Source organism: Gossypium hirsutum, chromosome A06, assembly GCF_007990345.1.
Source record: "Gossypium hirsutum isolate 1008001.06 chromosome A06, Gossypium_hirsutum_v2.1, whole genome shotgun sequence".
NCBI classification, from domain to species: Eukaryota; Viridiplantae; Streptophyta; class Magnoliopsida; order Malvales; family Malvaceae; genus Gossypium; species Gossypium hirsutum.
In genome coordinates this window covers 74998927-75071015 of record NC_053429.1, presented here as the reverse complement: position 1 = coordinate 75071015, position 72089 = coordinate 74998927, and the positions used below count along the sequence as shown (strand labels likewise).

Below are 72089 nucleotides of genomic sequence, written 5' to 3'. Positions count from 1 at the left end.
ACCATCTTTTTACTTTCATCTGATTTTCTCATACCTTCCGTACATACCTGTATCACTTATTCTGATCTTACTTAATTTATCATCTTAAATATACCTGTTGAATCATTCGAAATCATTACGGATACTCATTAAGCACATATAGCTCTTACAATGCCATATCCTAGATATGGTCTTACATATTCTCACATATCGAACCGATGCCATGTCCCAGACATGGTCTTACACACTATCTCAAATCAATGCCTTCGTCCCAGACGAGGTCTTACATGAATTCCACTTCACACACTTAGTGCCCACTGACCGATCTCGCACTCATAGTGCTCGGTTAAAGGAATTCGCACACACACAGTGCCTCTAATCATTCACACACATAGTGCTCTTATTCATTCGTTATTACACATTGAAATGACTTAACCAAGTCTATAAACATCATGTATGTACACTTGAAAACATATCATCTCATTTAAATTTGAATTCGTATAGTAATGAACACTTAAACTTTGCTCAAATTACCGGCACAAAGCCTACTAGGCACGAAGGCCCGAATACACGTCACCAGCATGATTGCTCTTCGGGACCTAGCCCGGATATAACACCAGCACGAATGCTCTTCGGAACTTAGCACGGATATATCACTAGCACGAATGTTCTTCGGAACTTAGTCCGGATATATCACTAGCACGAATGCTCTTCGGAACTTAGTCCGGATACATCACTAGCACGAATGCTCTTTGGGACTTAGCCCGGATACATCACTAGCACGAATGCTCTTCGGAACTTAGTCCGGATACATCACTAGCACGAATGCTCTTCGGAACTTAGTCCGGATATATCACTAGCATGAATGCTCTTCGGGACTTAGCCCGGATATATCACTTTCAATTCTCATGTACATATACACATATAGCAATACACATTAGCATATCATTTACATTACTTGAATACAAACACAACATGCTTATCGACCATTCAACTTCCAGTTCCATAGCCACATACAAAAATCACATTTATAGTCATAACACTCTTTCAAAATTGCAGCACTTATACCCTTATAATTCAATCCAAATCGAAATTCAAATACGAGTACATGATACGTACCTGATCAACTTAATAATTTAGGCATATCTAAGTGAAGTTATATCGCAAATTCTCATAGTCAGAAGCTTGCTACAGCTCGATCGGGATCAAGATTCATTACAATACAGCAAACACATTTTAATAGCCAAAAATCATCACACTATCATTTTATCACTTTATGGCATGTATAAATAGACTCACGCGTGCTACGTTAGTCCTAGAATCGACTAAACCGTAGCTCTGATAGCAATAAAATGTAACACCCCTATCCCGTGACCGTCGCCGGAATAGGTAAGGGGCATTACCGGGCTTGTAACTCATGTCAGAACCGTAAAATTTTGAACTTTTTCTTGAAATAAAGGTCATTCATTTAGATAAGTACCAAGCACAGCCAGGGATAAAATTTAAACTTCTCTAAGTAAACATTCAAAAGATGCCATTTTCGCATGGCTTATATACATTAACCAAAATATTCTTCCGCCACTAGTCTATTTTATACATGCCATAAGATAATCCAAAACATAGCAGTACCAAACAGTGGATAGTGATAGTGTGACTAGTTGCTGACGATCCCCGAGCCTGTAGCTTCGCAATGAGATCTATAAAATAGAGGAAACAGAGTAAACGGAGTAAGCATTACAATGCTTAGTAAGTTTTAAGCAGTGTCAACAGATAACAATCAAATTATAACATAGTTGTTCGTATTTTTATTTCACTCTTCCTTCGGGCATACCATCCCTTTACCGAATATGCACATCTCATCATATACAATAGGCAGATAAACTTTCACATAAAAGTGAGCTCATGTGACATAGATATATCGTATGATTTCACATAACCTCTCACACTGATCTGATGTCACATAATCATAGGAATAGTCTCAAAGATTGCTCCCGTATGCATCACATAACTACCTTATGATTTAGTGCAAATCAAGCTCACATATAAACTTGGAGTACATACCTGTTTAACCTTTCGCATTGAATATATTTATAAGCAATTCTTATTACGAAGTCTTACCCGGACATAATCTCCACACGAAGTTATCGGGTCTTACCCGGACAAAATCCCCACACGTAGTCATCGGGTCTTTAGAGCTCGGATATAGTACGAGCACGAAGCTTACGGACATTAATCAGTGATAATATTCTTGCATAAAGCCTGCGGGGTTTTAACCCGGATATAGTACTGACACAAATGCCCTTCGGGACTTATCACATTTATACACTTTCACATCCATCACGTTGGCCACTCGGCCCTATCACATATATACACTTTCACATTCATCACATCGGCCATTAGGCCTTATCACATATATACACTTTCACATTCATCACATCGGCCATTTGGCCTTATCACATATATACACTTTCACATTCATCACATCGGCCATTAGGCCTTATCACATATATACACTTTCACATTCATCACATCGGCCATTAGGCCTTATCACATATATACACTTTCGCATTCATCACATCGGCCATTAGGCCTTATTACATATATATACACTTTCACATTCATCATATCGGCCATTAGGCCTTATCACATATATATACACTTTCACATTCATCACATCGGCCATTAGGCCTTATCACATATATACACTTTCACATTCACCACATCGGCCATTTGGCCTTATCACATATATACACTTTCACATTCATCACATCGGCCATTAGGCCTTATTACATATATATACACTTTCACATTCATCATATCGGCCATTAGGCCTTATCACATATATATACACTTTCACATTCATCACATCGGCCATTAGGCCTTATCACATATATACACTTTCACATTCACCACATCGGCCATTAGGCCTTATCACATATATACACTTTCACATTCATCACATCGGCCATTAGGCCTTATCACATATATACACTTTCACATTCACCACATCGGCCATTAGGCCTTATCACATATATATACACTTTCACATTCATCACATCGGTCATTAGGCCTTATCACATATATATACACTTTCACATTCATCACATCGTCCATTAGGCCTTATCACATATATACACTTTCACATTCATCACATAGAATCCTAAATCAAAATATAGATTTTCATGTATTCACATCACAATTATCCAAATATACTTCACATACCACATATACTTTCACGTATACACACTGTCTTGGCTGAATCTACATCTATCATTTTCCAATATCACAATTTAGAATTCACGTATGGGTTTAATCAATAGCTTATGGGCAACTAAAACAAGTTTATCAAGGTTTACAACACAATCTCAAATTCAGCACAAGCTGTTTTTCCTGAGCAATAGTCACTAAATTATTTATAACTAGAGCTACAAAACTCCAAATCACTTTCCGTTAATTTTTCCTGAATATAGACTCGTATATCTTCCACCCATAAAATTTCCATAATTTTAGGTTTGGCCAATCAATACCATATTTTTCTTAAAGTTTCCCCTGTTTCACTGTTTGACTAATCTGACCACTCTTCACTACGAATCAAATTTCTCATTTTATAGAATTCAAAATGTGTTGTATTTGATTTCATTTGAAACTATACTCATTAAGGAGTCTAATCATATAAATTTTATCTTATAGCCATTTTTGTACAATTTATAATGATTTTCTAAAAACAGAACTGAGGATTACAGTGTCATTCTGCGCTGTCTCACACAACTTTAAGTATCTCATTATCAGAAATTCCTTTGCTTACACGGTTTCTTTTATAAGAAACTAGACTCATTAAGCTTTAATTTCGTGTCTCATTCAGCCTCTAATTCATATCCATAAATTTATGGTGATTTTCTAAAGTCACATTACTGCTGCTGTCCTAAGCAGACTATTTCAAATTACCCTTAAATTCCCAAGCTCAAACACTTAAGAACTTACCATTTGAGCTTAGAACATATCATGGCCACATCATATCTTATTAAATCAACTCATCATGTCCTATTATAATTGAATTTACTCAACGTTTAATCACTTAAAACTTACCTCGGATGTTGTTAAACGATTTCGGCGGCTATTCGATCACTTTTTCCTTTCCTTTATCCAACTTTGGTTCTCTAAGCTCTTGAGCTTATTCAAACAAATTTAACTTATTAAAGTCTCATTATGCTAGCTTATGGCCGAATATGACAATGAATTTGATAGGTCATATGGCCACCTTTAGCTCAAATACAAAATGGTCATACGCATTTTTAATCACATTAAGCAATTTAGTACAATTAATCAAACATTTCCTCATGTGCACCTTTAGGACCAAATACACACATCATTAACCTAATATCAATTAACTAAGCACTTAACAAATTCTCCTTGAGCCGATTGTCTAAGTCAAGATAGGATCATCATTATGCTTACCTATAGCCGAATGTACAACATCAATTTATGCATTCATTCGTGTGGCCGAACATGCATGTCTATGTTGAGGCCGATTGCATACTTAATACATTCTACAAGTATGGTCACTTGTATTGACCAAATACCATTTTGTTTCAAGTTAAAAACTTGGCTAATACACATATATGCACTATTAAAACATCCTCTCCATTCCATCAATTCAACACATGCATTACTCATTAATATACAAAATTATATTCGGCCTTAGCACACCTCTTGCTGGCCGAATTTTTTTCTCCATCTAGCAACATTTTATGTACTATGCCGAACCAAAAAGATCAAACACCTAGCTTAATCATTTCCAAAACACTTAACCGGCCTTTGACCAAGACTTTAAACAAAGTCTATGTTCGGCTATCACACATATGGGCAATCACATAATCAAACACTAAACCTTAACTTCCAAGCCAAAACAACTAGCAATTTCAACACATCCAACATAAATTTCCATGCTAATGACATCAAAACAACTACTAAGAATTTCAAGCTCCTTGGTCGAATTTCAATCTTCCAAAATAACAAAAATTTGAACCATGAAATATGTAGAATTCAAACTAACCGTTCAATTTATGCATGAATTTCCAAGAGTAGCATTGTACATACCTTAATCTAGCAATCTCCTTTCTTTCCTTTTGAATTTCGGTCTAAGATGGTCAAGGATGAACACACATTTTTTTTTCTTTGTTTTCTTTCTTCCATTCACGGCAAAAAGGGGGGCATGGATGAGACCATTTTTTTTTCATCACTCCTCCCTTTCATTATTTAATTACCATGCTCATTATTTTATTGTTTCCTCCCATGATGCACCAACACAACATGTCTATGACATGTTTTGCCCATCACCCTTTGTCCATCCTAATGTCATGGCCGGCCACTACTAGATGGGGGGAAAATTGACATGCAAGTCCCCCTTTTTCAACATGCACTAATAGGTCCTTATGTTTTGATCTATCACATTTCAAAAATGTCACACATAAGTCCTATTGACTAAATTCACATGCAACTTACTAAATAGAAGCTTAAGATTTTCACACATTTATTTTAGACAATAAATATCATATTCAAACAATTTGGTGACTCGGTTTAGCGGTCCCGAAACCGCTTTCCGACTAGGGTCACTTTAGGGGTGTCACAATTTATGCTAAAAGGGCTAGTTGAATCTTGGAAACTATGAAATTGGTAAAGTCTACCTTAAAGGCAGATGCTGACAGCAGCAGTGATGTAGATTTCGAAAATCACTAAAAATAGTAGGAATGGAATTAAATAGTGAATAAATTATGAAAACGAACCTTGATGAATATATTTTCATAGGAAAGTAACGAAACGTTCATATGAACAGTATATTATGAGATGCTAAAGTTTTCGTGAGACAGGGCGAGAACGGTTTCTAGATTCCCTGTTCCGACTTTGGAAATTCATTATAAATTAACCAGAGATAATTAGAAGTCATGCCATATATGAATAGATTCCTTTTTGAGTCTAGTTTCTATAGAAACAAACGGCATCAGTATTGAAGCCCTGTACAGGGAGATATCCAAGTTGTAATGCGCAAAGGTCAGTGTAGTCGATCCCTGTAACATGGGAGAATTTGACTAATAAACTGTACTAATTGGCCTGGCCAAAAATTCTAGAAAAAAATTTTTAGATGCATATATGAGTCTAGTTTCAGGGAAAAATCACGAAGATGATTTTCGAGTTGTGAAACTCAAGATATGATTTTTAAGGTGACAGTGACGCAGTTAGCCAGCTTGCCTGGAAAATTTAAAATGGATTGTGCAAAGAAGTGATTTAAGTCTGCAAACCCTCGTGTCCGACTCCGGCAACGGACTCGGGTACGGGGTGTTACAATTTTATTGGTATCAGAGCTATGGTTTAGTCGATTCTAGGACTACCGTAATACGTTTGGGTCTAGCTATACATGCCATTTTGTGATTATTTGATAGTGTGGTGATTTTTGACAATTGAAAATGTGTTTATTTATAGTAATGGATCCCGATCCCGACCGAGCGGTAGCTGATGATCTTGAGAGTGTGGCGCCTGCTCCCGCGCAAGGGACAGCGCCGGCGGACTCTCAACCTAATGCTAGTAACCCGAATGATGAAGCTAGACAAGCTTTCTATAGCGTAATGAATGATTGGTTCAACCAATACATTCGAACTAATACGGCTGTTCCACAACCTCCATTCCCGACTAATGCCACCCCCGCACCTACAATACCTCCGGTAACTGACCAAATAACGTCAAATAAGCCCCAGTTGATAGAATCCGAAAACATGGGGCTACTGAATTTAAAGCTACGGATAGCGACGATGCCGAGCAAGCTGAATTTTGGTTGGACAACACTATCCGGGTACTCGATGAGCTATCTTGTACACCCGATGAATGCCTAAAGTGTACTATCTCCTTGCTACGCGATTCTGCCTACTATTGGTGGAGTACTCTGACTTCTGTTGTGCCCCGAGAGCAAGTAACTTGGGAGTTTTTCTAAACTAAGTTTCGGAAAAAGTATATCGGTCAGAGATTTGTTGATCACAAATGGAAGGAATTTCTTGAGCTTAAGCAAGGTTCTATGTCAGTTACTGATTACGAGCGAAAATTTGTTAGACTTAGTAGATACGCTCGGGAATGTGTTTCGTTCGAGGCTATCATGTGTAAACGCTTCGAGGATGGGCTGAATGAAGATATAAAAATGTTCGTTGGCATTCTTGAAATACGAGAGTTCGTAGTACTTGTCGAGCGAGCTTGTAAAGCCGAAGAGCTTAGAAAAGAAAAACAAAAAGTTGATGTGGGAACTGGAGAGTTTCGTAAAAGATCCTCGGGAAAGTCTCTTCAACAGGCATCGAAGAAATTTCGAGATGATGTGGGCCGGTCTAGAGGCACTTCGGGCCTTTTTAGACGAGATCGTGATCGACCCCCTGTGGGTACACGAGGCACTTCGGTCGCCAGTGTTGGGAATAAACGTCGAGACAGAACGGAGTGTCAGCATTGTGGTAAATGGCATTCGGGGAGCTGTAGGTTCCATGTCCGCTCCTGCTATAAGTGTGGATCAGCTGACCACTTTATCAAGGATTGCCCGAGGTTGCCTGAACAAAATGTAAGTCAGAGTGGGAAACTAGGTGCTACTACTGCTCGAGGTAGACCATCTAGAAATACGGGCAATGCTAGTGGTGGTCAGAGAGGATCTAGAGATGCTACGACCAGATCCGAGGCTCGCGCTCCTGCTAGGGCTAATGCTATACGTGCACGCGAGGATGCTTCCTCGCCAGATGTTATTACCGGTACTTTTACTCTCTTTGATACTAATGTGATTGCTTTGATTGACCCTGGTTCTACTCATTCTTATATATGCGAAACCTTAGCATCCAGTAAGACTTTACCTATTGAGTCTACTGAGTTCGTAATTCGGGTGTCAAATCCCTTGGGTCGTTACGTGCTTGTCGACAAAGTGTGTAAGAAATGACCCCTAGTAATTCGAGATTCCTGTTTTCCGGCGGACTTGATGCTTTTGCCGTTTGATGAATTTGATGTTATTCTTGGTTTGGATTGGTTGACCGTGCATGATGCGGATGTGAATTGCAAAAGCAAGACTATTGATTTGAGGTGCGCAAATAACGAGATAATCCGAGTTGAGTTTACGGACTTAAGGGGGTTGCCAGCTGTAATATCAACAATGTTGGCCCAGAAATATGTAAGAAAAGGGTGCGAAGCATACCTTGCGTATGTACTTGATGACAAAGAATTAGAAAAGAAACCCGAATCTGTGCCGGTGGTTTGTGAATACTCGGATGTTTTTCCTGAAGAATTACCGGGTTTACCACCTGTTCGGGAGGTAGAGTTTAGTATTGAGCTTGTACCTGGAAGCCTCCAAGAAATATTACCGAATTTCGGAGCTTCCTGGGGCTTGCAGGTTATTACCGACGATTTGTAAAAGGTTTCTCGATGATAGCCACACCAATGACGAAGCTACTTCAAAAGGATGTTAAGTTCGAATGGACTGAAAAATGTCAGAAAAGTTTCGATCAACTGAAAACTTATTTGACTGAAGCTCCAATTTTAGTGCAACCCGAATCAGGCAAAGAGTTTATCATTTATAGTGACGCATCCCTACTTGGGTTGGGTTGCGTATTGATGCAAGAAGGTCGAGTTGTGGCCTATGCGTCGAGACAATTGAAGCCACACGAGAGAAATTATCCGACCCATGATCTCGAACTAGCTGTCATCGTATTTGCTTTGAAAATATGGCGACATTATTTGTTTGGTGAGAAGTGCCATGTACTTTCGGATCACAAAAGTCTCAAATATTTGATGACCCAGCGAGACTTGAATCTGCGACAAAGGCGTTGGCTTGAGTTATTGAAAGATTATGAGCTTGTCATTGATTACCACCCGGGAAAGGCTAATGTGGTTGCGGACGCCTTAAGCCGGAAATCACTGTTTGCTTTACGAGCGATGAATGTACACTTGTCTGTTCTACCCGACAATGTGTTAGTAGCTGAATTAAAAGCCAAACCATTATTGATTCATCAAATTCGTGAAGCTCAGAAAGTCGATGATGAATTGGTTGCAAAACGGGCTGAGTGTGTTCTGAACAAAGAATCGGAGTTTCCAATTGATGATGATGATTGTTTGAGGTTCAGAAGTCGTTTGTGTGTTCCAAGGAATTTGGAACTCATTTCGATGATTCTGAACGAAGCCCATTGTAGCCGAATGTCAATTCACCCGGGGAGTACGAAAATGTACAACGATTTGAAACGTCGGTTTTGGTGGCATGGTATAAAACGAGACATATCCGACTTTGTTTCGAGATGTTTAATATGTCAACAAGTGAAAGCAGAACATCAAGTGCCTTCAGGATTACTTCAGCCGATCATGGTACCTGAATGGAAATGGGATCGAGTCACGATGAATTTCGTATCTGGGTTGCCAGTATCGGCAAGTAAGAAAGATGTGATTTGTGTTGTTGTGGATAGACTGACTAAGTCGGCTCACTTTATCCCCGTACGTACGGATTTTTCATTGGATAAACTAGCTGAATTGTATGTTTCTCAGATTGTGAGATTACACGGGGTACTGATTTCTGTTGTGTCGGATAGAGATCCGAGATTCACCTCGCGATTTTGGAAGAAATTGCAAGAAGCTTTGGGTACCAAGCTGCACTTTAGCACCGCTTTTCACCCCCAAACCGATGGTCAATCCGAGCGGATAATTCAGATACTTGAGGATATGTTGAGATGCTGCATCCTCGAGTTCAGCGGTTCATGGGAACGGTATTTACCTTTGATTGAATTCGCTTACAACAACAGCTTTCAATCAAGTATTAAGATGGCACCTTACGAGGCTTTGTACGGTCGTAAATGCCGTACACCATTGTTTTGGACCGAGCTCGGTAAAAGTAAAATTTTCGGAGTTGATTTGATTAAGGATGCTGAACAGAAAGTAAAGGTAATCCGTGAAAGTCTGAAGGCAGCCACAGATCGTCAGAAATCATATGTGGATTTGAAACGAAAAGACATTGAATATCAGGTGGGAGCCAAAGTGTTTCTTAAAGTTTCGCTTTGGAAAAAGATACTCAGATTTGGCCGTAAGGGCAAGTTGAGCCCGAGATTCATTGGGCCGTACGAAATCTCCGAACGAGTTGGTCCGGTTGCGTATAGATTGATTTTGCCCCCTGAACTTGAAAAGATTCACGACGTCTTTCATGTTTCGATGCTTCGACGTTATAGATCCGATCCGTCACATGTGATTAATCCCTCAGAAGTTGAAATTCAATCTGACTTGAGTTATGAAGAAGAACCGATTCGTATCCTAGCTCGTGAAGTGAAAGAGTTGCGAAACAAAAGGGTTCTGTTAGTTAAGGTGTTATGGCTCAAACACGGGATCGAGGAAGCTACTTGGGAAACCGAGAGCTCGATGAAAGAACGATACCCAAACCTATTTACCGGTAAGATTTTTGGGGACGAAAATTTCTTAAGTGGGGGAGAGTTGTGACAGCCCTAAAGTGACCCTAGTCGGAAAGCGGTCTCGGGACCACTAGACCGAGTCACCAAATTATTTGAATGTGATAATTATTGCCTAAAATATGTGAATATAAATGTGTGAAAGTTTTAAGCTTCAATTTAGTTAATTGCATGTGAATTTAGTTGATAGGACTTATGTGAGAAAATTTAGAAATGTGCTAGGCAAATGCAAGTGGCCTAATAGTGCATGTAATCAAAGGGGTGGACTTGCATGTCAATTTCCCCCCATTTAAGTACTAGTGGCCGGCCATGACAAGGGATCATGGGCAAAACATGTCATGAAACATGTTGTGTTAATGGAAAAATAAAATAAGAAGCATGGGCAAAACATGTCATGAAACATGTTGTGTTAATGGAAGAATAAAATAAGAAGCATGGGCAATAAACTAATAAGAGATTGAAGGAAGAAAACAAAGAGAAAAAAAATGTGTTCATCATTCTCATGCATGACCAAAAAAAAAAAGAAGAGAAAAGCTCTCATGTTGTTCTTGGCCGAATAGGAGAAAGAAAAAGAAGGAAAAAGAGCTTTGAGGAAATCGGCTATGGTGGTTTGATAGACTAAGGTATGTTTGATGATGTTCCATGAGATGCATGCATGTTTTAGTAGTTAGCTTGAGTTCTAAATAGCCCATGGTTCAAATCTTTACTATGTCATGGAGATGATATTCGGCCAAGGTGGATTGGTGTTGATATCATTTGCATGCTAAAAGTGAAGCTTTGTAATGGTGCATGTGATGGTGGATTGATGATTCTTGAATCTTCTTTTTAGCATTTTTGAGTGAGACATTAAGTTCTTTGTTTAACCATGACCAAAAATTGAAACGGTATGGTGTTGTGATGCATTCGGCCATGGTAGGAAGTAGAAGGGAAAATATGGTGGTTGTTAGATGAAGTAGAGTCTAACAAATGAGCACATATGTGCATTAGTTGCTAGATGAAGAAGAATCGGCTAGCAAGTTGTGTGCTAAGGCCGAATATAATTTTTGTATATTAATGAGTAATGCATGTGTTGAATTGATGGAAAGGGAGAGGATGCTTTACTAGTGTATATATGTGTATGGGCCAAGTTTTGAACTTGAAACAAAATGGTGTTTAGTCAATACAAGTGATCATACTTGTAGAATGTATTAAGTGTTGCAATCGGCCCCAACATAGACATGTATGTTCGGCCACATGAATAAGTACATAAGTTATGTGTATGTTCGGCCATAGGTAGCCTATTGATGGCTTTAGCTTGACTTAGAAAATTCGGCTAAGGGGAAATATTAGCTAGTATGTTGAATTCGATTCGTGATTTCGTACATATGTGACTCTAGTGTCTAATGTATATATGGGCTAAGTACCTTGAGCTTCTCTTTTGATGTTCGAATGAATTGTATTAAATTGCTTGATGTGATTAAAAATGCGTATGACCATTGTGTATTTGAGCTAAAAGGTGGCCATATGACGTATCAAACTCCTTGTCATATTCGGCCATAAGCTAGCAAAATGAGACTTTAATGAGTTAAATTTGTTTGAATTAAGCTCAAGAGCAAAGGGGAACTAAATTCGATAAAGGGAAGGAAAAAGTGGTCGAATAGCCGTCGAAACCGTTCGACAACATCCGAGGTAAGTTCTTGAGTAATAGAGCTTAAATTATGATTTGATTAGATCATGTTTTAAGCAAATCAAAATCGTGCTCTTTGTGTGTGGCTATTGAGCCGAAATGGCAAGAGTGATAAGTGTCTTGTGTTTGAGTTTTGCTAATGAAAATGAAATACGAATGTGTCATGATTTATTGTTAAATGTGCATGGTTATTCGAATGATGTCCGGGCTAAGTCCCGAAGGCTTTGTGCTAAGTGACCATATCCGGACTAAGATCCGAAGGCATTTGTGCGAGTTACTAAATCCGGGTTAAGTCCCGAAGGCATTTGTGCGAGTTACTAAATCCGGGTTAAGTCCCGAAGGCATTTGTGCGAGTTACTATAACCGGGCTATGTCCCGAAGGCATTTGAACGAGTAGCTATATCCGGTTAAATTCCGAAGGTACGTGATTCAGGAATGAATGATCTTGCTGTAAAAATTTCAGTTAATATGCTTGTAACATCCCAACATTGCGGTATGTTTCGTATGTGCTTTGAATTAGTTGAGCCCTTACAATTAAGTATTCGCTCAGTTGATAAATGAGCTACCGGCCTTTGGCTAAGTTGATCTTTGTGTATGAATAAAAGGGTTGGTAATGTGAAGTAAGTATGATATTGAAAATTTGTGCATATGAAATTATCCGTTTAGCTACATGAATGCTATACTTTGGTTGTGTCTAAAGTCTTTACTCAAAACTGACTAAGCATAAATTGCTTACTCCGTTTCTTTGTTTCTCTGCTTTATAGATTTTGGCTCGTCAGCTATCGGACTCGGGATTTTTGGAAGTCGAAGTCGCCCACACTATCAAAGCCCCCTTTTGGTACAATTTTGGTTGAACTTCGAAATGGCATGTATAGGACTACCCTTTTTGTTGTGGGTCATGGACCCTTTGGATTTGTATAATTTTGGATAGCCATGCGAAAATGGCTTATATATGTTTGAGCATAATGTTATGCTCATTTGGTATGGATATGCTTAACAAGGATTGGCCATGGGAATGGTTAATCACTATCATAATTTGTGCTATTTATGCTAAAAGGGCTAGTTGAATCATGGAAACTATGAAATTGGTAAAGTCTACCTTAAAGGCAGATGCTGACAGCAGCAGTGATGTAGATTTGGAAAATCACTAAAAATAGTAGGAATGGAATTAAATAGTGAATAAATTATGCAAACGAACCTTGATGAATCTATTTTCATAGGAAAGTAACGAAACGTTCATATGAACAGTATATTATGAGATGCTAAAGTTTTCGTGAGACAGGGCCAGAACGGTTTCTGGATTCCCTGTTCCGAATTTGGAAATTCATTATAAATTAACCAGAGATAATTAGAAGTCATGCCATATATGAATAGATTCCTTTTTGAGTCTAGTTTCTATAGAAACAAACGACATCAGTATTGAAGCTCTGTACAGAGAGATATCCAAGTCGTAATGCACAAAGGTCAGTGTAGTCGATCCCTGTAACATGGGAGACTTTGACTAATAAACTGTACTAATTTGCCCGACCAAAAATTCTAGAAAAAAAGTTATAGATGCATATATGAGTCTAGTTTCAGGGAAAAATCACGAAGCTGATTTTCGAGTTGTGAAACTCAAGATATCATTTTTAAGGTGATAGTGACACAGTTAGCCAGCTTGCCTGGAAAATTTAAAATGGATTGTGCAAAGAAGTGATTTAAGTCTGCAAACCCCTCGTGTCCGACTCCGGCAACGGACTCGGGTACGGGGTGTTACACATCAACTCAAATGGCAAATCCCAATCCGATGTAACAATAATGGGTGCCAAAACTAATCGGTTCTTCAGATCATTAAACACTTTCAAATATTATTTATCAAAGTTAAATATCGTGTCCTTCTCCAATAATTTGCATAAGGGTGTAGCAATTTTGGAGAGGTCCTTGATAAATCTTTGATAGAATCCAGCATGTCCCAAAAAGCTCCTAACACCCTTTATAGATGAGAGAGGTGGGAGTTTCTTGATGACATCTACCTTTTCTTTATCTACCTTGATTCCATGTCTCGTCATTCGGTGCCCCAGAACAATACCTTCTCATATCATGAAATGGCACTTTTCCTAGTTGAGTATGAGGTTTGTTTCCTCACACAACGTTAGTACCTTGGCTAGATTGGCTAAGCAACCATCATAAGTGTCTCCAAACACTAAAAATCATCCACATAAACTTCCAAATACTTCTCAACCATGTCAGTAAAAATAGCGATCACAGATCTTTGAAATATAGTAGGTGCATTACATAAACCATATGGCATGCACCTAAATGCAAATGTACCATACAGGCATGTGAATTTTCTTTTTTGTGTTCATCCTCTAGTGCTACTGAGATCTGATTATATCCTGAGTATCCATCAAGAAAATAGTAATAGTCTCACCCCATGAGTCTATCTAGCATTTCGTCCAAGAACAGCAAAGGAAAATGATCTGTCTTAGTTGCCTTGTTCAACTCGATAATCTATGCAAATTCTCCATCCTGCAACCATTCTGGTAGGTATTAACTCGTTATTCTCGTTCTAAATGACTATAATACCTCCTTTTTTTGGCACGCACTGGACCAAACTTACCCATGAACTATCTGAGATGGAGTAAATTACACCAACATCTAACCATTTTATGATCTTTTTCTTTTCCACATCCTTCAAAATATGGTTCAGTCTTTGTTGTCCATCAATCGTTCTTTCTCGCCATCTTTTAAGATGATTTTATGCATGCAAATGGATGGGCTAATACCATAGATATTGATTGTGGTACATCTGATAGCCTTCTTGAATTGTTTCAAAACTAAAATGAGTTTCTCTTCCTGCTTTTGAATTAACTCAGCTGAAACAATCACAGAAAAAGTCGAAGAGTTACCTAACTAAACATATTTTAAGTGTGAGGGAAGTACCTTAAGTTCTAATTTAGGCGACTCTTTGATTGATGCTTTTGGTTGAATACAATCTTTGCTTTCTAATTCCAAAGATTCAAAATGGGATTGCAGATTAAATCCCCTTTGATTAGTTTCTAGCAAAGCTAAGTATTCCTCCCCACTTCATCACTTGGAGGGTCTGACATCAAAACTTATTCTAATGGGTCCTCAATAGAGTTGACTTCCCATTCTACAACGAAATCCTCAAACTCAGATATTGTAGAACAATCATCAACTGTGTTAGGGAATCGCATAGACTTAAAAACATTGAAAGTTACCTGATTATCCTAAACACGCATAGTAAGCTTGCCCTTCTGCACATCAATAAGGGTCATTCCAGTTGCCAGGAAAGGCTTTCCTGGGATGATTGGCACCTCTTTATCTACTTCAAAGTCTAAAATGACAAAGTCAGCAAAAAAAATAAATTTGTCTACACGTACCAATACATCCTTGATTTTTCCTTCTGGATGTGCTAAGGATCAATATGCTAATTGAAGTGTAACTATAGTAGGTCTAACTTCACCTATCCCCAACTTCCTAAATATAGACATGGGCATAAAGTTGATGCTTGCACCCAAATCACATAATGCCTTACTACAATAAGTTTCTCCAATATTGCAAGGTATGGTAAAACATCCAGGGTCCTTCATCTTTGGGGTAATTTACTTTGAAGGTATGCACTACATTCCATCGTTGTAGCTACTGTATCAAATTCTCCAATTCTCCATTTCTTGGGCAGGATATCCTTCATGAATTTAACATAGTTTGACATTTTCTCAAGTGCTTCTACCAATGAGATGTTGAAATGAAGTTGCTTCAGTACATTTAGGAATTTCTTGAACTAGATTTCCTGCTTTTGCTTCTAAAGTCTTTGAGGGTAGTGATGTGGGCTCGTAATCATGAGTTCGGTTATAGTACGCTAGTTTTCCTGATCCTCTAATTATGTATTGTCTTAATTTAGCATTCAAGGTGAAATTGTGAATAATGTAAAGTTGGTAGATGAAAATAACTAAAAGTAGGTTGGATGGATGACTTTTACGAATCAAACACTTAGAAATGAATGTCGAGACCATTTTTAAAATCAAGTTTTGGAAAATGGAAATCGACTTTAAGAAAAACGAAAACGGGAGTCGCCACCAATCTTTTTAGGTGTGATTGGATCACCTTATAAAATGTTTTGTTTTAAAACATTAATTTTGGTCTACGAAAGTCGAGAAAACAGATTCGGGAGTTGGTTACATACGAGGAAGGGTTAGCACCCTCGCAACGCCCAAAAATTGGTACCTAATTGATTATTAAGTGTCTTTTATGTCGGAAATTTTGAAATTTTAAGATGTAATCCTCTTTAAAACATTTTGATTTTGTAAATTTGGGCTCACTCGTATCAAAGTATCGACACTAAGTTAGGTTTTTGGAAATCCCTATCTTGAAACAACAAAACGTTATATCCAGTCAGTTAGGACATATTGCTTTGAAATTCCAATACAGTTACTCGTATTTTCAAAACCTTAAAAAACTTAGAACGGTACTTGATTATTCGAACTCAACGAGAAAATTCGCAACCCAATAAGTTAGGGCACTGTTTTTCGAAATTTCCAAACACCAAGCATTGCCTCTATATTTGTTGAAAACTTTTGGAACTTTGTTTTTAATTAATGTATGAGAAATCACATTATCATTAAGGAACAAAATATTGCAATAGTAACTGAATAAAACATGCATTTAAACGATACAGTAGCCATAACACAAAAATCATATACTAGATACATACATATAAGAATAATATATATAACAAATCTTAACAACTTGCCTATAAAGATATACATAGCATATATTGAAAATGAATAAACAAAGCATACAAACATACAAAATAGTAATTAACAATAATGCATGAGATACAAAAAAAGTAATACAATATCTATGTACATGTTCATAAAATGTAATATCAAATAATAAATATAAACTAACATTTAACACATGATATATGCAATATAAAAAAATGCATAAAAGAATTAAAATATAAAGTGAATAATTATTAAAAAAATATACATATAATAAAAATATGATATTTAATAACAATTTTGAAATAGTATTTAATTATACAATATGTAATATATGATGACAGAATTTAAAAATATATTGTCTTAGAAAAAAAATAATGTATAAGAATTTATATTTATAATAAAATAATTATAATGTAAATTTAGCATAATATAAAATAAGTAATTAATGATGAAATATACATGTATATAAAAATAAAAATGACATAATAATATAGAATAATATATAATATATATACAAAAATAATGTATAGTATATATATATTAATATATAATATAAGCACAAATATAATAACCATATATAAATAATAATGTAAAATAATAATAATATAAAATAATATATTTAAAACGTAAGATAATATAAAGATAAAGATACTTAAACATTAAGTGATAAAATATAGTATAGATATATATAGGAAAATAATATATGATAAAAAAATAAGTAGTATTTTTTATAATAATATATGTATAATTTTTTTATAAATAGATTATATAAAATAACATAATTTAAAAATAGTAAAACAAAGGTTAAAATTGAATTTAAATAGAATTATAAGGCTAATTTGCAAAATAGTATAAGTTCTGGGCCTGATTTGCGAGAATTAAAATAGCAAAGGGCTCACTGGGCAGTTTGCCCTAATCCTAAACGACGCCGTCTCCAGGATGTAATAACTGTTGGGATTAAATTAAAACTAAAACAAAATAATAGGGCCAAATCATAAATAAAATAAAGTGTAATTATAAACTAAAAAAGGGTGGAAGGACTGATCGGGTAATTAACCCAATTCTAAAAATACGCGGATCCTCCCCAGGTAATCGGGTCAACACGCGGATCCTGGGGGTCTAAAACGCCGTCGTTTTGCTGGGGCTATATAAACCAAAGCTTTAGCCCAAAAATCATTTTACACTGGGTTAAAAAAAAACTTAAAATTCTCTCTAAAATGAGATGAGAGAGAGAGAGAGCTTGACTCCGGTCTCCGTCGAGCCGAGCCTCGGTCCTTGGCTTCACGTGCCCACGTGCCGTCGCTGACTCCTCCCCGTTCGGTGGCCGAAGACTCGAAACCCTGATTTTTCCACGCAAATAAAGGGTTCGACCTTTTCCTTTTCATTATTTACAGTATATAAGTACATGTATGTAAAATACATTACCTTTGTGTATCTCAATTAACTATAGTATCTTGCTTTGTGTACGTATGTAAAAATAAAACTTTTATTGCATCTATGTATGTATTTCAGAAACCTCCAAAATCGTCCCCTTACATCGTTTGATTCAGGCTTTTATAGCCACTGCTGTTTTTACAAAAACTAGGAAAGAAATCTTTTCATATCTTTCCATATTTGCTTTGCTTGCTGCTATGGCTCTTTCCTTCTTTTGTAGGTATCAAGAAAGATTTAGCAACAACGAACATCGGTGTTGACTCAGGCATAGACCACGGCATGATTCGAAACCTGGAATCACGGCTTGAAATCACGGTGCAGATGGCGTAAGACGAACCGACGCATTGATTGTAGTGTTTAACTTCTGGAGCCTTCTATTTGCGGCGCATAGGGTTTCTGAAACCCTAGGTCTCTCTGTTGTCTGTTAAAAAATTGGGCCACTTGGGCCTCGTTTGTTTTTGGGTCTAGGTATAAATGGGTAGTGCTTTTGAACCAAAAACACTTGGGCTTTGTAATTGGACTTTTAAATGGACTCTTTAAATAAATAAATACTTATTTATTTAATTTTACTCTGTTTTTAGCCCGGTCAAATTTGGGCTATTACAGCTGCCCCTCTTTGCTCATTGCTGTGTAACGGGAATCGAGCAAAGATTTAGAAAGACCAAATTTGACCGGTCTTATCAAATCATGGTCTTCCATCTTCTTGTGACTGTTATGTTGATATCTTCGGTCTGCTCTCCGCCAAACACAGAGACGCCAAATCTGCTTCTTCGATTTGTTCCTTGTAAGCACAAGAATGCCAAATCATCTTAGATCTTGCTTCAGTGTAATCGTCTGAAGGTTAGATTTGCTATGTATCTGCTCTCCATTAAAGTGGAAATGCCAGACTTTGATTTGTTCTCTGACACTACAGAGACGACAAAATCATCTTAGATTTGCTTCATCGTAAGCACGTGAAAGCTAAATCAGCTATGTCTTCGCTTTGCTCCTTATAAGCACAAGGATGCAAATCATCTTGGATCTGCTTCAGTGTAAACATCTGAAGGTGAGATCTGCTATGTATTTGCTCCCCATTGAAGTGGAGATGCCAGACTTCGATTTGTTCTTTGACAATACAGAGATGCCAAATCATCTTAGATTTGCTTCGACGTAAACACGCGAAAGCCAAATCAGCTATGTCTTCGATCTACTCTCCGCCAATACAGAGATGCCAAATCTAGTATCTTTGATCTGCTCTCTGACAATACAGAGATGCCAAATCTGCTATCTTCAACTTGTTCCCTATAAACACAGGGATACCATGCTGGAATCCTCGATCTGGTTCGCTGTAAGCACAGGAGTGTCAGATCTGTTATTTTCGATCTGTTCCCTATAAACACAGGGATGCCAAATCTGCTATCTTCAACTTGTGCCCTATAAACACAGGGATGCCATGCTGAAATCTTCAATCTGCTTCGCTGTAAGCACAGGAATGTCAGATTTGCTATCTTCAATCTGTTCCCTATAAACACAGGGATGCCAAATCTTGTTTCTTTGATCTACATTGTCCCATAAAAGACATAACCTGTAGAATGCATATGAGTTCATGCCTAATAATTAGGATGCTATGATCGAAATGAGTCAAATTCTCTTATTTAGACATGTTATAATGCAAAATGTTATGAAAATGATTCCTATTTCGGATCACTCATTCCTTCATCGAAGTTTATCTTTACTTCTCTCGAAGTCTCATTCCAACTCAACTTGTGGGTTTGTACCATTCTTCAAATGCTATGACCCACTGAAAATGTCTGTAAGATGATCCTCTCCTAGGATCAAATCGTTTGATTTGTTCAATCATCATTTAGACTGAAAAAGAAATTTTAGTTTCCCCGAGTACATCCAACCCTCACATATGGGAATTCCTTAAACAATTGTCTTGTTTCAGTTTCTTGTATTATCTAGAAATTTCCAGAGTAATATGCAAAACTTCATTTGTAAAGATATTTTAGTTCATCTATCATTATTTCAATGCAACAAACTTAAAGAATAACGAAATATGAATAAATTTTTAAGAATAATTGGATTTGAATGAATTATCAAAAAGATACAATAGGGAATTAATCTGATAGCCTATCTTCTAGAAGAAATAGAATATAAAGATAGCAAACAAGATAGAAGTTAGATGCCCTAGATATCACCGCTTGAGTGTCTATACACTAACTCCATGAAGTCTTTCTTGAGTTCAACATGTGTTTAGAAGATCTAAAATACTCCGTTGATGCCCCGGTTTGCAGCATTTTTCGCTATTTGTTGCATCAGATATAGCAAGATTACCGTATGCCCTTCAATATTTGTACCGCCCTTTCGAGTTTTCAACTCAAAACCCTTTTGGTCACAATGTGCCCTTTGCGGGTTTTCACCTTGGCCTCTCCATTTTTTTTTTTTTGAAATCTCAAGGCGCCCTTTGCAAGTTGTCACCTTGGATTCTCCCTCTTTAGACAAAGTATTTTTTAACTGAGTCTGAATTCACTGGATTGGGTAAACTTTTCCCATCCATTTCCGTTAGGATCAATGCACCACCGGAGAAAGCTTTCTTCACGACATACGGCCCTTCCCAATTCGGCATCCCTTTTCCCCTAAAGTCCTTTTGAATAGGAAGGATCTTTTTCAGCACCAGGTCTCCCTCGTGAAACTCTCTTGGTCGAACCTTCTTATCATAAGCTCGCATCATTCGCTTCTGATACATCTGACCATGACGGATGGCTATTAGCCTCTTTTCCTCAATTAAGTTTAGCTGGTCATATCGGGATTGAACCCACTCAGCTTCATCTAACCTCACCTCCGTCAAAATTCGAAGAAAAGGTATTTCTAATTCAATAGGTAATACTGCTTCCATCCCATAAACTAGCGAGAATGGGGTTGCCCCAGCAAAGGTTCTGACAGATGTTCGATAAGCCAGGAGTGCAAATAGTAACTTCTCATGCCAATCTTTATAGGTCTCAGTCATCTTCCCCACTATTTTCTTAATATTCTTGTTGGCAGCTTCTACTGCCCCATTCATTTTTTTACGATAGGGGGAAGAATTGTGATGCTTGATTTTGAACTGGTCGTAAACCTCTGTTATCGTTTTGTTGTTCAAGTTCAATGCATTGTTTGATATGATCTTCTCAGGCATTCCATACCGACAAATGATCTCTTTCTTCAAGAATCGACTCACTGCTGACTTAGTAACATTCGCATAAGAGGCGGCCTCTACCCATTTTGTAAAATAGTCAATTACCATGAAGATAAAACGATGTCCATTCGAAGCTTTCGGTGATATTGGTCCAATAACATCCATGCCCCACATGGAAAAGGGCCATGGTGAGGTCATAACATGCAAAGGTGATGGTGGAACATGAATTTTGTCCACATAAATCTGACACTTATGGCATTTCTTGGTATAGTTGATACAGTCCCCTTCCATAGTGACCCAATAATAGCCAAACCTCATGATTTGCCTTGCCATCGTGAACCCATTTGCATGCGTCCCATATACACATTCATGAACTTCTTCTAAAATTAGCTTAGCTTCCACAGCATCAACACATCTAAAAAATACTTGGTCTTTCCGTCTCTTGTACAAGATATCTCCGTCTAAGACATAGTCGCAAGCTAACCTCCTCAAAGTTCGTTTGTCATTTTCACTGGCCTGTTTAGGGTATTTACAATCTCTCACATATGGCAATATATCTTGATACCAGGGGTTACTGTCATTACCTTCATTCTCAATGTTACAACAATGAGCTGGAGCCTCGTAGACACTCATTTGAATTGGCTTTATCTCTTCTTCTTTATTCACCTTGATCATTGAGGCCAAGGTTGCTAAAGCATCTGCCATCTGATTTTCGTCTCGTGGGAGATAATTGAAGGTGATGTCATCAAACTCCTCAAGTAACCCCAAAACTACCTTTCGATAACTAATCAATTTAGGGTCCTTTGTCTCCCATTCACCTCTAAGCTGATAAATTACCAACGCAGAATCTCCATATACTTTTAAGGTTTTTATACCTTGCTCTATGGTTGCTTGAAGTCCCATGATGCATGCTTCATACTCAGCCATATTTTTCGTGCAATCAAAGTCCAACTTGCATGTGAAAGGGTAATGATCGCCATTCGGGGATACCAAGACTGCCCCAATTCCATTTCCAACTGCATTAGAAGCTCCATCAAAATTAGCTTCCAAGGAGAATCCTCGGACATTGCTATGCACATTAGCTCCTCATTTGGAAAATCAAAGTTCAATGGCTCATAATCCTCTAGAGCCCCACTGGCCAAGAAGTCTGCTACCGCACTTCCTTTTATAGCCTTCTGGCTTATGTAGACTATATCAAACTCTGAAAGCAAAATTTCCCATCTCGCCATTCTCCCATTTAGAGCCGTTGACTCCATCATGTATTTCAATGGATCAAGCTTTGAGATGAGCCAAGTGGTATGGTATAGCATGTACTATCTTAATCTCCGAGTTGTCCAAATCACCGCACAACACAACTTTTCAATCGGTGGATATCTCATCTCACAGTCAGTGAATTTCTTACTGAGATAATAAATTGCCTTCTCTTTTTTCCCTGACTCATCATGCTGGCCAAGCACACATCCCATGGAATTACTGAACACTGACTAGTATAGTATCAACGGTTTATCTGGGCTTGGTGGAGATAATACCAGAGCATTCAACAAATACTGCTTGACCTTTTCAAAAGCATTCTGGCACTCCTCATCCCAAGTACCTTGATTGTGCTTTCTGAGGAGACGAAAGATAGGATCGCATTTCTCAGTCAGTTGTGAAATGAACTGAGCGATGTAATTCAACCTTTCTAGGAATCCTCGGACTTCCTTCTGAGTGCGTGGTGGAGGTAACTCTCGTATGGCTCTGACCTTGTCTGAGTCGACTTCAATTCCCTTTCCACTGACCACGAAGCCTAATAACTTTCCCGATCTGGCTCCAAAAGTACACTTTGTTGGATTGAGCTACAACTGAAATTTTCTTAACCTCATGAACAATCTTCTCAAGACCTCAATATGCTCTTTTTCTGTACACGACTTGGCAATCATATCATCAACATACACCTCAATATCTTTATGCATCATGTCATGGAATAAGTTTACCATGGCCCGTTGGTATGTTGCCCCTGTGTTCTTCAGTCCAAATGGCATTACTTTGTAGCAAAAGGTGCCCCACAAGGTTATGAAGGTAGTTTTATCCATGTCCTCTGGATGCATCTTTATCTGATTATATCCTGAGAAACCATCCATGAAGGAAAATAACGAATATCCCGCTGTGTGGTCTACCAAAGTGTCTATGTGTGGCAGGGGGAAATTATCTTTAGGGCTAGCTTTATTTAAATCTCTATAATCAACACACATTCGTACCTTCCATTCTTTCTTAGGAACTGGTACAATGTTAGCTACCCATTCGGAGTACTTCACTTCTTGCAAGAATCCTACATCGAACTATTTCTTAACCTCATCCTTTACCTTCAGAATGATATCCGGTCTCATTCTTCGTAACTTCTGTTGGACTGGCTTACAATCATGTCTTATCAGAAGATGATGTACTACAATGTCAGTATTCAATCCAGGCATATCCTGATATGACCAGGCGAAGATATCCTTGAACTCTCGAAGTAACTCAACCAGATCATGCCTTGTGTCCTCGGGAATTAGGGTTCCAATTTTCAACTCATTCCCTTTCTCTGGGGCTATATTCTCTATTGCCTCTTTCTCATGTGGCATGATTTATTTCTCCTCCTGCTTTACCATTCTTAACAGATCGAGAGATACGCCACAATCTTGAACATCTTCAAAATCCTGAGGTTACTATAAACACATGTCTTGCTCGCAAGAGAAATCAAGAGTTGTAGTATCAGTGCTCATATCATTGATATCTAAAGACCTGTGGAGGTATGAGAGAATACACAAAGAATGAATGAATCTAAGAATGATTTTATATGTGTTATAAATAAAAGAATAAGAATTTCCAGAATTCAAAGGAATATTGGTCGATAAAAATGAAACAATACTCATTTAAATTGATAAAAGTTATGTTTTATTTAAATAATTATAGATGAACATAGGCCTATTTTCACAAACGTAATCCTACTACTCCTAGGCCCTAGAGTAGCAGACATGTTTCGAGAATTACTTTGAAAAATTTCTAAAGACTACAAGAAGGTCCTCCGCAGTCCAATTATTCAGAGAGCTCTCCGGTTCGTAAGAGCGAATGCCCTCGAGGCTTCCTTTCTCCAATCCCTTACTGTGTACAGCATTATCTTGATGACTTTCTTCTATCAGCAATCCTCCCAACTTAAAGGATTTGGATATAGGCGGGAATGTCATCGGTTTCCACTCCACTTGTCCTCCATTCAAACGTGCCTTTCTTCTCGCTTGGCGCTTTTCAATTTCCTACCTCTTGTGCTTGTGGTCTGGCTTGAAGCCCAAGCCAAAGCGATCCTTCTCTCAACCAATATTAGGATCTGAATCCCACCTTGCAACTGTCTTCCTAGTCCTTTTCCTGGCAATGCTCCTTTCCCCATCATCATTTGCAGGGCTATCATAGTAGCTCTAGACATTTTGGGTACCGGCATCTCATTTCCTTCCAAAATGAAGGTGGCATTAATGATTTCTAAAGAGCGAAAAGAACACTCGATAGCCTCTTCACTTGCCTCGACATAAAGGGTCTTGCTGGTGACTGCCGCTATGATGTCCTCCTCCGTATTGATGGTTATTAGGCGTCCCTCCGTCACTAACTTCAATTTTTGGTGCAATGAGGAGGGCACCGCTCCTGCCGAGTGTATCCATGGTCTCCCCAATAAACAATTATAGGAAGGCTTGATATCCATCACCAAGAAATTGACTTCATATGTATTTGGCCCAATCTCTAGAGGGATGTCAATTCATCCCATCACTTTCCTTTCAGTTCCATCAAAGGCTCTCACCACATTGTCACATGTCTTCATGTGCGAACTGTCGATGGGTAATCTATTTAATGTGGATAATGGAAGGACGTTCAAAGTAGACCCATTATCAATGAGTACAATTGGGAGTGTGTATCCTTTGCACTGAGTAGTGATGTGCAGAGCTTTGGTTGACCCTACGCCCCCGGGTGGAATTTCATCATCATTGAAGTAGATAAAGTTGTCAGCACTAATGTTGTTTACCAACCGGTCCAGCTTGTTAACGGATATGTCATAGGTGACATATGTTTTGTTAAGCACCTTTAACAATGCATCCTGATGCACCTTAGAACTCAGGAGTAGGGCTAACACTGATATACGCGCCAGTTGCTTACGTAACTGCTCGACCACGCTAAACTCGCTATGCTTAAGGAATTTTAGAAACTCCTTAGCCTCTTCCTCCTTCACTGGCTCATTGATAGGTACTTTCATTTATTTCTCCCTCTTAACCTCGACATCTTTCATCTTTGCGGGCTCCACTCTGATGCTCCCCCCGTCATAACGCTTCCCACTCCGCGTATGGGAACCTTCATTTTGCACACCTCTAGATGCACTGGCTATACTTTCCCCCTCAGGTATTGCTATACTGCAATCATAACTCTATGGCACCCTCTTATCATCCTTGTAAGGGAAAGGATTGGGTTTATGGATGACAACCCTAGGCCCGGTTTGCACCCCCACTTCATTATTTCCCGGTAAGGAAATAATAATTCTCGGCCAGTGGGTTTCTTGTCGTTCATTTCCCAGTACACATATTTGTCTTTCACCAGAACTACCCTCAAAAATCTGTAGCTCTTTGTTAACCTTAAGGCCTTGCATCATGGCCTTGAACTTCTCACAATTTTGGATCATATGACCCATCTCTCCATGGAATTCGCAATAATTCTCTATTCCTCTTCTACCTTCTCCAGAGGTCAACATACCTCTCTTCACCATCTTCTCCCATATTACTTTCATGGGTATCTTCACTTCAGCAACATCTTCTTTGATTTTTCCTTCCCTTGTTTCATCGAATGCATTCACTCATTGATTGCCATGATCTAGTAATGGATTTTTGGTATTAGGGGTACTGTCGAATTTCACAACCCCCATTTTGATAAGCCTCTCCATGACCTTCTTGAATCCGGTGCAGTTTTCAATTGAATGCCCCGGTATTCCCGCGTGATATTCGTATTTAGCATTTGCATCATACCATTTGGGGAACGGTGGCTGCAGTGGTTTCAAGTGAAATGAAGTGATGGCATTTCCATCATATAAGCTTTGATAAAGCTCACGATACGTCACAGGAATAGGCGTGAATTGTATCTACTCCGAATTCTGTCTTATACCCGATTCCTGTCTTTGAGTACTTTGTTGCTCTGCTTTGGGTTGACCAATTGTGACTGCTCTCGAATTGAGGCTATTTACCTCGTTGTCCTTTCTTCTTGGGGCCAATCTTTTAGCCATTTCCCCCTCGATTTTACCGCTTCTCACGGCATTCTCAATCATCTCACCTGCTATAACTATATCTGTGAAACTTTTTGTGGTACTTCCAATCATGTGAGTGATGAATGGCGCCTTCAAAGTGTTGATAAATAACATGGTGGTCTCCTTTTCCAACAATGGTGGTTGTACTTGCATTGCCACCTCCCTCCATCGTTGTGCATATTGCCTAAAACTTTCATTAGTCTTTTTCTCCATATTTTGAAATGTGATCCTATCTGGCGTCATATCAGTCACATGGTTGTTCTGTTGCATGAAAACCTGTGCCAAATCTCTCCATGAACTGATTCTTGCATGGCTCAACTGATTGTACCATCTAGCCGCTGCTCCTACTAAGCTGTCTTGAAAACAATGGATCAATAATTGATCATTGTTCACATATCCAGTCATTCTCCTACAAAACATTGTTATGTGTGCCTCTAGACAAGTAGTCCCGTTGTACTTTTCAAACTCTAGCATCTTAAATTTATGAGGAAGCACTAAATCTGGGACCAAACTTAAGTCTTTGGCATCAATCCCATGATAACTACCAGCGCCTTCCAAAACTGTAAACTTCTCCTCTAACCACTTACAGCGATCCTCCAATTGTTTCGCAGATTCAGTTGCCATTCTTTCTTTCTCCATCAAATCTAGATCAGGAGTGATAGGGTTGATCGAGCTATCACCCAAATTATTTTCCAACCCAGATGGGAAGTTTATGGGGATTCTAGCATCAACTGGCCCATGTTGAGGCCTCACGGTGACGGATGGCCTTCTAGGAGGTGCTTCGGCCTGTAGTGGCACATGAGGTGGAGTACAGCCTAGAGGAGGACCTTCATTCTCCTCTTCAGTGATTGCCATGGGAGCTTTTCCTTTATCAGTGGCTTTCAGCAACTGAGCCATTTCAGCCATCATGTTCCTTTAAGCCTCTAGCATTTTCTCCCTCATTTCATTCTGCATTTTGGCCAATTGCTCTTGCATTTGGTCTTGCATACCTTTTTGTAATTGCTCGAACCTTTGATCCATACTCTTAGTTTTAGTGCGAGTGCCATAAGGATGTGTGATTTCCAAATTTTCTTTTCTACCTTTGGAAGTAAACTTTAACTAATTAGGGTCTTTCTATAACTTTGCATGCAAACGATGTGATGAAATGCTATGAGATGCAAAAAGGATATCGATTCTGGTTCAACATTATTTAGAAAATTTTATTTAGAAAAAGAATATCTTTACATATGAGACGATTACAAATACACTTTCGCCCTAAGGCCCAAAGTTTTAACTCTATCTAATAAAAGGGCTAACTCTTGTCCTATATCCGACGATGATGAATACATCAGACTCAATGCATCAGCTCGGATTGCCAAGTCCTACACATATTCAGTAACCTCTCGAATCAGGGCTATGGCTTCACCAATGATATGATCCCTTTCTCTGACCTGTCCTCTAGCCTGATGAAGCTCTCCCTTCAGATGATCTTCTTGCGCCTCGAGCTACTCAACCCGGAGTTCATCGTCATGCAATGCCACTTCCAAATCCTCAACCTTACTTTTTAGCTCCTTTAATTCGATCGTAGAATTATGGTTTTGGTGCCAACGTACGGATCTTCCAAGCTCAGTTACCTTAGTCTTCAGCCCTTTATTATCTTCCTCTAATGCCAAATTTTGCACCTGCATCTCTTGGAACTTCCTCTCCCAATACTTGGCTCTAGCCTTTTCCTCTTGGACCTCTTTCTGCAACTAATCTGAAGATGCTCCTACTCTCGCTCTCCTCAAGGATACTTGTGCCCTTTTGTAATGCTCCTTTAGATCATCTCGATCTTCCTCAATTTTCCTATTTTCTTTCCTCTCTTTCTCGACCTCCATCTTTTGAACGTCGACGTCCAAGCTCAAGTACATCTTTTCTTCTTCGAGCTTTGCTACCCTCTTCTCGAACTCCAAGTTCTTTCTCTCGAACTCCTGCTTCATAATTTCTAACTCTGAGGGCCTTACTTGCAAATATTCCTCTATCGGTCGAGCTCCTTCCACGCTTGGCTTAGGGATGTTATCATTAACCCTTCTGCCTCTCCATTCAACGTATTCTGGTGTGGTTGCAGGGCTAATAGATACTCCTTTCAACCGACAAGTCTTTTTCCAAGCACTAAAAATTCACTAACCTTCCTCTTGTAATCGACTCCTCCGTATATGAACTCACTTTGAGCTAACCCTTGAGTCACTGGTACGAACTATTTCAATCCATGCTACCTCAGCACGAGCAAAGGGGCATAACCAGTGGCACTCCAAATTCCCAACAAGGGGACCCAATCAAAACTACCGCATCGGTAAAGAACCTCACCAGGAATCATTCACGGAGCCCTCCACTCAACATCTTTTGACTGAAGGTTTTGAAGTAGCGCTAATCAATTCTCTTCTGGAACATCAACTCTCTTAGTTGAAGCTACTGTGTCTTTCAACGGTGAATAATACTCAAAGAAGACTCGACAAACCACCCTATCTATCAATCAGAAATGACTGTAGAACCAAGCCAAAAGTAACTGAGCACACCCTATAAACCTGCTAGTCGATTCCTGATTGATAGATAGGGTACATCCGTACCTATACATCCGTATCTAAAGTTTGAGGTACCCGAACCAGCAGATTCCTCGATTCTCACCCATTATAGGCTCATTTGAATCGAGTTCATTTAAGGGGAATACATTTCCCTATGGCTACACGGAGATGAAAATCTCATGAAAGCATAGGTACGGATGTATCTCGAAAGTGATCCACTATCCTGTACAGAGGCGAAAACCTCACGAAGGCGTAGTTTCTGACTCCCACTTAAGGGTGTGACCACAACGGTCATGCAAATGCAATGCGCATCAGAATATAGCAACACATGCAATAATACAAACACATGTAATGCAAAGAGGATAAGATTTTAAAATTTTTAATTTTCGACATTAAGACAAGAGATAATCAATTACACGGCTTGACTCTCTTATGGGGTCCCCAGTAGAGTCGCCAAGCTGTCGAGACCATTTTTAAAATCAAGTTTTGGAAAATGGGAATCGACTTTAAGAAAAACGAAAATGGGAGTCGCCACCAATCTTTTTAGGTGTGATTGGATCACCTTATAAAATGTTTTGTTTTAAAATATTAATTTTGGTCTACGAAAGTCGAGAAAACAGATTCGGGAGTCGGTTACTTATGAGGAAGGGTTAGCACCCTCGTAACACCCAAAAATTGGTACCTAATTGATTATTAAGTGTCTTTTATGTCAGAAATTTTGAAATTTTAAGATGTAATCCTCTTTAAAACATTTTGATTTTGTAAATTTGGGCTCACTCGTATCAAAGTATCGACACTAAGTTAGCTTTTTGGAAATCCCTATCTTGAAACAACAAAACGTTATATCCAGTCAGTTAGGATATATTGCTTTGAAATTCCAAGACAGTTACTCGCATTTTGAAAACCTTAAAAAACTTAGAAGGGTACTTGATTATTCGAACTCAACGAGAAAAGTCGCAACCCAATAAGTTAGGGCACTATTTTTCGAAATTTCTAAACACCAAGCATTGCCTCTATATTTGTTGAAAACTTTGGAACTTTGTTTTTAATTAATGTATGAGAAATCACATTATCTTTAAGGAACAAAATATTGCAACAGTAAGTGAATAAAACATGCATTTAAACGATACAGTAGCCATAACACAAAAATCATATAGTAGATACATACATATAAGAATAATATATATAACAAATCTTAACAACATGCCTATAAAGATATACATAGCATATATTGAAAATGAATAAACAAAGCATACAAACATACAAAGTAGTAATTAACAATAATGCATGAGATACAAAAAAAGTAATACAATATCTATGTACATGTTCATAAAATGTAATATAAAATAATAAATATAAACTAACATTTAACACATGATATATGCAATATAAAAAATGCATAAAAGAATTAAAATATAAAGTGAATAATTATTAACAAAATATACATATAATAAAAATATGATATTTAATAACAATTTTGAAATAGTATTTAATTATACAATATGTAATATATGATGACAGAATTTAAAAATATATTGTCTTAGAAAAAAAATAATGTATAAGAATTTATATTTATAATAAAATAATTATAATGTAAATTTAGCATAATATAAAATAAGTAATTAATGATGAAATATACATGTATATAAAAATAAAAATGACATAATAATATAGAATAATATATAATATGTATACAAAAATAATGTATAGTATATATATATATATTAATATATAATATAAGCACAAATATAATAACCATATATAAATAATAATGTAAAATAATAATATAAAATAATATATTTAAAACGTAAGGTAATATAAAGATAAAGAAACTTAAACATTAAGTGATAAAATATAGTATAGATATATATAGGAAAATAATATATGATAAAAATATAAGTAGTATTTTTGATAATAATATATGTATAATTTTTTTATAAATAGATTATATAAAATAACATAATTTAAAAATAGTAAAACAACGGTTAAAATTGAATTTAAATAGAATTATAAGGCTAATTTGCAAAATAGTATAAGTTCTGGGCCTGATTTGCGAGAATTAAAACAGCAAAGGACTCACTGGGTAGTTTTCCCTAATCCTAAACGATGCCGTCTCCAGGATGTAATAACCGTTGGGATTAAATTAAAACTAAAACAAAATAATAGGGCCAAATCATAAATAAAATAAAGTGTAATTATAAACTAAAAAAGGGTGGAAGGACTGATCGGGTAATTAATCCAATTCTGAAAATGCGCGGATCCTCCCCGGGTAATCGGGTCAACGCGCAGATCCTGGGGGTCTAAAACGTCGTCGTTTCGCTGGGGCTGTATAAACCAAAGCTTTAGCCCAAAAATCATTTTACACTGGGTTTTTTAAAAAAAACATAAAATTCTCTCTGAAATGAGAGGAGAGAGAGAGAGCTTGACTCCGGTCTCCGGCTTGACGCGCACGCACCGTCGCTGTGTGACAGCCCTAAAGTGACCCTAGTCGGAAAGCAGTCTCGGGACCGCTAGACCGAGTCACCAAATTATTTGAATGTGATAATTATTGCCTAAAATATGTGAATATAAATGTGTGAAAGTTTTAAGCTTCGATTTAGTTAATTGCATGTGAATTTAGTTGATAGGACTTATGTGAGAAAATTTAGAAATGTGCTAGGCAAATGCAAGTGGCCTAATAGTGCATGTAATCAAAGGGGTGGACTTGCATGTCAATTTCCCCCCATTTAAGTACTAGTGGCCGGCCATGACAAGGGATGATGGGCAAAACATGTCATGAAACATGTTGTGTTAATGGAAAAATAAAATAAGAAGCATGGGCAAAACATGTCATGAAACATGTTGTGTTAATGAAAGAATAAAATAAGAAGCATGGGCAATAAACTAATAAGAAATTGAAGGAAGAAAACAAAGAGAAAAAAAGTGTTCATCATTCTCATGCATGACCAAAAAAAAAAAAAGAAGAGAAAAGCTCTCATGTTGTTCTTAGCCGAATAGGAGAAAGAAAAAGAAGGAAAAAGAGCTTTGAGGAAATCGGCTATGGTGGTTTGATAGACTAAGGTATGTTTGATGATGTTCCATGAGATGCATGCATGTTTTAGTAGTTAGCTTGAGTTCTAAATAGCCCATGGTTCAAATCTTTACTATGTCATGGAGATGATATTCGGCCAAGGTGGATTGGTGTTGATATCATTTGCATGCTAAAAGTGAAGCTTTGTAATGGTGCATGTGATGATGGATTGATGATTCTTGAATCTTCTTTTTAGCATTTTTGAGTGAGACATTAAGTTCTTTGTTAAACCATGACCAAAAATTGAAATGGTATGGTGTTGTGATGCAATCGGCCCCAACATAGACATGTATGTTCGGCCACATGAATAAGTACATAAGTTATGTGTATGTTCGGCCATAGGTAGCCTATTGATGGCTTTAGCTTGACTTAGAAAATTCGGCTAAGGGGAAATATTAGCTAGTATGTTGAATTCGATTCGTGATTTCGTACATATGTGACTCTAGTGTCTAATGTATATATGGGCTAAGTACCTTGAGCTTCTCTTTTGATGTTCGAATGAATTGTATTAAATTGCTTGATGTGATTAAAAATGCGTATGACCATTGTGTATTTGAGCTAAAAGGTGGCCATATGACCTATCAAACTCCTTGTCATATTCGGCCATAAGCTAGCAAAATGAGACTTTAATGAGTTAAATTTGTTTGAATTAAGCTCAAGAGCAAAGGGGAACTAAATCCGATAAAGGGAAGGAAAAAGTGGTCGAATAGCCGTCGAAACCGTTCGACAACATCCGAGGTAAGTTCTTGAGTAATAGAGCTTAAATTATGATTTGATTAGATCATGTTTTAAGCAAATCAAAATCATGCTCTTTGTGTGTGGCTATTGAGCCGAAATTGCAAGAGTGATAAGTGTCTTGTGTTTGAGTTTTGCTAATGAAAATGAAATACGAATGTGTCATGATTTATTGTTAAATGTGCATGGTTATTCGAATGATGTCCGGGCTAAGTCCCGAAGGCTTTGTGCTAAGTGACCATATCCGGACTAAGATCCAAAGGCATTTGTGCGAGATACTAATTCCGGGCTAAGCCCGAAGGCATTTGTGCGAGTTACTAAATCCGGGTTAAGTCCCGAAGGCATTTGTGCGAGTTACTAAATCCGGGTTAAGTCCCGAAGGCATTTGTGCGAGTTACTAAATCCGGGTTAAGTCCCTAAGGCATTTCTGCGAGTTACTATAACCGGGCTATGTCCCAAAGGCATTTGAACGAGTAGCTATATCCGGTTAAATTCCGAAGGTACGTGATTTGGGAATGAATGATCTTGCTGTAAAAATTTCAGTTAATACGCTTGTAACATCCCAACATTGAGGTATGTTTCGTATGTGGTTTGAATTAGTTGAGCCCTTACAAATAAGTATTCGCTCAGTTGATAAATGAGCTACCGGCCTTTGGCTAAGTTGATCTTTGTGTATGAATAAAAGGGTTGGTAATGTGAAGTAAGTATGATATTGAAAATTTGTGCATATGAAATTATCCGTTTAGCTACATGAATGCTATACTTTGGTTGTGTCTAAATTCTTTGCTCAAAACTTACTAAGCATTTAATGCTTACTCGTTTCTTTGATTCTCTGTTTTATAGATTTTGGTTCTTCAGCTATCGGACTCGGGATTTTGAAGTCGAATTCGCCCACACTATCAAAGCCCCCTTTTGGTACAATTTTGGTTGAACTTTGAAATGGCATGTATAGGACTACCCTTTTTGTTGTGGGTCATGGACCCTTTGGATTTGTATAATTTTGGATAGCCATGCGAAAATGGCTTATATATGTTTGAGCATAATGTTATGCTCATTTGGTATGGATATGCTTAACAAGGATTGGCCATGGGAATGGTTAATCACTATCATAATTTGTGCTATTTATGCTAAAAGGGCTAGTTGAATCATGGAAACTATGAAATTGGTAAAGTCTACCTTAAAGGCAGATGCTGACAGCAGTAGTGATGTAGATTTGGAAAATCACTAAAAATAGTAGGAATGGAATTAAATAGTGAATAAATTATTCAAACGAACCTTGATGAATCTATTTTCATAGGAAAGTAACGAAACGTTCATATGAACAGTATATTATGAGATGCTAAAGTTTTCGTGAGACAGGGCCAGAACGGTTTCTGGATTCCCTATTCCGACTTTGGAAATTCATTATAAATTAACCAGAGATAATTAGAAGTCATTCCATATATGAATAGATTCCTTTTTGAGTCTAGTTTCTATAGAAACAAAACGACATCAGTATTGAAGCTCTGTACAGGGAGATATCCAAGTCGTAATGCGCAAAGGTCAGTGTAGTCAATCCCTGTAACATGGGAGACTTTGACTAATAAACTGTACTAATTGGCCCGACCAATGTAACACCCCGAACTCGAAACCGACACCGGAGTCGATCACGAGGTGTTAACTGACTTTAACCCCTTATAAAATTTATTTTCCAGACACTACCCAATCTGTGTACTAGTCGTTTTAAAAATCATATCTTGAGTTTCGTAACTCAAAAATCAGTTCCGTAATTTTTCCCAGAAACTAGACTCATGTGCCCATCTATGTATTTTTTTCTAAAATTTTTGGTCGGCCAATTAGTACAGTTTATTAGTCAAAGTCTCCCAAGTTGCAGGGGTCGACTACACTGACCTTTGCTCATTACGACTTGGATATCTCCCTGCACGGGGCTTTAATACTGATGCCGTTTGTTTCTATGAAAACTAGACTCAGAGAGGAATCTGTACATATATGGTACGACCCCTAATTATCTCTGGTTAATTTATAATAAATTTCCAAAGTCGGAGTAGGGAATCCAGAAACCGTTCTGGCCCTGTCCCACAAAAATCTGATTATCTCTTAATACACTGCCCATATGATCTTTTCGTTACTTCCTCATGAAAACAGACTCATCGAGCTTCGATTACATAATTTATTCATCAATTAATTCCACTCCTACTATTTTTAGTGATTTTTCAATCTCATGACACTGCTGCTGCCAGCATCTGTTACGAAAGTAACTACGCCCATTTCATGCCTACCCTTGATCCAACTCATTCGAACATTCGTGCCATTTTCGCATGGCTTAAGGTTTACATGCCAAAATTCAAACACAACGTAATAGCTTATACATGCCAAAATGTTCCTCTAAGCCAACTAAGAAGAAAGTACCAAAACTTGCTATCCGGTGTGATGACTTCGATGACGGCCCGACCCCGCAAAAATAGATGAGTCCAAGCAACCTATAATGGGTGACAAGGAAACATCGAGTGAGTTTATAACTCAGTAAGTCATAAGCAATGCACTACCATCTATCAATAACATTATCACAAGAGGAAACAAAATGGATCGAGACAATTTACTCCATCCATACCGAACCATACCATAGTTCCTCCAACCTATCGATTCAATTTCATATCAATTCATGCATTCACATTCTATATACTCATCAATAGGACATTGAAGTATTTTCATAAATCGATTTATTTTCGTTACAATCAAACGACTATACGGCCTTTCACCCATCCTACGATAAATTCTATGTACGTGACTTCAAGTATATTTGTCACATAGGTTCGAACTTACCGAGCTCAACACCAAGTATAAGCATAGCACCTATTAGCCACGTACTCAAGACACTTACCCGATCCGCTGCCCGCGATCGACTCAATAGTGTCGCACACATAGTGTCCATAATGATTCACGAATGTATGTTGAGCCCGCACACTCAGTGCTATATAATCAACTCACACACTTAGTGCTACGTAATAAAATCGCACACTTAGTGCTACATAGTCAAACTCGCACACTTAGTGCCGCATGGTCAATTCGCACACTTAGTGCATCATATTCATTTCGCACACTTAGTGCAACATAGTCAAATCGCACCCTTAGTGCTGTACAATTTAATCCCGCGCACTTAGCGCCAATCTCATGGTCATAAATGGTCATCCCGCACGTTTAGTGCCGAGATCAACAACTCAGTACATCTTACCTCTTTTCTTTCATTCAACAATTTCATCATCACATACGTACATGCATATATATATATGTATATTTATTCATTCCAATCAGCATCAATACATACACATTATGGCCATTTGAAATAATACCAACTACATGCTTAATGACTTACCCCGTGTCGGGTAAGACGGTTCCAACTCGGCTACTCGATAACCTTTTCTTTGCCTTTGCTCGATTCACCTCCTTTAACTCCTTGAGCTAAATCAATAATTTAACTAGTTTAACCACCTTGCTAAATATTTACAATCCAATTTCACGTGTATATGTATATTAGTATATTCGGCTAATAACCTCATGCAACTACCAAAGCCGAATCAACTAAATATACTTATGAATATATATATATCATCATTGAAATCACCTAAGCTTAGACATCAATTTTTAATTCCAAGCAAGTTGCCGAATGCAACCTTACTAAATTTTCATGGATTCAATATACCATTACCATGGAATCAACAACCAAAAATTCATAGACAATTTAGGAAAATCACATTACAAATCTCAAATTCAAGCAAAGACCATGGCCGAAATGCATGTATACATGTACAATGTCAACTATAACATCATTTAAACACCTAATTTCATCTCATGAACACTTAATCGAGTTTTCCTAATCTAGCATATTTTCACATCTATTTGTAACATCATGTAAGTCCACATATAACTACATTTCTTAAGTTCCACATCTTAATGCCCATTATAGCCACTCCCCTAATCTAAATCTAGCAATCGGCAACACCACCTTTCCACTATGTTAGCCGAATACTCATTCTCTTCCTAGTCCTAAGTTCGGCACCTCCAACAAAATAGCTTAACAATTTTCAACTTTCATGCTAACATAACAAGCAACTTAACACATCCATATAACTAGCATGCTAATAGCATCAAGGTATCAACTAGCTTTTATTTTTAAACTCCTTAGCCGAATCCTATCTCTCCAACAACCCCAAATCCAACCATGGAATAGATAGAATCTAGACTCATCACCCCAAAGGTAGTGTAAGCTTCCAAAAATATCATTGAACATACCTTGGTCTAAAGGACCACCTTGGCCGAATCTTGCTTCCTCTTCTTCCTCTAGTTAGAACAATTGCAAAAGAAAGAAAACATGAACACTCTTCTTTTGTCTTGGTTTTTCGGCTAGGAGATGGCAAGTATGACACCCATTTTTTTTGTTCCCTTTTCTATTATTATCCCCATCATTTGTTCACCAAAGAAACATATTAAATTAGAATGAGTGGAGCATCATCACTCCTTGGCCGGCCACCATGAATTTTATGGGCAATTTGACATGCAAAGCCATGCTTCCTCACCCTATTATTAATTAATCCTTATAATTCATCTATCATCTTTTCTAACTTCGTCAACTAGGTCCTTTTTGAATTAATTCACAATCCTAATGCTAATATTAAGCATTTAATTTCTCATATATTCACTGTCACACAACAATTTATGCAATTAAAACACGAAAATAAATTTTTGGCTCGGTAATGTGGTCTCGAAACCACATTCCGACCAGGGTCTAATTTGGGTTGTCACAGAATTATTTAAATTTATTTTTCATTTCGAACCTACAAGGGTTTTCACACGGCCAAGCACACGCTTGTGTCCTTAGCCCGTGTCTCTCACACGGCCTAGACCTGCTCGTGTCATCGCCTATGTCCAAAAACTAGGACATTCTGTTTATGATGTCATCCTTTATTTTGAGGCACACGGCCAAGGCACACGCCTGTGTGCTTAAGCCGTGTCCGTCACACGATTGAGACACATGGCTATGTCTCTGCCCGTGTGTTTACTACCATGCATACTAACCTAAAAATTTTAGGTGCAGGGGACACACGGTAGTACCACATGCCCATGGAACTGACCGTGTGTCACACACGGCCTAGACACACGCTTGTGTGCCTACCCATGTGGACCTTTTTGGAGGTCACAATCCAAGCTAATGGACACCCTCAACATCCACTCACATCTGTGAACTTCTATGGTATTTAATAGGGCCTAAATATGCCCAATGACTACCTTTAATGGTCTATTGCATGTTAACCTCATCTCATTGGTTTTATACATGCTAGATTATCCTCTTTATATTAAGGATTACCATATAATCAAACACATTTAGACTTGGCTCATTTTATAACTCATTGCCAATAATGACCTAGCCATCTCTGAGTGATTTGGCCACATTCCATATGTCCATTCATGATATACCACATTTAACTATCTCATGAACATTTAAACACCAACATGCACAATTAGTAGGTTACAACCTACACCAAAATGAGCCATGTCTTATGGCCATATACAAAATGAATAGGTATATCATTCAAACCCTTCCATTGGTTGATCAATGACATATATAACAAAATAACCAAAAACCTATACATGCCATTGTAAAAAAGTAAATGTATCTATATATCAAAGCAAGATAAGCTAATAGTGTTGATAATACTCCAATCGTCATCCAATCTTCATGAGTTTGCGAGCTCTGTAAGACAGGGAAAAGAAAGGGGGTTAGCATTAACATGCTTAGTAAGTTCAGATAATAGGAAGGTAAACTTACCGATTATTTTGCATACAACCATATAAGATATTCATGCCAAACATACATAGTATAAATTCCCTATCACATACACTCAATCATCAAGTTAATTTCATCTCAAGCAATATAGCATTAATCTTGGTGAGCTCATCAACTCACACATTTCCATTCTCGTGACTTATTACAATCCCGCTAAATTTCTCGAAAATCTTGTTGGGTATTCCATTTATCGTCAAGTCTTGCTAATGACCATTTTAAATATACACTCCTGTGAACCTCACTCTTATGGCGGGACTACCAGTCTAGGTTAAATCCTTCATAACATAAATTCAAGGAGTATTATCGGGATTACCATTCCAGGCTAAATCCCTTACAACGATAATTACTCCAAAATGTTCGGATCTGAAATGCCTGTTTAGGATAATTTTAGTCCTTAATTGTATTACCCATCTGGGCTAAGTACACAATGCACATATATTCATCGAGAGGTTTGATCACTTAAGGAACACCCGTCCGGCTGGATCCTTACTATACTGAGATCGTCGGATTACCCGTCCGGGCTAAATCCCTTTTTGCAATATATGCAGGATCTCATATCATGTAAACAAGATTTTACCCATCGAATCTCCCTTTTTCATTCAACCGGGACAGTTGTCATCTTTATTTTATTTTATTTTACACTACCATATTTCATGGATTGTCATGCAATCTTTATCTAAATTAACATACATTTAAGAATATGCATTTTCAAGTATATTTAAAGTTTATTTCGAGTTACATGAACTTACCTAGTAATTGCTTTGGTTTCATATTTTGGTTATTCCGAAACCTTTCGTTTTCCAGGTCGACCTTCAGAATTGGTTCCTCGGGGTCTATATTAGTAAAAATAAATTATTAATACCTCATACTATTCATTTTAGACCTAAATTTTACTCATTTTTCCCCCAACATTTCACATTTTTACAAAATTAGTCCCTAGGCTCGTATAATGGAATGCATGAAATTTCTTGATTACCCATGCCTAGCTAAATGTATCTTAAGCTCATACCAGCCCATAATTTCCTCTATTTCACATTTCTACCACATATTTTATACCTTTTTACAAAATGGTCCTTTAAGCCATTTCCATGAAAACCTACTTAGTAAAAGTTGTTTATCATCCTTTAAACTCTCATATTCCTCCATAAATCATCAAAACACAAGCATCTCAAGCGTGGGTAAATTTCCAAACATGAACCCTAGCTTGAGATATGGGTAGAAATGGATAGAGCATGTCACGAGGATCTCAAATTTACAAAGAATATTAAAAACGGGGCTAGGGAGCACTTACTATTGAGCTTGAAATGTTGAAAACCCTAACTTATGGAGCTCTAAGAATTTCGGCAGCTATGGGGAAGAAGATGGCTGATTTTGGCTTTCTTTTTCCCTTTTTATTAAGTTCATTACCAAATGACAAACATGCCATTCCTTACAAAACTTCCAAATTTTTCTATGCATGCCCATTTTTGTCCAAAAACTTAGAAATTGGGACTATTTAAGACCTTCTAATTTATAATTCAAAGCAATTTCATGCAAATTGCTTCTAGAACCCAAGTTTTACAATTTATTCAATTTGGTCCCTAATTTCTAATTGGACACCTTATACTTAGAATTTCTTCATGAAACTTTAACGCATGCTTATTTTCATATCATAGAATTCATAATAATCACAGAAAAAATATTTTAACATCCGATTTATGGTCTCGAAACCATTATTCCAACTAGGCCTTATTTCAAGCTGTTACAAAACCATGTCCATTTTTTTCCACCAACTTAACCAATGGTCTAATTACCATTTAAGGACCTCTAATTTAAATTTTCATAACAATTGGACACCTCTAATATGTAGAACTCAACTTTTACACTTTTTACAATTTAGTCCTTTTGACTAAATTGAGTGCCCAAACGTCGAAATTTTCGAAGGAAATTTTCACAAAATCATTCCATGAAATTGTAAACTATAAAGATATAATAAAAGTGAACTTTACTACGTCAGATTTGTGGTCCCGAAACCACTGTTCCTACTAGACCCAAAATCAGGCTGTTACAATTACAATTGAGTCCTTTTTCTTTAATTAACTATCCAAGCATCAAAATTTCTGGACCAAAATTCAATACACCTATACAATCACTCTGTAAATATTTATTAAAAATATTTATGGGCTTGTTTTATAGAAACGAGGTCCCAATACCTTATTTTCTAAAACCACTTGATTCTAAGGACAACCACTTGTACTTAGCCCTTCCTTCAATTTGCAAAAATTATTAAATCAACATTCAATATAATTTTATAATTGACTCATAAATATTAAATAATAATATTCAGACCCACTTGTTGAATTTGTGGTCTCTAAAACCACTATTTCTGACGTCACTAGGCCGTTACACTTCCACTAATTAATCACATCCTACGAGGTTCTCCACATGTCTTGGTTATTGAAACGTTACCTCCAATAGGATGTTAGATGGCTTAAACGTGTCCCACTAACCAATACACCCATATCTATAGCGACAAAAAAACATGAGTGGTGAACTTATTTGCGGGAGAGTCTTTCAAATAAGGTTCTCGCCACAACAAGGAACTCGTCAATCTGTGAAGTGAGGCTCTGCAATATCGATGAAGTTTAATGAAATACTTCAGCATGAAGTTTACCAACATTTTCTTATCCAAGTCTCGCGACTTAGGCAGTCTCACTAGCATAGTCTCTCGAAACACACTAGCTCGCCAAATGAGGGTGTGACATTTTCTTTCACTAACTCATGAAAACCCTAAGTTTTTTTTATGGAGAAGATGATAAATGAAGCAAGCTTAGGAAGAGGATTTCTACTTGATTTGAGTGAGAGAAGCAAAATGGGTGGTGAAATTTAGCTTTGATTGAAAAAAGAAAGATAAAAGAAAAGGGGAGTATTTTTTTCCTCTTCTCGTAGGGATGAATAAAGATATCATATTTTCCCCTCTTTTCTTTATTCAAAGATGAGTCAAAGTCAAACTTCAATTTTTGTGATCCACACTTAATCCTTGTTTTTAAATTCTCAAATCAATGGCTACAATTCATTATCACATTTCCACATATTCAAAAATTCAAAAATTCTAAATATAAACTCTTGTAAAAGTCCAAAATACTTTTTTTTTTATGAAAAATTACATTTTAACCCTTTTACTTTTTCACTTTTATTCAATTTAGTTCATACTTGATTTACTTTTCAATTCCTTCATGCTAATAAAATCTCAATGTCTTCTTTATTCAAACTAATATTTATTAATCCACCTTTTTCTTCATTTGGTCCCCTTACACTTAAACCCTCGTACTTGCTCCACGTTTTCAATATAGTCATTCCCCTCACCCTAAAAAAAATATCTCATATGCACATTCGTCCTCACTAATTTCCTTTCCAAAAATCATTTTCAAAGTTCTTGAAATTTCACTGAATACACTTTTGGAAGAGTGCCATGTATCAAAACTATGGAATTTTACAATTTGTGTTACATATGCTAATAGATTTGTGTTATTTGCATATTTATGTTATTTGTTATAAGTATTCAACATATTACCATGACATGTGTATATTAAAAGTTACTAGTTTGTATCAAGCTAAGAGATTTGAGGCATTTGGGTTTTGTTACATAAATGACTTGTTTTTTTAAGAATTTTGGAACTTTTGAAGTATTGTGCCAATGTTAGAAGCTTAGAAAAGGAACAAAGAATGTTGCTGTGGAAAAGGTTATTATATTGAGTATATGTTCAAATATGTATTAAAAGTATTGTGTTGATACATGTGTTATATATAATAAGGACTTAGATTATATATAATAAAGAATTGTAAGCATGTATTCCATATATATATATATGACTTTATTCATATATTGCAGAAGTTTATAACAAGTAATTCTGTAAAAAATAATCAAGTCAATGATTCAATAGATTATTTGATTAAAGATGAATATTCCATTTTACAATAGTATTTTAAATTAATTAATAAAATAATTATTTTTTAATTATAAAAATATTTATATTGTGTTTGTTTCACTGAAAACTTCTAAAATTAAATTCAAAAAAAATTTGAAACAATAAAAAATATTTACGAAAAATTATCCAAATACAAAAAAAATGTAATATTTTCTAAAATCATATCATTTTTCAAAAAAATATTTTTGAAGGCAATGTTTTAAAAGCAACTTAGTAAATGGGTTTGAGTGTAATTGCTTGTAATTATACAAAAATGGCATGCTTAGGTAACCATTGTAATTGATGACTCTCATTGAACTGAGTGTAGTAATTGGAACACCCCAATTATACTTTCTAATTCTTAAGGGATAAGTTGAGAATTGAAATAACTACTCAGGTAATAAAACCCAAATTTAATTTTAAAAAAATTATTTTAAAAAATTTATTTTTATACAAGTGATAAAAATTATATTAAAAGCATGAACATGTATGAGTGTTTAGGATGATTATGACAAAAAATATTTTATATTATAAATCTTAAAAATAATATTATGAAAATAATTTGTGTATTTTCTAAAGTTATAAAAAAATATATTATTTAAATCCTATAAAATTTCTAAATTAATGAGAAAAAAGTTTATTATAAAAGTTATTTCACATGTTATAAAAGTGTTATAATATATTTTCTTATAAAAATTTAGGGCCAAAAAGTATGAACATAACTTATTATGTGTCAATGTTATATATTATAAAAAATAATATACTTATGCTTAAAAAAATGTTATAGTTTTTTTTTATCATAACTTATTTATAAAAAATAACATTTTAAAACTATGACAAAAAGTTATATTATTTATAAGAATTGTTATGAAAGTTATTGGACAATTATTAAAACTTTATCTATAAAGGTTATGATTATAAACTTTATATTATTATTGACTTAATTTACATACTATAAAATGAGATAAAACCTAACCTAAGCCTTTCTCCAAATTAAGTTTACATAAGTTTTTATAACTAAAACTACAAACTATTTGAACTGTGAACCCAAATATTATAAGCTCTATGGTAATTATGCAAATATAAAAGGTTTTCTTGTGCCATATCAAGACAATATAATACAAATTGAGAAATTGGTGCCAAACACAAGTGCCATAGACAACTTTTTAATTTGAGACATTCAAGGCTTCGAAATATGGTTGAGAAGACATTTATTATTTTAAAAATTATTTTCTATACTAACATCATCTTAGTATGGCATCAAAAAATAATGTTAAATCATACTAGTGTCACGGGGTTAGAAATTTAGTCTCACAATCCGTGTGGCCTTAGGCCATCCTTTCCTTCCAAACACGCCTAAGTTAGCCTAACTACCAAACAATTGAGGAATCACAAAGAATTCCTCTAAGGCACCAATTTATATAATGGAAGCAACACAAATCAAAAGAAGGCTAAAAAAGTAGAATAGCCACAGAAAATAATGCACGAGAGCTGTTTGAGTAAATACTATCAATTGTATTCACTTTCTCAAAGAATACAAGAAACAATGAAAATAATGGATCAATAGATGATTTCCAAGTGAGGGGGATGATTTCTATTTATGGTTGAGCTCCCTCAAAATCGACATTTTAGCTCAAGTTATATCGATGGACGAGATGAAGTCAATCCATACAATTAAGGGATTTAAAAGATTTACACAATCAAATAATATCTAATTTTACAAGATATTATTTTCATCAATCTTCTAAGATTAGTTTCCTTATTTACCAAGGTAGCCTAACTTTCCATATCTGCCCCATTGAACCACTAAAGCTTTAAATGGACATGCTTCTTCAACAGCTCTTTGAATAAAGTTAGCTCTCGTGGGTCAAATGATCCCCATCTAAATAATAGACCTTCATAGGATGCATCTTGTGCAATGGTCACAGGCTTTGAACTGCGGCCTATGACATTTTTCCCAACTCATTGTCACAATGCCCTCACTGCACATTGAGTATGGCACTGACTTGATTTATTTGTCTCAGAACTCTCCTGTTACCTTGGCTCCTTCTTGACTAGTCTCACATCGGATCGTCTCTTCCTTCAAAACTTTTTCCTTGGCTTTTATCGCCTCTTAACTTGAACTGCCCCACTCATTGGCACATTTCATTGGTAAGAAGCCATGGATCTCACTTGCCTACATTATGACTCGCTTCGATTGGAATCCTCTTGATTCTCGCAACTAGGCTTCGGTATACCCACAATCCCTCGGTCTCTTTGCTTAAGAACTTTAAAAGGGCCTCTACGTTCTTGCAAAGTCAACTAGTTAGAATGTAAAACACTACCAAAGTGTTTGAAATATACCATACTCGCAGCATTTACTCTGGCCAACTGTTCAGTTTCCATCACCATTTTCACAATGTTTGATGCACAACCCACCTCTCCCTTAGGTGGTAGCTCCTTCGATGAATCAATAGAAATGAAGCTTATTTATCATAACTTCAAAGTTTGCATCGCTACTTCTTCCTCTAAGTCTGATGCACAACTCACCTCTTCTTTGGGTGGAAGCCTCATCGATGACTCAGCAAACTCCGTCGCTTTCCTCGAATACAACCTTATTGGTCCTAGCTTTAATGTTTGCATCGCTACTTCTTCCTCTAAGTCTGATGCCAAACTCATCTATTCCTTAGGTGGAAACCCTACGATGACTCAACAAGCTTCGATGTTGCCTTTTCATTGACCACGACTAACTTAGATTGCTTTGGATAGTTTCACAACTTATGTGGATCACAATACAAGAAGTATTTCATTCGCTTCTTCTTGCTCCTCTTTTCCCTCTTGGATTCACACCCCTTGTATTCGAACTAAGTTTCTTAGGAACTTTGTTTGACTCATCGTCTTCTTCGACAGCAGACTTCTTCAGATATTTCTATATCCTATGCAAACCATGACACAAGAAGCTCTCCACTAACTTCTTCTTGTTTTCTGTCTCCTTGGATTCGGCACCCCTTGCAGTCGACCTAAGTATCACGGCCTTACCTTTCGCTTGTCCTTCTCAGAAAGCATGAATTTGTTTGAACATTTCTTCAACATATTTGAATTATCACAAAAAAAGCATGTGATCTTGCCTCTATTTTTTTTTTGGGTTTCTTCTTCCCAACTCGTGGTTTCCCATTACAACCATCGCCATTTCTATTTCCATTATCTTCCTTGCGATTCCCTTTACATATGCCCCTTTCTTCGAACTTGAAAGACTCAAGCTTGTCTTTCCCTAGACCCAGCTTGACCATAAACTTCACTATCATCTAGCTTTTGACAACTCTTGGACACCTCCTCGTTCCAATTCGTGTTTGACCCATGGTTTTAATTCATTCTTGAAAACAAGAGACACCTCAATCTCAGTCACATCTGAATTTTGGAGCAAGAGTTCCTTAAACTCTCGAACATACTCCCCCACTATGCTTCGTTGCGTAAACCATCAAAACTTTGCTCGAGCTTCCTCCTCGCCAAATTCTGGATAAAACTACCCCTTTAACTCATGTTGGAACTCTTCCCACATCCCAATCTCACTATGCCTTTTATCTGTGGACCTGCCTCACCACCATAAAAACTCAATATCATTAAGATACATGGAAGCAGTATTTACCTTAATCACATCCTCTATGATGCCTTTTGCATGGAAGTAGCACTTTATCCACCACAAGAAATTTTCCACATCACATACAGACCTTGTCCCCGTAAACTCTTTTGGCTTCGTTACATCTAGCCTACAATTGAGGTTTAGAAGTCGTTTGTGTGTTCTAAGGAATTCGGAACTCATTTCGATGATTCTGAACGAAGCCCATTGTAGCCGAATGTCAATTCACCCGGGGAGCACGAAAATGTACAACGACTTGAAACGTCGGTTTTGGTGGCATGGTATGAAACGAGACATCTCCGACTTTGTTTCGAGATGTTTAATATGTCAACAAGTGAAAGCGGAACATCAAGTGCCTTCAGGGTTACTTCAGCCGATCATGATACCCGAGTGGAAATGGGACCGAGTCACAATGGACTTTGTGTCCGGACTGCCATTGTCCGCAAGTAAGAAGGATGCGATTTGGGTTGTTGTTGATAGGCTGACTAAGTCGGCTCACTTTATCCCCGTGCGTACGGATCTTTCATTGGATAAATTAGCCGAATTGTATGTCTCTCAGATTGTGAGATTACATGGAGTACCTATTTCTATCGTGTCGGATAGAGATCCGAGATTCACCTCACGATTTTGGAAGAAATTGCAAGAAGCTTTGGGTACGAAGCTGCATTTTAGCACCGCTTTTCACCCCCAAACCGATGGTCAATCCGAGCGGATAATTCAGATACTTGAGGATATGTTGAGATGTTGCATCCTCGAGTTCAGTAGTTCATGGGAACGGTATTTACCTTTGATTGAATTCGCTTACAACAATAGTTTTCAATCAAGTATTAAGATGGCACCTTATGAGGCTTTGTACGATCGTAAATGCCGTACGCCATTGTTTTGGACCGAGCTTGGTGAAAGTAAAATTTTCGGAGTTGATTTGATTAAAGATGCCGAACAAAAAGTAAAGGTAATCCGCGAAAGTCTGAAGGTAGCCACAGATCGTCAAAAATCGTATGCGGATTTAAAACAAAAGGACATTGAATATCAGGTGGGAGATAAAGTGTTTCTTAAAGTGTCACCTTGGAAGAAGGTACTCAGATTTGGCCGTAAAGGCAAGTTGAGCCCGAGATTCATTGGGCCGTACGAAATTTCCGAACGAGTGGGGTCGGTTGCATATAGATTAATTTTGCCCCCTGAACTTGAAAGGATGCACGATGTCTTCCATGTTTCAATGCTTCGACGTTATAGATCTGATCCGTCACATGTGATTAATCCCTCAGAAGTTGAAATTCAATCTGACTTGAGCTATGAAGAAGAACCGATTCGTATCCTAGCTCGTAAAGTGAAAGAGTTGCGAAATAAAAGGGTTCCGTTGGTTAAGGTGTTGTGGCTCAAACACGGGATCGAGGAAGCAACCTGGGAACCCGAGAGCTCGATGAAAGAACGATATCCAAACCTATTTACCGGTAAGATTTTCGAGGACGAAAATTTCTTAAGTGAGGGAGAGTTGTGACAGCCCAAAATTGACCCTAGTCGGGAAGTGGTTTCGGGACCGCTAAACCGAGTCACCGAAAGGTTTGAATGTGATGTTTATTGTCTAGAATATGTAATCATGAATGTGTGAAAATTTCAAGCTTCGATTTAGTCGATTGCATGTGAATTTAGTCAATAGGACTTATATGAGAAAATTTTAAAATGTGATAGGTCAATGCATGAAGACCTATTAGTGCATGTGGAAGAAAAAGGGGACTTGCATGTCAAATTCCCCCTCTCTAATATGTAGTGGCCGGCCATGCTATGGGTGGAAACATGTCACCAACATGTTGTGTTAGTGATGTATGGTAAGGAAAATAAAATAATAAGCATGATAATTAAATAATGAAAGGAAGGGTGATGAAAAAAAAAATAATAATAATGGTCTCATGCATACACCCCATTGCCGTGAGCTAAAGGAAGGAAAAAGAAAGGTTTTGTTCATCCTTTTTCAACCTCTTTTGACCGAAAATCCTAAGGAAGAGGATTAGGAGGAAGTTTGGCCATGCATGTAACTAGATTGAGGTATGTTTAATGTTATTCTTTGAGATTCATGTATATTTTAAGTTGTAAGTTCAAAATCTACCTAGCCATGGTTCAAACTTTGTTAAATGATGGAGATGACATTCGGCCATGAATGTTACGTTCTTGGTTGGTATTTTGATGTCTTTGGTGATGAGGTAAGGAGATGGTTGACTTTGGGTGTTTAATAAAAGGGTTAGGATGTGAGAGTGTGTGAGAAGTAGAAATGAGGAGTCTTAGCAACTCCATGAAGGTTCGGCCATGGTAGTTTGAGGATTAGAGATTTTATTTCTTGTTAAAAATTTGATGAATCCTAGTGTGTGAAGTGTTTGAACCAACTAAGGATTAATAGATGCATGGGTACAAAGTAGGAAGAATCGGCTACTATGGTTGACACCAATGCCGAATGTAAAGATGTTATAGTAAATAATGTATGTGATTTGAGTTGATAATGTGAAAAAGGATAATTAGATGTATTATAAATGATATAAAGATTTTAGAAATTATTTTGGTTAGGTGTGTGTATGATTAAGTATATTCGGCAATATACTTAAAGTGAGTACTTGATATTATATGGGAGTATGTATATTCGGCCACATGAGTAAATATATATAGGATGTTAAATTTGATTATGTATAATGGGCATTAAGATGTGGAACTTAAGAAATGTAGTCATATGTGGAATTACATGATGTTATAGTTGACATTGTACACACATACATCCATTCGGCCATCAACATGAGTAATTAGTGAGGATGGTTGCCGAATATACAAACATACATAAGCATGTGTAATTGAATTATGAATGTTTAACAAGATGGTTAAACTAGTGAATTATTGATTAAGCTCAAGGAGCTAAAGGAGGAGAATCAAGCAAAGGCAAAGAAAAGATCACTGAGTAGCCGAGTTGGAACCGTCTTACCCAACACAAGGTAAGTCATTAAGCATGTAGTTGGTATTATTTCAAATGGTCATAATGTTTATGTATTGATGCTGAATGGAATGAATAAATATACATATATATATATGCATGTACGTATGTGATGATGAAATTGTTGAATGAAAAGAAAAGAGGTAAGATGTACTGAGTTGTTGATCTCGGCACTAAACGTGCGGGTATAACCATTTATGACCATGAGATTGGCGCTAAGTGCGCGGGATTAAATTGTACAGCACTAAGTGTGCGATTTGACTATGTTGCACTAAGTGTGCGAAATGAATATGATGCACTAAGTGTGCGAATTGACCATGCGGCACTAAGTGTGCGAGTTTGACTATGTAGCACTAAGTGTGCGATTTGATTACGTAGCACTAAGTGTGCGAGTTGATTATATAGCACTGAGTGTGCGGACTCAATATACATTCGTGAATCATTATGGACACTATGTGTGCGACACTATTGAGTCGATCGCGGACAGCGGATCGGGTAAGTGTCTTGAGTACATGGCTAATAGGTGCTATGCTTATACTTGGTGTTGAGCTCGGTAAGTTTGAACCTATGTGACAAATATACTTGAAGTCACGTACATAAAATTTATCGTAGGATGGGTGAAAGGCCGTTTAGTCGTTTGATTGTAACGAAAATAAATTGATTTATGAAAATGCTTCAATGTTCTATTGATGAGTATATGGAATGTGAATGCATGAATTGATATGAAACTGAATCGATAGGTTGGAGGAACTATGGTATGGTTCGGTATGGATGGAGTAAATTGTCTCGTTCCATTTTGTTTCCTCTTGTGATAATGTTATTGATGGATGGTAGTGCATTGCTTATGACTTACTGAGTTATAAACTCACTCGGTGTTTCCTTGTCACCCATTATAGGTTGCTTGGACTCATCTATTTTTGCGGGGTCAGGCCGTCATCGAAGTCATCACACCGGATAGCAAGTTTTGGTACTTTCTTCTTAGTTGGCTTAGAAGAACATTTTGGCATGTATAAGCTATTACATTGTGTTTGAACTTTGGCATGTAAACTTTAAGCCATGCGAAAATGGCACGAATGTTCGATTGAGTTGGATCAAGGGTAGGCATGAAATGGACCTAGTTACTTTCGTAACAGATGCTGGCAGCAGCAGTGTCATGAGATTGAAAAATCACTAAAAATAGTAGGAGTGGAATTAATTGATGAATAAATTATGTAATCGAAGCTCGATGAGTCTGTTTTCATGAGGAAGTAACGAAAAGATCATATGGGCAGTATATTAGGAGATAATCAGATTTTTGTGGGACAGGGCCAGAACGGTTTCTGGATTCCCTGCTCCGACTTTGGAAATTCATTATAAATTAACCAGAGATAATTAGAGGTCGTACCATATATGTGCAGATTTCTCTCTGAGTCTAGTTTTCATAGAAACAAACGGCATCAGTATTGAAGCCCCGTGCAGGGAGATATCCAAGTCGTAATGGGCAAAGGTCAGTGTAGTCGACCCCTGCAACATGGGAGACTTTGACTAATAAACTGTACTAATTGGCCTGACCAAAAATTCTAGAAAAAAATACATAGATGGGCACATGAGTCTAGTTTCTGGGAAAAATTACGAAACTGATTTTTGAGTTACGAAACTCAAGATATGATTTTTAAAACGACTAGTACACAGATTGAGCAGTGTCTGGAAAATAAATTTTATAAGGGGTTAAAGTCAGTTAACACCTCGTGTTCGACTCCGGTGTCGGTTTCGGGTTCGGGGTGTTACACTCTTTGAATCGGGCCAACTCTCGTGGGTCAAATGATCCCTATCTAAACGATAGACCGCCATGGGATGCATTTTGTGTGATAGTCATAGGCTTTAAACCGCAGCCCGTGACACTAGCAAGTTGTATATTTTATATTTTCAATTATAGATGAAATTGAAAAGATCTAGATTTCGAAGAGTTCTTAAAAGAAAGAGATCTTATTAATCTTAATTATGCAGATTCAAGTTCAGATGATATGAACTTGATTAAAGGTTAATGGATGATGATAAGAAATATATGTTAAATATTAAAGAGAGAATAGCTTAACAAATATGCGCTAGAACAAATTTACCCCTCAACTTTTACATTTTATATCAATTTAGTAATAGTTTTAAAAAATTACCCTCAAAATTTACTAATAGTTTCAGTTTGATCCTAACTCTAAAAAATTTAAGAAAATATATAAAAATACATAGATATTTTTTAAAAATATAATAATAAATTTAAATTTAATATTAAATAAATATAATTATATTAATATTAAATAAAATAAAAATCCCCACCCCGTCCCTCTCTTTCTCCCTACTGGACCTCCTCTACCACCGTTGCTCTCCCCCTCCCTTCCCCCCCCCCCAACCGTCCTTCTCATTCTCTGGTTTCTGTTAGTTTAGAGTCAAATAATTATACCCATTAAATGAAGTAAAAAGAATCATAAAATGTTGATCCTTTGTTTTATAGAAATGTGATTGTAGCAACAAAATACCTCCTGCTATAGAATTTTCATGATCAATTTGGTGGATGATTGCTAATCCAAATTGGGCATATCTACTACATCTCGAAGGCAAAGTTGATGAGTTTACAACAACTAATGAAATTGATGAATGATTCACTTTGTACCCCTTTGGGTAGACAAAAAGTCGCCCACAGAATAAGTCAAAAAATCCAAGTCATGGGAGTTAAATGCAAACTAAAACATAACCAACAAGAATATTAGAGTTAGCATTTTATTGCCACCAACAATAAAATCCTAAGAGTAGACCTTAGTTTCTTTAATAGTGGAGAAATTCTGAATCCTCCGTGTAAACTTCCTTATATTTCCATTAATATCCATAGACTAAAGCTCACTATCCAGTACACTCAAAATTTTGAACATAAAAAAAAGGTCTTAAATCATCTTGTGGAGGGAGGGAGGGAGAATGAGAGGGAGGGGTAGAGATACAGGGACGGTGGCAGGGGACGGGGAAATGAAGAGAGACGTTGTGGAAGTTTTATTATTTTATTTAATATTAATATAATTATATTTATTTAACATTAACATTAACCTAAAATTTAAATTTATAAAACCCTAAAATTAACAATGTTAATATAAAACCCTAAATCATACACATTAACATAAAATTATTATTATATTTTTTAAAAAATTTATGTTTTTTTTATATTTTTTTGTATTTTTAGAATTAGGATTAAATTGAGACTATTTACAAATTTTAAGGGTTGATTTTTTAAAATTATGACTAAATTGAGATAATATGTAAAAGTTGAGGTTAAGTTTATTATTATATCAACTTTTTAACTGTCACGTCAGCTTGCCTTTTGTGATTTTAACTGAATGATCAAAATGATCGAACTACATAATGTGAGTGTTTAAATTACAAACTTTTTATTTTGGATGCCTAAAATGAAAATGTTTGATAGTTGAGTAATCATATATGTAGTTTACCCTTGTATTATCAAATATTTTTTTAGATTAATATAATACATATCATGATTTGATTTTAATTTTTGTTAAAGAAATTATTTTTATCATATTAATAACTTTTTATAGTAATTAAAATTTGTACTATCAAACATGATTACACTTTATCAACTAAATAAGTAAATTACAAATTTTTGTAATTACAAGAAATTATAATTACTAAAATAATAATTATACTTTTATTTAATTACTTTATGTTATTCTAACAAATTTTTAAAAAAAAATTTAAAAACTTTTGTGAGTTGACATGATGATTAGGATATTTATCGCTCTAATTATGAGCTGAATTTGAGTTGCATTAATCGAGTTGTTGTTATTGGTTTACCATTCTATTATAATTAAAAAACAAATTCAAAGAATGAAATTTATTTTATCAAGGATGATGCAATTTCGCTAACGTGGAGGAAAGAGTCGTTTGTCCCCTTAGGTTATAGACTACAAGGTAACTATATCAATGTTAAATTTTGTTATAATTAATTAATAATTAATTAAATCTGAAATAATAAATAAAATCTATTTTTGGTTATAACCAAGAAACAAAAAAATCTAATTTTAGCTGTTTTTTTTTCTTCTCTTTCTTATCAATTCATTTTGGTCTGTTGTGTTCCTTCAAGGTTCTGCCCCGTCCATTCTTCCGTCTCTGTTTTCTTCTCCTTTCTAGAATTTGATTGACTTTAGCTGGAAATTTAACTGTAAAAAATAATCACCCAAATGCATATGAATATCAATGTTGAAGATCCTCTAAACATTTAAATGTCAGGTTTGAGGTTTGCCCTTCAATTTTAACTCCAACACGTTGAATTCCTAAAATTCATTAATTTACCTTTGTTTTTTCTGTCTTCACAAATCTGGGAAGAGTTTCGATTGTTTTTTATATTCTCATCAATTGACAACTCGGGCCTTTCTTGATTTCTGTAGTTTTTCTGAAAGTTCTTCCTTTTCATAATTGAACTCGTTAAGACTTTATTCTCGTGCACCGTATGGCTTTTGGTTATATATTCTCCTCTCTTTTTTTTTTTTGTTGATATTTTTGATGCAAAGATACTTGCTTGAGGGGTATGGTGGGAAGAAGAATTAAAAGAATCAGGAGATTTACTAGGGAAGAGAGAGAAAATATAGAATCTTTGCAATATCTCTATTTGATTGATGTCTGCTGATATGGAATTTCTCATTGATTCAGACCCATATAAACAAATCTGGCTAATTAATTGTAGTTTATATATGTATATATATGGCTTTGAATTAGCTTGTTGTTTAGTTCCTAGTTAGTTTAGTTTTTAAATTTATTGAAAGTGTTGAAAGCAATTTAGAATGCTGATTGCCTCATATTTGGTGGTGTCATCCGCATTCAGAGTATTGGTAGAGCTTAATTTTCTCATGCAAGTTGTGTTTATAGATTAGAGTAACTTTGTTTTTCCATATTTTTCAGGTTCCTCAGCTTTTACTGAAATGTGCAGTGGGAACCATTGCTCGGGCTATGATCTTAACATTATTGTAGAGATTCAGTATTGTTAGCGATGCAACTAGTATCAAATGATAGTCGAAAAGAAGATATTTCAGAAAGAGAGCCCATCTTATGCCAGCCCGATATTTCACAAACATCTGAAGAATGTGAAATTACAGCTGTTGGAGGGGATTGTATTATTGTTAGTGAAGATTTGGAAGAAATTAATGTTGACGAAACCAGCCATCTGGTGAATGCCGACCACCCACAATGCCGTATATGCCTTGATAATGAAGGTGCTCACCACTTAAATGCATATTTCTCTTTAATAAGTTACCTATAACCATTTTGGAATGGTGGGGTTTTCATTTACCTGAGAAAACTGAAGATAACTTATGTTGAGGCAAACGGTTACTTATTTTCAGGGGATGACTTAATTGCACCTTGCCACTGCAGGGGCACTCAGAAGTATGTCCATAGATCCTGTCTTGATAACTGGAGGTCAACTAAGGTTAATGCTTGTTTCTTTGCTGTCTTCTCTTGAACCTGAATAGAAAATTAGTATTGGAAATTACTATAGCTATGGGATATTCATGTTTAAAATGACCATTAAGGGAAGTTTGGCACACTCACAATTTGAGTCTCGCATTTGGCTTGTTTACGTTGCACAGTCTGAATTCTTGCAATAAGAAAAACCATCACAAATTAGAATTACAGTGTCTAGTATAGACATTATTCTTTATTTTACACAATATAATTTTGTATCCAGCCTTTCTTTGATATCAAATTGTCTTGCTGAAAGAACTTGAATTTGCAACTGATATCTGCTTAGGTTGTTTAAAATACTCCTTACAATATTGAATATTGAATACCTATGAGTCGATCTACTTTTTGCACATGTAGCTAAAATAAATATACATTTTATTATCTTTATGCAGTAAATTTTATTTTTGATTTGATAACTAATACTATTTATTGTAATTTATTTTGTATCTATAGGAGGGCTTTGCATTTGCTCACTGTACAGAGTGCAGGGCATTGTTCATCTTACGTGCAAATGTCCCACCTGACCGGTGGTGGTTGAGATTAAAATTCCAGTTTCTTGTTGCTAGGGACCACGCATTCATCTTTGTAATTGTTCAGCTGGTATGATTGATATCCCATGCCATTTTACTTTCCCGACACTTTCCTTGAAATGTGATGAAATTGGAATATTTTTATATGGTTACATGCTACTGCCAGATGTTTAAGAGAACAAAGATCCAAAGAATGAAATCTATGACTGGTGTAAACTAAAACTTGTTTGGTCTTTATTTGCTGGACCCTGAGTCTGAAACCATGTTGATAAAGTTACTCTACTGCATGTTTATTAATTTTTCATCAGTTATCTTATTCAAGGATACTTAGGTTGTGATTCTAGACTTACTATAACTCAGTGATTTTGTTAGCCTCTTCATTGTTGCGGGAATGGAATTAGGCTATCTAGTCGTTACATGTTAATGTAGTTAGTTTATAGTTGCAATATTGATAATTCACAACTGTATTAACTTGTAAGTTGAGTCCTATTAGCATTAGGGAAATTCAACTAGGTGTGTGTGTATGAAAAAAATTATGCATAACGCATGCACATTTTGTAACTTTCCAATTGAAAGAAGATTATTATTAAAAACTTTGAAACTATGTGGCATCATTAAGGTCTGACATCTTCCATTTTCAAAGCTTATTTGCTTAAGAAATGTAATTACCTAGAGATCTCTTATATGAGCAGGAGCTTTTAATTATTTTATAATATTTTATTAAGTATTAGATATAGTATGGACTGTTAAAGGCGAGTAGTTATCTTTAGGGTTTAAACCTAGGGCTAGGAGTAGAAGTTTTTTTGTAAGAAAGTATAGTAACTTTACTTGAAAGAAAGAAAGCCTATATAAATTAGTTGTAAGCTTTACATCCTACATTATTATTTTAGTTTCTTGAATTAATAGAAAGAAACTTGAGGTTTTTATAACACTACGTTTTCTAGAGTTCCATCTTCTTTTATACTAGTTTGGTCAGCCCTAATTCTATTGATTTAATGTTGTGGCCCCCCTAGATCACATCATTTTTGGCATCTGAGTCTATTTAGATTCTAGGGATTTTATCAGGCTTTGATTTTAAGCCACAGTTGGATGTCTTAGAGGTTGAGGAAGAGGAAACCAGGGTCAAGAATAGAAGTGGCTGCGATACGACGTACAATTGAAGAATTATCGTGTTCAATTTATTCTAGTTGGGGCAGGAACAAGTGGAAATCCCGATGGAGATTCTGGAAGGTGCCCACAACCAATTTGACATAATGTTGTTGATTTTCATGATATGATGCATGTGAAAGAACAAGATTACGATCTATTAGATCCTTTTTATAATGTGTATCCAGAAGAAAGTAAAGAAATTGGTGCGTATCTTGTTTAAGGAGTGTCTTTGATTGTTCATAGAATGATAGCTACGTTCTCAAAAGAAGGTGAGGATTGGAGGCAAATTGGAAATCTCTTGGCTATCTCAAAGGACACAAGGTCCGATGTTGATGGAGTAAAAATAACTGATCTAGTTTCTACCATCAAATCTGATTCTGCCGAGAGAAAACTCATTGCTGAATTCAAGAAAGACCTTGAAAGTTTGAAGGCATTTAACAGTGTGAAGGTGATGTAGTCTTTCAAAGAAAAACTACTTGCATTCAATGTCAAAGCTATGTTTCGTAAAGTCATTGCTGAAAATCAGGTTCAAGTTGTTTCTAGAGTAACGGGTTGTGCTAGAATACCCTTAGAAAAGTGAGTCTTCTTGAATCAATTGGTTATCAAATTGGCCTACAGTCAAAGTGCTTTTCTAAGACATGGCTCTCAGTTTACACCACTAGCATGTTACTCAGACAATTGATTCAAGACCTAAATTTTAATAGTTTGAATCAATTGCTAGTGGATGAAATTCATGAAAGATGCAAGAATGAGGACTTTTTGTTAATAATTTTGCACAATTATTTCCCTTGTCATCCGGACAACAATTATTTGTTTGAATGTCATAAAGTTGTAACTAGTTCCAAATCTCTTGATCTCGGAATGAGGAATACACTGTGTTAGATGATAATAAATATATTGGTGACCCACTGGTGGAAGTCAAAGCTGCTAAGGATCGAAGTAAGAGGAAGTATTATGCTGCAAAAGCATATTTGAAAGAAGCTATTTCGGGAGTCAAATGAAGCTGTAAAAGATCCAACGTTCGTGCCTTTTTTCAATCACAACATGATTAAATTGTGGGTTATTACCCTGCTAGAAGAGATGATGTATGCAATTGTCTATGTTACAGATCTTGGCTGAAATCTGATTCATTGGTAGCCCTGAATCGTGCACTGAATGGAATACTCTCCTTGACAACATTAAGATTACTTGAGCAAGGCGAGAGTGGGAATTGGATACTCCTTTTCTCAGTATTATTTAATGGAACATGAATATCTTACAAAAGATGATGCCAGAAAACAATTTCTACTATTGAGGACACTTCCTTATAGGAGTTCAATTTTTTTCTGTGTTCACAAAATTGATGATCCAATTGGACTAATACATGGATGGATAATTTTGGGTATCAACAAACGCAGGGTTTACTTTTTTCGTCCTATTCCTAAGGAGTATTTACAATCATCTGAATTAAGAAACTTAATGCAATTTGGCAGCACTACTGCTGTATTTTCCAAGATGCAAGTTGCTGGTGATCTTCACATATTCCAATTTGAAACTAAACAGGGGGAAGAAATTTGTGTTGCTCTTCAGACTTCTCTATTAGAGAAGAATATGATGGAAGTTAGGTTAGAGAGCAATGCCACAGGGAACATGGCTATAACATTATATGAGTCATTGCAAAAGCTCCAAGATGAACTGAAACTTCATAATGAGGAGTTGCATATGGCTGAGAAAAGGGCAAGAAAATGGAGAATTACTAGTTTAGAAAGGAAGAAAGAATAAGTTGTGAAAGTTTTCTAAGCCGGGGAGAATGACACAGGAGCTTTTAATTATTTTGATAATATTTTATTATTTCAGATTTATATACAAGTACTAGATATCTTCTTTGTTACTTGTTTGTTCTGCCCTAATTCTATTGATTTGCTTCTGTTTTCTCCCTATACCCCATAATTTCATCTCTTTCATTTTGTTCGTATTTTGTTTGCCTTCACATTGGATACTACGACCATGAGCTTCTTTGTTTGCATGATCATTTTATGCCTTCAAGTCTAGCCTTTACCTTTTCTTTCCTAGACTGTTAAACTCCGAATTATTCCTTAAACCTTCGAAACCATAGACCAAAGGTGCTAATCTGAAGACCTTGGTCTAGCCTAGAATCCATGTATTAGCTAATAGTTATGTAATTTATCCACCTTTTTACTTCAAAGTCAAACCTCTGGAAAACAACATTGTGTCTAGTCATGCTGCGATATTCTTCCATCATTCTTCTAGTGTGCATCCTACAATAACAAGTCTTTTGTTTTTCGCTTTGTTGCTCAAAACTGGGTTCAAGTGTAAGATGTGGGTATTTGTTCTATTCCAAAGTGTCCATCTCTTTTAATGAAATAAAAATATCTTCGAGCCCTTGTATATTTTGAAGTGTCCAACATTCATTTGATGACTGGTTAGAAAAAATAAAGAGTTGTAAGTAACATAGTTTCATTGGAGTTCTTTGGATCAACACCTTCTGTGAAAATATAATAACTATTTCTGTGCAAATTGAAACCTTGCTTTGAACAGATTGTGGCATTCTTAGGGGTGCTGGTCTACAAGTTTTATGGAGAGGAACTAAGAGAAATGTTTGGTTATGATGAACATCCTTATGGGTTCTATACTATGGCAGGTACTGCTCTCTTTCTCTCTCTCTGATTATGATAAAGGCTCTTAGGCACAAAACATACTGACAGACAAGCTTTGTGCTGTTCCACTTGTTTCGAATACCTTGATATTTTTTGGTTCAAACTTTTTTGAATTTCTAAAACTGCTTGAAATGCCAAATTTCATAATCATTGAATTTCCCCTTCAGTGTTTATGATGCTTCATTTTTTTCCTCCCACTCTGTATATTGTAAATATTTGCACAGTTGATTTTGCAGCATTATGCACAGTTTCTACTTTTTAGGGATTATGCTGCTTTAAAACTTCATTTTTCTCCTCTTCTATTTTGGGTTCAAATCTGAACAAGTTTTAGGAAGAAGAATGATTCTCTCTTATTACTTCTAATAATACAGCCTTTTAAAGAATAGCAGGAAAAATAAAAAAGGAAATAATCTCTAGAAATTAGCCTATCCCTAAAAATTAGTAATTTGATTATGGCTAATAGTACAAGGAAATTCCTAGCACTAATGTAGAAAATCTGCTTAATTTAAGGAATTCCAACAAAATCAAATAAACAAATTAAGCTTGCTTTAGTCCGTTTTCAAATTAGTAAGAATTAAAGTTAAATGGAATTTATTAAATCAGATGTAAATAAAATGTTTGGAGTAGAAAAAATCACTATTCCATTTTCCAGCCAACATAAATTGCTGGAAGTCTCAATAAGGAAAGAAATTTTATGTATTCGCACTTTTATTATGTAACTTTAATCTTGTTTAACTAGCAAGGTTACTTTTACTACTATGACCGATTGGAATTATAGCTTGGAAAATATTGCACTTGTATTTATGCAGCAAGAAAATATACTAGTGTATCATGTAGGCATACTGTTAAATTTATGGTTGCATTCAAGAATTGGGAAAAGATAAAACCAATATGCTAGTTTGAGCTGAAACCGTAAGAAAGTTATAGTGAACATGTAACTTCTTTAACTGTATCGAACTTAAGGATAGCTGACTGCGCTCTCTGACATAGTTCTTTTACTGAAATCCTCAGGATAAATGTTGTTTTGTTGCTAAAATGAACTTGATGGTTTTTTGAAAGGGTGAAGGATGCTTTGGTAAAATGAAAAAGAAATTTATTATGGAAAAAGCATCCAATTTAAGGTGTGAGGAAATACTTTATGGATAAAACTAGAGGGCAGAGAATAAACAAAACAGTATGATATTTCTAAATATGGGATCCAAGCAATCCAACCCAACCAAACCTAAATCTATTAGTTTAGTTGTTTAGATCAGGGCATTTCTGTTCTTACTTGTGGCTAGCTTCGTTTATAATATTATTGTACCAATAAGCTATTGTAGTTCAATCATTGACGATTCTACTTCTTATGACTTGCTTTGCACAAGTGGTCAGCATGCGAAGTTTACCATCTTCCTGTGATACTATCAAAACAAATATTTTATAGTGTATGGTATTTTGTTTTGATGTGCAGTTTTAGCAATTGTTTTGGTGGGTTTACTCTATGGTTTCTTCATTGCTATTATATGTGGCCAGAGGATCAATGAACGGCATTATCATGTTCTTGCAAAACAGGAATTAACAAAGGTATGTCGCAAAAATTTGATTAGAAAATCCTGGTTTTGGTGTTTGTTTTGATATGTTTCAGATCTGAGGTAAAACTAAAATGCTGGTTTCATTTAACACTTCAGTGTGCTATTGAATCTTTAGTGTTGCGTTCATCAACGTATTTTATAACAAAGTTTTGTGCTGTTCGTTTCATTATGCAGAGCTAAATTATATTTTAGTATTCCAATATAGGTGCATCCATGAACTAGTTTAGCTAAGATATTCTGCTTATTCGTGTTATCAAGATGGTGTATATATATTATTTTATTCTATCTGGTCAACCCAAGATTGTAAGATATTGTCTAGCTTTGTTTATTAGTGTCAAAGCAGAATATATTTAGCATATCACGTTCCCTGATGAGCATAATGTCAGGAATATGTCGTTGAAGACCGAGAAGATAATAAGAACACCCCGGAACTAGATCCCAGCCATGTGACAGAGCTAAGAATGTTGGGTCTCTATTAATTTGGTAGCTGCGCATTTCATTTGTTTTCCTGGTGAGCAATTGTAACATCGTACTAATGAATTCCCATTACTAAACTCTTGTTCATAGCCATTTTTCGTAAATGCATTCTTAAGGTGTCACTCTCTTATGGATGTTGACATTTGTTTCGAGGATGTTGGCCAAGGGTGCACAGCACACCAAAGGTTCAGTTCCCTATCCTGCGGCCATATGGTTTCCATTATATTCTTATAAACATGCAATGCAAAACAAATGCGCATAGGCACTAGTTGCAGGTCCTATTAATATTTTGAAATATTTATGAGCCTTTGTGTCATGGGGACAGCTGAGAATAGACTTCATGCTATTTCTGACATGGTTGTCCTCTCCCTTTTTTTCTTGGTATCAGATGAACCATTCACACGTATCCTACGTAGTATAGTAATTTTCACCAGTCATTCTCTTAGTTTCCCCCTATTTGATTCAGTGTCTTGTTTCGTAGTAATTTAAGATCTCACAAGCATTCAATCAGGAAGTTAGAGAAATTGCTCTGTGCTCTATATTGAATTGAGCTTGTGTACTGCGCATTTCCATCAACCTGGTTTGTCCTTTGAATACCTAATATGGTCGGTGCTTGTTTGTTTGTGCATTAGTTATTGGTTTCACTGAGAAATTTACATTTTTATGTTCTTCATACCTGTACTTTTGTTTCTTTTTTACAGATTTTTGAGAGGTGCTGGATGAAACTCTTTTGTTTTTTGGTCTTTGAGAGTTACTAAAATGGCTAAATTCTTTAATATTTACCTCAATCAGGTCGTTACATGATTTTGCAGTTTGAATGGCTAACTTGTTAAAGATTTGAGTACGAAAGAGAGGATTATTGAAATTGTATTATAAAAATAAACAATAAAAAAAAACTAGGTTAGGTCTTTCCTTCGAATTTTCTTTTAGGAAGGTTAATAATAAAAACAAAAAATTTAAGGGTGTAACGGTAGGGTAGGGATTGGGAAGCTCTAGGTTTGTGCTCTAAACAGTTCTCGACTTTAATAAGAAATGTATTATAATATTAGCAGATATGGTAAAATATAAATAATTTAAATTTTAAAATATTCATGATAATGAAATTGCAAGCAAGGGAGGTAAGAAAAGATCAGCAGTTTTTCCGTGAGGAACTGAGAATATATCTGTTGATGCATTAATAAATTTATGGGTTTCTTTTCGGCTCAAAATGAGCAACACACGAGACTGGCTGTTCCTTCAAATTATGTAGGTGTTCTATATCGATAACCTCATTTAATCTGTTGCTTCTGAATTGGTTTGATTCGTTACTAGACACGTGCCATATGCGTGTGATAATTACAGCTAAAAAATAAAATTTTAGAAATATTTAAATATATACTTTTAAATTACATTGAGATCTATAATCACTCCAATTTCAATATTTATATTATATTTTAAAAAATTAAATTTAAGTAAAAATTTTATAAGTAACAACCTACTTGTAAAATAATTAGATGAAAACTTTGATGTGAATTGTGATTTTTAAGAACTTGATTTGCTTTTTAAGTTTTTTTATTAGTGGGCGACTTTTATAGAATGTGATTTGTATTTTAAATTTTAGATCTATCTTCCTTTTTTTTCTAAAAAAACCAATAAATAGTAGCTATATTTAGGGAATTTACTAATGTAACTATAGTTTATTTGTTCTTCCATTATTAATCAGGGTATTTTGATAATTTTATATTTAAATTGATGTTTTGTTAGTTTGTAACATAATCTAAATCAAAGATTGTGTTATTAATATAAATTTAAAATCATAAATAATTAAATACATACTTTCATATTACATAAAGATCCATAATCATTCCAATTTTAATATTATATTATATTAAAATTTAAATTTAAGTAAAACGTTAAAAATAACACAATCTAATTCTAGAATAATTTTTTTAAAAAAACACTAGGTGAATGTTATTTTTTTATGAACTTCTTTTAGAATATATATAAAATTAATAGATAGTTTTCTAGACTGTGATTTACCTTTTACATTTATGAGTTATCAATTAAACATATTTTCAATTAATTTGTTATACAAACTCAATAAAAAAATTTATTATATTTATAGATATATTTTATCTGAGGAAAATATTGTTATTATCTTGAAGACTTAATTGATAGTTACACTATTTTAATATGCATGTTCGTAATATAATTTCTCTTTCACAGACTTGTCAATTAGGCATGCCGAATTGGTTTTGAATCGACTAATCTAGACGAAATCAATTTGATTTTTTAGGTTTTTTCAGGCTATCAATTTTGAGTTGCGTCATTTTGGTTTAAAGTTAATTTTGAGTTTGAGTTTGAGGGTAAAATTTTTTTAGGTTACGACCATTTTATGTTTAGTCATTTGGGTTTAAATTTATACATGGATTAGTTTGAATAGGATTATTTTAGATTCTAGTTGTATTTTTTATTCTTATTTTTTCAGTTTAACTATTAAAATCGATTAATTATTTAGTTTCTTAATTTTAAAATAAAATATAACAAATTATTTAATTGATTTAAATTATTATAAAATAAAAAAATTATCAGAAATAATTTTTGAAATAAAATATAATAAATTTAAATTGATTAACCTATAACCATTAAAAGTAAATTCAGTTGAAGAAATTAATTATTATATAGTTTATTTTTAATTTTTTATTGTTACTAACATTTTTAAACTAAATATTGTTATTTTTATTTTAATTGTTAATAACATTTATTTAATATAAAATCTGGATGCTTTTATTGTTAATAAGATTATCTAACCTAAAATTCATGGGATAAAAAAATTAGGTTGCATTTGGTTTCAAGAGACAAATAATTTTTAGTTGGAATTTTTAAAAATAATTTTTGGAAAAAAATATAAATTGTTTTTGTTGTTTTTCCTAAAATTACTTTGTAAAAGTGAAAATAATGAAAACAAGAGTTTTTAACATTAAATGAATAGACTCTAGTTAAATCCATATAAATGCAAAAAAAAAAATCAATAATTTTTCTAACATTAAATATGGTACCCTGATTTGAATCCATATAAATGTAAATTTTTATTTTATTTTTGTTAGAAAAAAATAATTACCAAACATCTTTTCACGTTTTCATTATTAAAAATGTTTTTTATTTTTAGCAAACATGTTTTTCAATTTTTTTCAGAAACCAAACCAACCTACGTGCAAAAGCTAAAAGAATAATTAGTCAAATATTTTTTAGAAATTTCAAATCAATTAGGATCACCATCAAAAGAAAATGAAATTTTGATTGTTTTTATAAAGATTTTGATATTTTAATTACTTTTTATTTCATAATTTTTTTATTAATTATACTTGAGAATAAATAGATAATACATATTTTTCATTAAAGTTATATTTGTAGTTTGCTGCTAAGATCATATGATATAGGTTGAAATTGCATATTTTATGACAATAAAAAATGATTATTGTTGACCTAAAATAGTTGCTGAGTAACAAGTAAAGTATGAGCAAAAGTGACTACGAAAGTGGACACTTTCGCAAGCACTACTGTAACATCCTAAAATTGAGCCTAGTCGAAACAGTAGTTTTGGGACCACAAATCCAATGTCATAATATTTATTTTATGATTATTATGAGGCCTCGAATATGAAAGTAAGCATGTGTTAAAGTTTCATTAAGAAATTCTTAGTGTAAGGTGTATTAAAGAGTAATTTGTATGAAATTTGTATGAAATTGCTTTAGATTATTAATTAGAATGTATTAAAGAGTAATTTTCCCAATTTCTAAGTTTTTGGATAAAAATGGGCATGCATGGAAAATTTTGGAAGTTTACTAAGGAAGGGCATTTTGGTCATTTGGAAATAAAATCAATAAAAAGGGAAAATGAGGCAAAAACAAGCCATTCTTCTCCCTCTTGCTGCCGAAATTTCAAGGGACACCATAGCTAGGGTTTCATCACTTTCTAAGTTCAATAGTAAGTGACTCCTAGTCTTGTTTTTAATTTTTTTATTTTATTTTTCAGATCCTTGTAACATGTTCTCTCCATTTCTACCCATATTTTAAGCCAGGGTTCATGTATGCAAAATGAACCATGTGTGACATGTTTGTTCTTTGATGATTTATGAGGAAATATGAAAGTTAGATGTGTGTTAAACATCTTTTCCTAAGTGATTTTCATGAAAAACCCCTAAAAGAATCTTTTTGCAAAAAGTACAAAATATGTGGTAGAAAAGTGAAATAGAGGAAAATGTGGGCTAGTATGAGTTTATAATGCATTCGACTAGGCTTGGGTAACCAAGAAATTGCATGTATTTCATTTTACGAGCCTAGGGACTAAGTTGTAAAATTTTGAAATGTTAGGGGAAAAATGGTCATTTTTCTCGGGGGTGAATTTTAGGTCCGAAGTAAATAACATGAGGTATTAATAATTTATTTTTACTGATATAGACCCCGAGGAACTGATTTCAGAGATCGATCGTAGACAACGAAAGGTTTCGGAATAACTGAAATACGAAACCTAAGCAATTTCCAGGTAAGTTCGTGTAACTCGAATGTAAACCATCTTTAAAATACATTAAAAATTTATGTACATGTATGAATTATAATAGTAATATTTATTGTATGACAACTTATGAAATATTAATGTTATGATGACATGTCCCGGTTGAATAAAAAGGGATGTCTGATGGATTACTTGAAAACTAAATAATGGTATAAAGGATCTAGCCCGGATGGGTGATCCTAGAGTGATCCAGCGTCCCGAAGAATATGTGTGCTTTGACGGATTTAGCCCGGACGGGTAATCCGAATAGGATCTGAATTTAGCCTGGACTGGTAATTCAGACCTGAACTCATAGGAGTATATGTCATTGTAGGGGATTTAGCCTGGACTGGTAATCCCGACACTACTCTATGAGTTACATTGTGGGAGATTTAGCCTAGACTGGTAATCCCACCATAAAAGTGAGGTTCACAAGAGTGCGCATTTAAAGGATCACTTGCATGTTTTGATGGTAAATGAGATATCCATTGAGATCCCAAGAAATTTGACGGGATTAAAATGTCAAATGGGAATAGACATGTTTGAATTCATGAGCTCATCTATGAAGGATGTTACATTTTACTAGCATGAGACTAACTTGATGGTTGAGTACATGTGATAGGAAATTTTACTATGAATGTTTGGCCTGAATGTCTTATATGATTGCATGCTAAATAACCGACAAGTTTACTTTCCCATTATTCGGACTTACTAAGCATGTTAATGCTTACCCCCTCTCCTTTCCCTGTTTTATAGAGCTTGTGGACTCATGAAGATTGGAAGACGATTGGAGCATTGTCAACACTATCAACTTATTTTGCTTTGGTATATAGATACTTTATTTTGTTTTAATGGCATGTATAGGTTTTGGTTATTTTGTGATATGTGTTATTGGTTGGCCTATGTAAAGGCTTAAATATTAAACTTATTGTTTTTGTATACGGCTTTAAGACATGGCTCAGTTTGATGTAGGCTATGACCTACTAATTGTGCTTGTTTGGGGTTAAATGTTCTTGTGATGATTAAATGTGGTATATTATAAATAGACATATGAAATGTGGCCAAATCACTGGGGATGGTTAGGTCATAATTGGCAATGAGTTATACCAATGGGCCAAGTCTAAATGTGTTTTTGAATGAGATGGAAATCCTAAATACAAAGAGGATAAATTAGCATGTACATAACCGATGAGATGAGGTAAACATGCAATAGACCATTTATGGTAGTACTTGGGCATATTTAGGCCATGTTAAACATCATTGAGGTCCACGAATATGAGTGGTTATTGAGGGAGACCATTGGCTTAGATTTGTAGCCTCTAAAAAGGTCCATACGGATAGACACACGGGCATGTGTCTAGGCCGTGTATGACACATGGTCAGCCCCATAGGCATGTGGTATGGCCGTGTGTCCCGTACACCTAAAATGTTTAGGTAAAAAATGCATGGTAGTAAACACACGGGTAGAGACACGTCCGTGTGTCTCAATCGTGTGGAGGACACGGCCTAGCACACGGGTGTGTGTCTTTTCCATGTGTCCCTAAATGCATGATGACGTCATAAATAGAATGCTTGAGTTTTTGGGCACGAGTGACAACATGGGCGTGTCTAGGCCATGTGAAGTACACGGGCCAAGGACACGGGCATGTGCTCGGCCGTGTGAAAATCCCTGTAGGTTCAAAATGAGAAATAAATTCAATAAATTCCACACGGGTAAGGGACACGGGCATGTCCCAAAGCACACGGGCGTGTGCATTGCCTCCACATGAGCGTGTGAGGCTTAACCTAAGAAATTTTCCAAAAACTTTGTTAAGTTCTCGGTTTAGTGCCGAACCATTCTCAATGTATGTTTTGGGCCTCGTAGGTCCATAATAGGGATATTATGAATATGATTGCTTGGTTTTAAATTGGAACGAAATCTTATAGCCCGAAATTTTTTGGAAATGTCATGCTCGTGCACAGTAATACCCTGTACCTTGTCCTGGTCTCGGGTACGGGAAAGGGGTGTTACAACTACGACATGCACAAAGAAAACAAAGGACAACAAAGCTTGTGTACAAAGTTCGGTTTCTTAGCCTATGAAGCCTAGCGCAATGAGAAGAATTTAATATCTTCAAACAAATACAAGTTATAGTTAGTGATCATAATTCTGACACACTTCAATGAAGAATCCACACTCTTGTACCTCAAATACGAGATCTTTAACCACTAAATTCTTCACCTAAAAACTTAATTTGTAAAATCACACCACAAATGTTTTACAATTACAAATGCACTCTCACAAATAATGTTCCTCACTTGAATTGATAAGTTCTCTCAATAATCAATACATCAGCCTATACAATTGTTTCAATTATATAAATTTTTTGAATGAAAATCCATCATAATCCATATTAAACAATAGCTAAAATAGCTAAATACAATAAAATATTAACAACCAAGGTAAATATAGACAGTTGGCAGATAAGACACCAATGTTTCAATCTAATCCAAGTTCCTGGATTCAAGGTATTTGATATACTAGATTTGATTTGATTCGACCCGATCTTCTAAATAAATTACTCTAAGTGATTTGGTCATCATGGATTGGCTTGATTCATTCCACAATATCAACACAACCACAAGATACGGGGTTCAGTAAATGGCTAATCTTCCAAATATGAGAAGCTGTTGTTTTGTCATAGCGGTTAGGGAAGTGGGCACTTCCCTTTACACATTGTAGCAATTTCAAATATTTCAACAATCTTCTCCTTTGGTAATTTGTTGAACAAAAAAAATACAAGGTAGGAAGCTTAAACCTTAATCAACCATTGCTCCCCCTTAACACATTCTCCTTAATCTACTAACTTTAACTTAGAACATAGTTAAGTAATTTAACCATTAATGCTTAGTGTGAATTTTGCATTAATAATAACAATGTTGAATCTGGTGCCTTAAGTGTAGTATATTTGTTTGTATACTTGTATTTTTTTTGAATAAATCAGTTTAATAAAATTATTCATGAATTGCATTAATACCCCTTGTATATTGTCCTCAATGGTTTTTGCAAGCAAAACAAAATGGAAGCAAATATTAGCTCATTGGTTATCTAATATTTAACTAATACTTAGCGGTATTACGTGGTCAAATTGAAATACGGAAAGACAACTTGTATTAGTAGATGAACCTAAACATGTCCTTAGTTTAATTGGAAATTAGCAAACCAGTTGGAAGACTAATATACCTTTTATCAAGTCTAATTGAGGAGATGCTTTGCCTTAAGTATTAGAGCAGATGAGTCCTAGATGATAGAGATATAGATGTGACTGACTGGACAAATAGTATGTTAAATCAAACTTTATTTGACAATATGTTTTGATATAAAAAATAAAAATTAAAGTTGAACAAAATTGACAAAATAATATTTCAAATGAAGTCTAAGAGATAGAATTTTGAATCTTATATTTTGAACTCTTAAAAAGTTTTTAAATAAACTTTTAAATCATGTTAAAATGATATCAATCAAAGTTAGATTTTTGTCAATAAGTTAAACTATTTTTAAACAAGTCAAATATTTCTTCTTAGAACGTATTGGTTTGACCCCAAAAGCAGAACCACCATCCCATAACATGTTGTTACCAAAAGTTGAACCCTGTATTTCTTCTAGAGAATCTTCTAATTGTTACAGAGCAACCAGAAAGAGATTCTTTAATCCAAAAGAATTCAGTTCAAACGGAGGATACTTATCCATAAGTTTTCACAAATCAATCATGTATGATCGAACCATCAAAGATTTGACCATTTCGAACTCTGTTTGTAACTCACTATAAGCTCAGGAAACAAAGAGAAGATGTGTACAAAGAGATATCCAGCAACAAGAAGAAGAATTTTTGGAAAAAACGGGTTTCAAAAACGCAGCAGAAAATAAATTTAGGGAAAACAAAGTTTTAATTTTTTTTTCAAAACAAGATCTTGGTTGTGATATTTAAAGTAATAAACACTTAATCAAAATTGTACATTTTTTATTCGCCTTCTCTACTATCCTCAAGCTCATGTCTACCGAGAGTGGTCTCGCTTTGAATCATAAAATTTTTCACAAAATTACTAGTGGGGTAATTTTAGAATTTTTCTAAACTTTTGGGTCAAGTTGTAAACCAGAAAAATATCTCTAGAAATTTTCTAAAATAATCTCTTTAGAGAATTTTCTATTTACAACTTTCTATTGAATTCAAGTGTGTCTCAAATAATGACTGAAGGCTCTTTTTATATAGGGAGAGTTCAGAGAGTTCAACTATGATTAAACTTAACCCCTTTCATATTAAATTAATATAATATTTATCAAGATAAATATTAGATTAAATTTAATATTAAATATTATAAAAATAATAGAATGTTTATCTTGTAGATAAATATTAAATTTAATTTAATATTAAGATAATCACTTTAATATTAAATTAATAAAATACTAATAAGATAAGTATTAAATTAAATTTAATATTAAACCATTAAAATAATATTATTTTTGGAATAATTAATCTGAAATCAAATTCTTTGGTAAAGTCGCAGTAGGAGTGTAACACTTCCACTATTCAACTATTGAAGACCAATTGCCATCGACCATCGGGACGCCGTCGTCACAGTCGTCGATACCACTGTGTCTAATGATACAGGTGCGATACCCTTACAGCACCTTGAGCTAGTTCAGTCTGGGTCAATGACAACTCGACTGGTTCGGTCTATTCGCTGATTGGACCTTCAGCCCGGTTTCACATACCGGGCCCAGTTTGACCAGTTTTTGGGTATTGATCTAGATTTTGGGTTCATAGGCCCAATTTATGATCTTAGGTCCAATTTTCAAGTCCAATTACCCATTGGGCCAATTGTCTTACTTGAAAATTAATTTTCAAAAATATCCTATTAATTTTAATTAATTTGATTAATTTAATTTTACTTGATCAAAATTAAATTTTCGAAAAATCACTTAGATTTTCTAAATTAAATTTTTAAGAAACTTTAATCAAATTCTCTAGTTGAACAATTCTCATGATCGCCTAATTTAATTCCACATCGAATAAATCGACTAAATTAAATTATTTCCAAAGTCGTAGAATTTTCTTTTGATTCAAATGCAGTCTGATCAAGCTACTGTTGAGCTAGTGGAGGGACCAATCAGACATATACAATTAGGCTAAAGTAATTGCAATTATGTCTAGAAGAACCGTTTCGATAATTCACAATTACTTAATCGTGGAGTTAGTCCACAAGAAGTCCCATGATTGAAACCTCCTTACAGTATGCTCTTTACGAAAGCCATTCATCCAACTCCTTTGTCTAATGACCTCGTCATGTGTGTGTTTCCATCATATGATATACTTGATTCCTTTGAGTTAAATCCTTTCACTCAATACAATCCTATTTTATCTCATTGTCACCATTGTGTCTTCTTAATGATTAATATGATCACCATCAACAAATGACTATGATAAATTGCTCGTTTGAGAATAAGTAACCCGTGGCCACCTTCCATATTTATCAATCCACACAAAGCCAATGAGAGGATATCATTAACTCTTTAATTGAGCTATGAATTCCACTGTTGCTAGTAAAATCATGTCATACACAAGTCATGTACCCAACATATAGGCTATGAGCTTGATCATCTTTTCAGCATAAGCCTCCACTTATATCAAAGTACATGAGTTGCATACGCATGGTCAGTGACTAACTCAAGATTAAGGGGCATCACACTATGAACGTCACAAGTGAATTAATTCACAAACGGATTCAGAAATAATTAACCCTGGGTCCAGTCTAATATATTATTCTACCAATGAATACATCTATGTCTCTACTCATGGAGTCAACTTATGACACCCCAAACCCGACCGGGACGGACTGACCTAAATTCGAAGCTTTACATTAGCCACTGAGGCGACTCTCCAGCTAATGACCACCCGATGCACACGCCAACCTTATAACACCTCATTTATGACTAATTAACTATCATTTATTGATGTGGAAGCAATTTGTGAACCATTTTAAAACTTTTTCTAAGTAATTAAACCTAAAGGTATTTTGGTCATTTTATCACCTAAAGTTAAACTATCCTGATTTTATTTCTAAATTGTTTTCAACCTTTTTTAGACAAATTATGCAAGCCCTAAAAAATTTAGCTTAATTCAAGTTCATTTACTATGTCTAATTCAAGTTTTATTATTAGGGACTAAATCCTAACTTTTACAAACTTTTAGTACATTTTCAAAATTAAAAATTAAGAG

General features: G+C 35.4%; 1 protein-coding gene across 6 annotated transcripts; it reads left to right on the top strand.

Annotated features, from left to right (window-relative positions):
- The first annotated feature begins 53456 nt into the window (after positions 1-53456).
- Positions 53457-66840, top strand: LOC107934050 (E3 ubiquitin-protein ligase MARCHF8). Of its 6 annotated transcripts, XR_005928440.1 has the most exons (9): positions 53471-53685; positions 54355-54665; positions 54795-54880; positions 55369-55515; positions 59133-59235; positions 60702-60814; positions 61209-61333; positions 65739-65823; positions 66589-66840. XR_005928440.1 is itself a non-coding variant. In XM_016866395.2 (8 exons), the coding sequence occupies exons 2-7, from the start codon at positions 54443-54445 to the stop codon at positions 61299-61301; spliced, it is 765 nt and encodes a 254-aa protein (XP_016721884.1). In that variant the 5' UTR covers positions 53471-53685; positions 54355-54442; the 3' UTR covers positions 61302-61333; positions 62001-62347. The 6 variants fall into 6 exon arrangements, 5 of the variants coding, with proteins under 5 accessions (XP_016721882.1, XP_016721879.1, XP_016721880.1 ...); XM_016866395.2 differs by lacking the exons at positions 65739-65823; positions 66589-66840 and adding an exon at positions 62001-62347; XM_016866392.2 differs by lacking the exons at positions 65739-65823; positions 66589-66840 and adding an exon at positions 61416-62347.
- The last annotated feature ends 5249 nt before the right edge of the window (positions 66841-72089 follow it).

Bases quoted from the DNA above. Each gene is read 5' to 3' on its own strand.
- LOC107934050 (XM_016866395.2), top strand. From the start codon at position 54,443: ATGCAACTAGTATCAAATGATAGTCGAAAAGAAGATATTTCAGAAAGA. The intron at 54,666-54,794 runs GTGCTCACCACT...ACTTATTTTCAG, and splicing joins TATATGCCTTGATAATGAAG to GGGATGACTTAATTGCACCT. The intron at 55,516-59,132 runs GTATGATTGATA...TGCTTTGAACAG, and splicing joins TCTTTGTAATTGTTCAGCTG to ATTGTGGCATTCTTAGGGGT.